This window comes from Lygodium microphyllum, chromosome 8 (assembly GCF_053477565.2).
Source record: "Lygodium microphyllum isolate KBCC chromosome 8, Lygodium_microphyllum_v1.1.10, whole genome shotgun sequence".
In the NCBI taxonomy this organism is placed as follows: domain Eukaryota; kingdom Viridiplantae; phylum Streptophyta; class Polypodiopsida; order Schizaeales; family Lygodiaceae; genus Lygodium; species Lygodium microphyllum.
The window spans coordinates 141,164,839-141,236,927 of record NC_141142.1 but is presented as its reverse complement, the minus strand read 5'-3'; the positions used below and the strand labels follow the sequence as shown (position 1 = coordinate 141,236,927).

The 72,089-nt window shown below is 40.2% G+C and overlaps 1 protein-coding gene across 1 annotated transcript; it reads right to left on the bottom strand.

Moving 5' to 3' along the window:
* Positions 1-37,977: 37,977 nt before the first annotated feature.
* Positions 37,978-60,692, bottom strand: LOC148032946 (light-harvesting complex-like protein OHP2, chloroplastic). The gene is made up of 2 exons (XM_087683631.1): positions 60,167-60,692; positions 37,978-38,236 (listed from the first exon to the last, which is right to left on the bottom strand). The coding sequence occupies exons 1-2, from the start codon at positions 60,565-60,567 to the stop codon at positions 38,122-38,124; spliced, it is 516 nt and encodes a 171-aa protein (XP_087539757.1). The 5' UTR covers positions 60,568-60,692; the 3' UTR covers positions 37,978-38,121.
* Between the last annotated feature and the right edge of the window lie 11,397 nt (positions 60,693-72,089).

Here is a 72,089-nt window from a genome sequence, read left to right as displayed (position 1 = left end):
TTGGATTATTGGATCATAAATGTAGTGGTTTCAGCAAATCCATTATCCTCTTATGTGAATAGTGGGGTTTAAACTTGATTGTTCAAAGTTAAAGAATTTGATTACTTTTAGGTTCTCCATCCATCAATTTTGCTTTAAGTTCTTACTAATGTAGGTGAGATGATCAAGTTTGATAAAAAATTGTGACTTCTTTTAGGTTCTTCATCCATTGGATGCGCTTTAGGTTTGTCCTAATGTAGGTGAGATTATCAACATTGATAAGACAATACATGTTGCTATGTGTCCAATGTTGTTCATGATATAAAGATGATGGGTTGTAGATGTAGTCAAGAATCCAAATGAGCTAACCACATGAGTCGATCCCTCCAAGAAAATCTCAAGGAATCCATTTTTGAGGTAAACCTAGCTTGAAACACCAAGAATTGTTGCAATCCCTCATCACTCTAACAAAATGTTCTTTCTCAATTAGGTGCTAAAGTGATACACATAATAATATTTCCAATTCAATATTGGTTCTTAACAACATTTATTGCATCTCTTTTGCATTTGAAACTAATGATATGTCTTTGAGTCATTATTCATTGATGAATTCTCCATAGTTCATTAGTTGACTAAAAGGTTTTTGGAAGCTTAAAGTTCCAGTTTATCAACCAATGGTTTTTACAAATAATTCCTAAGTTTATTAACTACAAGTAGTGATGTAATACCAAGTGTAATATCCCTACTGTTAGAATATCAAGCTCATATTATTCTCCTGTTAGTATGTATGACCGACATTAGCCTTGTCCAGCTGTATCAGCAAGTATGGGACGTTAAATAAGTCGGTAGTCTTAGACCCAGTGTGAATGGTCCTATGGACCTTAGTACTATTGTATACACTTATGCTATGTGTGTGGTTATGAGATAATGAATGGAAGAAGAAGAGAGCACATTAGCTCTTCACTCTGTCTCTGTCTCTCTGAATCTCTACACCTACCCTAGCATAACTTGATGTTAAGTTGGTCAGAATGTCAAGTTGGACATTAGCACTGGAGCTGAAATTCAGGATGTGACTATGTACAGGTAGATGGTTGGAAGTCTGATCTAGTTATGCAGTTGGGCTCATAAGTCAGTTTATGCATAAGCGCAGGAAGCCACATTTGGATGTTGTTTAGGCAGATTATGAGATATGTTAAGTCCACTGTAGATTATGGGCTGTTCTATATGAGAGATAAGCCCTTGAAACTAGTTGGATACACAGATGCGGATTGGGCAGGATGCTCATATGATCGCAGATCTACGAGTTGTTATGCGTTTGGCTTTGGAAGTGGCATGATCAACTGGAGCAGCAAGAAGCAACCAACGGTTGCATTGTCTAGTACTGAGACAGAGTACAGGGGTGCTACATTGGCAACATGTGAGATTTCATGGCTGCTCAAGCTTATGGTTGATTTGGATATTCAAGTGGATGCTCCAGTGACCTTATTATGTGACAATCTCAGTAGTGTACTCCTGGCAACGAATCCAGTATACCATGCCAGGACAAAACACATAGAGGTACACTACCATTTTATCATAGAGATGGTTCTTGCAGGGAGAGTAGATCTTATGCATGTGAAGACTGATGAACAGGTTGCAGATATCTTTACCAAGTCTTTTGGTAAAGATAAGTTTAGTAATTTTAGACAGCTACTTGGAGTTCATCAGATGATTTGAGCTTGAGGGGGAGTGTTAGAATATCAAGCTCATATTATTCTCCTATTAGTATGTATGACCAACATTAGCCTTGTCCAGCTGTATCAGCAAGTGTGGGACATTAAATAAGTCGGTAGTCTTAGACCCAGTGTGAATGGTCCTACAGACCTTAGTACTATTGTATACACTTATGCTATGTGTGTGGTTATGAGATAATGAATGGAAGAAGAAGAGAGCAATTAGCTCTTCACTCTGTCTCTGTCTCTCTGAATCTCTACACCTACCCTAGCATAACTTGATGTTAAGTTTATGTAGTCCATCAAGAGATGTGTCTAGGTAGTTCCATCTACAAATCCTATAGAATAACCAAACTATATTACCTAATGTTTCTAAAATCTACCACACAAGAGAAGCTTTGCCTCATTTCCACAAGGATGAAATTGAGGATTTTAACTTATTCTTAAGTCTTGTATATGAAATTCTACCATTGGACAAGTATAGTTGCTTTTGCAAACATCTAAGTTGAAGCAAACTACTATTGCACTTGGTTCATTGAGAGTGAAAAATGAGGGGAAGTCAAACATGCCAACCCCTCTATCTATAAGGCAAAGTCTCATCTAAACCATCTAAAACAACAATTAGTATGGGTTTTATAATGATGCTTTAGGATGGTCAATGCTTGGCCCTTCCTAAATACCTAATCTAATCTTCTTTAGGAGAAGCATCTTAGCTTATCTATACCACCTTGCCCTAGGGTGAACTTGTCATGGATTCACCCATCTGCTTCCTAATGAGGTGTTCTTAGGCTGCTAATTAAATCCTGCCATATTATGTTGAATGTATAAATTCAACTTTATTAATTAACATGTTAATATATGTTCCTTCACATAATATTAAAACACAAATCTAAATATTAAAAAAATCATTCATTCAAAAAACACAATCTTATATTCAAGTAGCTACTTCATCCATAGTTTTATTCAAATAGGTTGCTACATCCATAGGTTTATTCAATCCATCAAAGTCAAAAAATCAAACTCCACCCATAGGGAGTCACAAATCCCACCCCCCTCAACTAGCATCAAGGACTTCTTAAAGACCTATCATGGACTCACAAAGAGTTATCCTAGTCCTAGCATCAAGGACTTTTGAGAGACCTATCTTGGACTTGCAAAGAGTTAATTGTTGGGGGTAAAGGCACCTATGCTAAGCCACTTGTATATTGCTACACTGATAGTACTCACATACTTGTACACTACATGTGGTCGGTGCCCATCACTATCACTTCATTCTATATTCTTTTAGTGATATTTGAATAAAGGGAAGATCGATCACATATTGTGACTATTGGAGTTCTCACATCTTGTGTGTCTCTCTCTCTCTTGCTCTTGCTCCTTCCACCATAGCTCTTACTTCTACTTGCATGCTTCCACTCTAAGCTCACTCCCTTCAACTGGTATTAGAGCCAACCACTTGAGGAGTTTCTTTGTCCTTTGCTTTAGCTCGAATTCAAAGTTTCAACTCAAGGTTTCATGGTAGCCATTGTTTCTTTCTCTCGAGATATGCATTGAGTCTTTCCTTCTTCTGATGTGGTAGGTTTTAGTGCAAAAATTGCAGGTTTGACCACTCAAAAATGAGGGTGCCAAACTCGAAAACATTGCAATTCAAGACTAGGATGAACTGGATGAGCTATACGAGTCCACAATTATTTTGCCACTCTCTAAGCAAGTTCACTACAATATTGTAATTGGAAATCAAACTGCATATGAGGTTTGGACGCAAATTAAGAATCTTTATGACGACAAGAAAAGTCCTCCATCTCAAATGTATTGGGGCTAAAACAATTGATGGACCTTTGCATGAAGGAAGAGATTTCTATGTCTGCACAGTTGAATGAGTTTCACTCCATCATCAACCATTTAGCTTTGAAATTCAAGGATACTTTGCATCCTTTATTTTTGCTTAGTACTCTACATGAGTCATGGGACACTTTCTATATAGCCCTCTATGCTAAGAATGGGCTGGCATTGTAGGATGTTGAGAGTGCCCTCCTGACAAAAGAGGTGAACAAAAAGAATGTGAATGCTTCCCCCCATGTCACATGCATTAATTGTGAGAGGCCAGCAAGATGGAAATGGCCATGGTAGAGACTCTAACAGATCTCAATCTAGGACACATGGATAGTCTCACAATAAGTCCTGTGGTCATAAGTTCGATCTTACTTGTCATTATTGTGGGAAAAAAGTCATATTCAACCACATTGCCATAAAATGCACACAAACAAGCACAAAGAAAAGGGAAAGGATAAAGTGTAGGACAAGAGTGATGATCACATCATTGTGCCTAGCAAGTCTAGTGTCAAGATTGAGGAGATTAATGTAGTGCAACCTATTGTATTTGATGATTTCACAATTGACTGATGCTTTAGCAAGATATACTCAGTGTTGCTTGATAGATTCAAAGGCTTTCTTTCATGTGACCCCTCATAGAGAGTGGTTTCACTCCTATCACAATATGGTTAGATCTATCCATTTGGGTAATGACTTAGTATTACAGATTGTTGGTATTGGTGATATCTAGCTATATTTTGGTTTAGACACCTTATTCACTCTTTATGATGTATATCATGTATTGGCTCTCAAAATGAGCCTTATCTTTGCTGGCACCTTGGATGATGTAGGTTATGTTGTCTCTTTTGTTGATGATTCCTTATGGAAGATTATTCATGAGAATCTTGTTATTGCACGTGGTGCTAAGTCTAGTACCCTCTATCATTTGCGTGTATCTAGGTCAGTTGACCATGTTTTGGCTATGGCTATAGTTCCACATGTATCTCTTTGGCATCGTTGCCTTGGGAACGTGTCTTTGAAAGGAATAAAAATGCTTACCAATTTGTAATATCTTTTGCCCCTAGACAATAAGTGTTTTGACTCTTATGCTTATTGTTTATATGGCTGACAGACACATAGTATGCATATGAAGTCTGGCTCAAAGTGCATGGGTGAGCTTTTGGCTCTTATTCATTCAGGTGAATGTGGTCCCATGCCATGTATCATTATGTGATACGAAGTACTTTATCATATTCATTCATGATTACTCACAAAAGGTCTGGGCTTTCCCTATCAAGCAAAAATCAAATGTCTTGTCTACCTTTCAGCATTGGCTTTCTCTTGTTGAGAACTAGTCTAGGTATAGGCTAAAATGCCTTAAGATTTGATCATGGGGATGAGTATATCTCAAAAGCTTTTAAATAGTTTTATGATGAGCAGGGTATTAAGCGTTATAGTTGACCACCCCTTACACCCCTCCCCAGAATGCTATTGCCAAATGCATGAGTAGGACAATCCAAGAGAAAGTCTATAGTATACTTAGCCAAGTAGGCTTACCACAACACTTTTGGGCTAAGGCAATTACTACTGCTGTAACACTTGATTAACCAGTTCCCTTACACTACTATTGATTGCTAGGTTGCAGAGGAGGTTTGGGATGGGAAATCTCCATTAAATGCTCATTTGCATGTCTTTGGTTGTGAGGCATTATGCTATGTTCTCAAAGACAAGTGCAATAAGCTAGATCCTAAGTCCATGAAATGCATCTTTCTTGGTTATGGAAATGCAAGTGAGATGGGCTATCGTCTATGGGATGTTCAAATATCGAATCTAGAGCATGGTAGGAGCTATGGAGATTAGAAGATGAAGACTAAATTCATGTTGGCATAGACAATGAGTAGACAACTGTTACACAAGTGAATTAGGTTCCAAGATGGAAGCTTGGACTCATAAAGACAATCTTGTGTATTGGACTGACAATGACACTAACTGAAATAGAAAAGCATCATGATATTGTATTTATCATTATGAAAGTGATAGTTAAGTACAATGCTTTATAGAAGTTGGGTTGTTCCACTCTCCTCACTGTGCATATGGGATTCAGGACATCTCTTCCTAGAGCATACATCATTTTTCTATTTCTCAACACCCCCCCTCAAATGATGATTCCTCACACTTGCTAGCTTTTCCCCCCTACATGGTGACATGGCCCGGGAGACTAGCTCATAGGCAGTCTACTCAAATTAAAGCTTGAAACTTTACATCTTTGGCAAGGGTCTTTACAAAAAAAATCCACTAAGGGAAAAATAGAGATCCACTATGGAAAAAACATATGAAAGATACAATGAAAATTCTTTAGAACAATCTGTCAGAGTTGTTGATGGTAGTGGAAGAATCTTCTTCTTCTTCTTCTTCTTTCATGAACTGGTTCTGGTGGTGATCATTCTGCATCTACTATGCTCTTTTCTTGTGGAAAAATTCACTGGATGTACGGCCAGTCCTCTTGCCACAGTAATGACATATAATTCGATCCTTGTTGTTGTTGGTCCTAAGTCCTCAACCATGGCCTCTTGCTCCATAAGTGCCCTTGGTGTACAAGAGATTATTGTCGGTGGTGTGTTCCTTTGCGTCCTTAATTTTAACTTTGCTTTCTCCATCAAGTAGTGAGTGTTCAATATCTTTAAGTGAGAGACTTGGAACATTACTTAGGGTGGACATAGGATTCTCATATGGATTCTTATTTACACTTGCAAGCAGTATGGCTATTGCTTCATCTTCATCAATATTCTTCTTAAGAGTTACAAGTTGGGTTTTTAGGCTCTTGAACTTGTTAATGTGTATGGTCATAGAAACACTATCTTTTATATCCAGTTTATAAAACTACATGAGTAATTTTACCTTTGAATTCTTTGCTAGGGGTACCAAAGATGTGTCAAGCTCCTCCCAAGCAGTTCTAGCATCTCTGATGCCAGAGATATGATGTAACACATCATCACTTAGTCCCCATGCAATGAGGCCTAGTGCCTTGTTATTCATCTTCTTCCATTCTTTGGTTTTTGGTGGAGCTACTGCAAGGATCCTGCTTTTTGAATCTTCTTTCTCGCCATTTGCATCACCTTCATCATCTTCAAAGAGATCCCAGAGGTTTTTCCTCATGAGGTGGTACATGGTCTTTTCCTTCCAGGCATGGAAGCCTTCTCCATTGAACTTTGCTATTTGTTCAAGCTCTATCATTTTTTATCAACAGCAAATCAACCACCAACAAAAGAGTTGTACTTCAATGTGTCAAGAGACACAAGATGATTAGTGTTTAATAGCACTGCATGAGTATTAAAAAGATACTATCTTGGAGCTCAATGTCGAATGTTGATGCTTGATCTTCTTCTTGCTTGCTAATTTAGTGTGATGCTTTGCTGGAAATTAAGTGCTCACAAAGTGATAGAGTCTTTGGTGGACTTAGACGAGTAAGAAAATGAAAGGTTTTATGGCCTTGAAGGTCAATGGCTATGGCTACCCACAAAGATGATAGTTAGGGTTTCTCATATTGTGATCAACATAGAGAGTATTTTGGGGAACCCTCATGGGTGAGGTTAGCCCACTTGGGGGGCTACCAAAGCCCTATGGTGGAAACGTAGATCGCACAGCATGGAGAACTAACATGGGCACATTTCAAGACAACCAAGGAAGAATTTCGACAATATCGGCTTCTGCAGTACTCAATGTCAACGTGTGAAGTGATAAGATGGTGTGTCCTAAGTAGAAGGAAAGATCTCTAGAAGAAATCATGTGGAGATATTGACTATGGAGAGAGATCTAGGTGCTACAAGTAGACATGGTACTGCTATCCATGGCAGCCATGAAAGCCCCAGTGAAGGTGAAGGTGAAGCTGGAGTAGGAACTGAAGTCTTGAGCTAATAGCAAGCTAGGCAGAAGTGAAAGGGAGTTGGAGAAGTAGAGTGAGAAGATGACCATGCTCAACTGAGCTCTAATACCATGTTCAAATGTCAGATCTAGAGTATGGTAGGAGCTATGGAGGTTGGAAAACGAAGACTAATTAACATAGACAATGAGTAGACAATTGTTACACAAGTGAATTAGGTTCCAAGATGGAAGCTTGGACTCATAAAGAAAATCTTATGAAAGTGATAGTCAAGTACAATGCTTTATAGAAGTTGGGTTGTTCCACTCTCCTCATTGTGCATATGGAATTCATGACATCTCTTCCCGGAGCATACATCATTTATCTATTTCCCAACATGGGATCCGTAGGCTTGCAAGGTTATCTACAGCCATGATGTCATTTTCTATGAGAGAAAGATACATAAGTAGCCTTAGCATATGGTTGAGGTACGTAGGGTGATCTTTCAAGAGGAACCTTCAGCTCCCATATAGCCAACTAGACAGCTTGTTGTAGAGTTGATGCTCTAATGGCCCAGGCCTTGCCTGTTGTGTAGCATTAGTCTACTTTGAGATGATCTGCTAACATCTGCCTAAGTGCTTTACGTCCAAGCCCCACCTGTTGTGCAAGATCGACCTACTTTGAGATACTCTACTAGAGCTAGATATCAACCTAAGCACTTTATGCCCTCCACAGATTATATTATGGTGGTAGATATAGGTGAGTCTCTCTCTTATGATGAGGCCATGCACAAAGATGATAGTCACTCATGCCAAATTTGTAGCTAAGGTTTCAAGCAAGAATATGGTGTTGACTTCAATGAAGTATTTTCTCCTATGCACAATGACAACCCTATGCTTGGTACTAGCATTGGTTGATCAACTACCCAGATGGATATAAAGATGGATTTTTTACATGGGGACTTGCACGATTAGATCTATATGCAATAGCTTAAGGGCTTTGAAGAAAAAGGTAGGGAACACCTAGTGTGTAAGTTGACAAAGAGCCTTTATGGCCTTAAGTAAACACCTACGAAATAGTGCCACAAGTTTGATGCTTTTATGCATTCATAGGGATATAGCCATAATGATATGGATCCGTGTTTATACAAAAGAAGGCTCATGATGGTAGCCTTATGATTTTGAAACTCTATGTGGATGATATGCCTATTATTAGGAGAGTCATGATGAGTTGGATGCCTTGAAAATTCAACTTAAGAAGAGCTTCGAGATGAAGGATATGGGACGATATACTCATTATTAGGAGAGCTCATGATGATGAGTTGGATGCCTTGAAAACTCAACTCAAGAAGAGATTTGAGATGAAGGACATGGGACATGCCTCACAGATTCTTGGAATGTGCATCACACACAATCTCTCTAAGGGGCTCCTTTATTTTTCACAAAAGGAGTATATCAAGAAAGTCATTGAGCGGTTTCATATGCAAGATGGAAAGCCTATTGGCTATCCTCTACCTTCTCATGTGAAGGTTAGTCATGCCAATTGTCCGCAGTCCTAATGAGCAAAAGTTTGAGATAGCCAAGATCCCTTATGCATTTGTCATGGGCAATTGTATGCTATGATAGCCACTCGTCTTGATATAACATTTGTAGCGGGAGTTGTGGCATACTATATTGGCTATACGTAACAGATAGTGTTGGGATGACGTCAAGGGTATCATGAGGTACCTGAAGGACATAGTAGCTATGTTATATGTTATGGTGGCCAAGATGCGAGAGTCATGGGGGACATTGACTCTGATTATGTAGGACATACAAACATTAGGAAGTCCACCTCTAGCTATGTCGTCACCTTTGCCGGAGGTGCTATTTCTTGGATGTCTAAGGTGCAAAAATGCACACTCCTCTCTACTATTGAGGTCGAGTATGTTGCAGTCACTGAGGCTTGCAAGTGCTCCAGTCAGGCCGTCTAGTGGAGGCAAACCTCGAAATACTAATGTGGTCCCTAAATTGCATTCGGATTCTATGAGTGCTATCTAGTTAGCCAAGAATCCGGTCTTCCATGTGAGGACAAAACACATTGAGGTGCATTACCACTTCACCAGAGAAGTCATTGAGGGCAAGTGTCTTAACCTTGTCAAGATCCTAACTAACCAAAATCCTGCAAATCCGCTCACAAAAAGTCTCTCGGCAAACTGTTTTGCCTTCCTTAAGAAGTTGATGGGTGTTGGATTAGATGATGTCTTTCCTCATTCTATTGTACTTATGTACATTTGTACTTTGTTACTTTTTTCTTGTTCTCTTCTCACTAGGGGCACATTCGCCTTGGGGATAAAGGTGGATGTGTCTACCTACTAGTGTATTACTACGCTATCAGTATCCGCACACTTGCACACTACAAGTAGCAAGCACCCGTCACCATCACTTCATTATTTATTCTTTCAATGACATTTGAATAAAGGGAAGGCTAGTCATACATTATGAGTGTCGAAGTTCCCACATCTTCTCTCTCTCTCTCTCTCTCTCTCTCTCTCTCTCTCTCTCTCTCTCTCTCTCTCTCTCTCTCTCTCTCTCTCTCTCCATAGATCTTGCTTCCGCTCACATGCTTCCACTCTGGACTCACTCCCTTCATTAATCTAGTCCTAGCTTGCCAAGGAATTAAATCAAAGCCGCCCTGACTCCTTGACATGTTATTGTTAACTTTGTTCCCTACTATAGAGAGACCTCTTGTGTCCAATGCTGGTCATAACATCTAGAGTAGACATCAAATCTTGGTGAAAGAGCCAAGTAGTTGACTTTAGCAGAAATCAAGCACATCCCCTTTAGACATGATCTCTCTTTAGGCAAAGTATACAATCAAGTCAAATAGTTTCCTATGCAACAAACAATATTTTAAGTGCAAATTCATAAGTGATCCACTTAAATAATCAACCCTCTTGCATAGGGTTCTTTATAGCCTTTGATGCAATCATGAACTTGAGAAATCATCAATTAATCCTCTTTAGCAAATCTTTGGAGAAGAGAATAAGGCCTTCTAGTCTATTATGGAATTTTGGGATTGGTTCTTCTTCTCTTTTCATGAAGTTTAATTATTAGATTATACCATAAGATCTAGGGTTTTGTATGGTCAATTATTAATCCACTTTTGTTAGGGAGGATCCATATAAGGATTCTTGTTCCCTTATTCTCTACTTAGGACACCTAGGAAGGTTCCTCATTCCCTATAGTTTGTAACTCTTGCTTTCCTAATTAGAAACCTTTCTTAGGATTCGTAACTAAGGTGGGTTCCATATAACATGATTAAGATTCTAAGTTTTTAAAAAAACTATCAGTTATATCCCATTAGGATGATCTTAGCCTAGTAAGCTAGGCATAAGTCTCCTATGCTTTCTTTCCTACTAGCTTATGGATTCTAGAGCATCATTTTATTAGGCACGAAAAAAGGCCCGAAAGCCCGCAAAAATTAATAACGGATGAACCGGGCATCGAAATGACACAGAGTAAAAAGGAAAAATATCAGTAGAAATGGGTAGGACAGGGATGGCACATCAAATCAGTGTTCCGAAGCAATAAAGATGCGTTCACATGGAAAACCGTCCAATTTATGGGAATTAATTCAAAAATTAATAACTCAAGAACCGTCTGTCGAATGTGCAGAGAGAAACAGAAATGTACCTGACTCCAATGGTCGTAACATCCCTCAATCGTCACCTCTCGATAATTGATTGAAGAAACATCAGTCACACTCAGCCCACCCTCTGTCTCACGCTCTGTTGAAAGATACAGAGAGCAGCCCATTCTTGAAACCCATTGATGTAATTCTCACCGTCACTTGTGCAGAGCTTGTATGCCTTGTGCGCAATTGATGGTCCAATTGTGCATCCTGCCATGTGCCGGCATGCAGTGCAAGAAGGAAGGCTAGGAAGCCTTATGGCACAGTGCACAGGAACAAATCATGTGTTGTGCATTGAGAGGCCCATCCCATGCGTGCAACACTCCGTTCAGACATCTCACCTCTCATTTGAGTGGAAGGGAAAGACTGGTCACTCACCCCACCCTCTGTCTCATGCACTCATAGATACAGAGAGTAGCCCATTCTCACATCTGGGTTGGCAATGACGATCATGTCGACTGTTGTTGTCATCAGGATCTTGAAGACGAGGCATACCCAGGGAGACAGTCTACGAATCTCGTACTTCAATGACTTGTAAGAAAGATCGTCTGTTAGGAAGCACACACGGACTGATATTGCAGAGACAGTGCACCAAGGGAGGTGGCTTCAAATTACTTGCTGGAAAGGTACTACTGATGAATCAGCTATCCTGAACTACGAAGCATTAGGACCTTTTCCACATTCAGCTTCTCGCCCAAGGGTATTTCCACCTTTTTCTTGGAACGAGGTATATTATGACAGGGAATTTCTTCCTTTTCTCCCATAACAATTTTGTTTGTTTTGTTTTTTTTTTCCTTTTTCTTTTCTTTTCCTTTTTTTTCGTTAAGAAAGAAAATGGTAGAAATACCATGTATCAGGACCATCCTCGCCACCATTGTTGGATCAGACGAGAAGAGAACAAGGTCGGCGGGTTGAGAGGTATCTATGAGGGGCTAGCAGAATGAGACCGCCTCATGAGGAGAATCATAAGGGCTATCAGAAGCACGACGAGAAGGACAGTGCGATGCCCAAAAGGGGAAGGGTAGGTCGACTGTGATTGTCAAGATCCCCAGGGAGGGAAGTACTTCTTCAGACGATAGCCATTGATCAGGAAAGGATCATCAGAGGCATCAACAGTCTGCACCTGAACAGAGCCATTAGGATTGACAGCAAGTACCTTGTATGGGCCCATCCACCATTGCTGAAGCTTGCCAAGAAACTTGACAAACCTTGAATCATAGGCCAAGACAAGATCGCCTTCTTTGAACTCCTTGTGCTTGATGAAACTGTCATGATAGGCCTTGCATCGCGCCTGAGTGGTTTCCATGCTCTATAGGGCCATCCGCCGTATCTCATCCAAACGTTCCAAGTGCAGAATGTGGTGTTGAAGTGACTCATCATCTCCCAAGCGTTCTTTAATTGCCACTCGCAAAGAGGGCAATTCCAATTCAACAGGGAAGACGGCTTCTGTACCATACACTAGCTAGAAAGGGGTTTGTCCTGTAGCTGCCTTATGGGAGGTTCTGTATGCCCAGAGGGCCTCTGTAAGTTGATCGTCCCAGTCACGACGATGTGCGGCAATCGTCCTTGTCAAAATCTAGCAAAGGATGTGATTGATGACTTCAACTTGGCCATTGGCTCTGGGGTAATAGGGAGTGGACTTGCGATGGTGGATATCTTATACAGTTCCGTCAGCTCCTCCATAATTTGTTAAGGAAATGAGAACCTCTGTCACTTACCAGCTCAAGGGGACTACCAAAATAGGTGATAATATTCTCGTACATGAACAGGGCTATGTTGTTACCATCGTCTCGTTGTAGGGATTTAGCTTCACACCAGTTTGTGACATAATCTGTACACACTAAGATGTATATGTTCTGCTTCCGTCTGGTAGGTGAATCAATGAGACCCAAAAAATCAATCCCCCACTTCTCAAACAGCTTGAAGGAAAGAATGGGTTGCAGTGGCATGGCACTTATTTTAGTGGGTTTTCCCATTCGTTGACAAGCATCACATCTCTTGTAGTAGTCATAAGAATCCTTGTGGAGGTTTGATCTTGCTTTCTTGGATGTCACTTCTCCTGTGAAGTGTCCACCACATGGTTCGTCATGGCATGCTTTCAATACTATGCCGATTTCATCCCCTGCAACACATCTTCGCAATACTTCATCTTTGCCTCTCTTGTACAATGCACCACCTAGCAAAGTGTAGGGGGCTGATTCTAACAGAAGCTTCTTCTTCTCATGGCTTGAGATGCCAGGAGGATACTATTGAGTTGCCAAGAGGTTTGCTATGTCTACATACCAGGGAGTAATTGTTTCAACTAGAAACAAAGAAGCATCAAACAGGTCAGGATCATCCTGTTCCTTGTCTTTTGTTTGAGGGATCCGTGGTAGATGATCGGCTAGGACATGGGAAAGGCCAGGCTTAGTGACCACTTTAAAATCGAATTCCTAGAATAGGAGCAACCATCTCATTAGTCGTCCTTTAACATCTGCTTTGTTCATCAGGAAGGACAGGGCTTCATGATCCACATAGAACTTAAAATGCGTTGACAGTAGATAATGTCGAAACTTCTCTAGTGCAAACACCATTGCTAAGCACTCAAGCTCTGTCACTGTGTAGTTCTGTTCCCTATCAGTGACCTTTCGGCTTGCATAATAAATGGGTTGATCTAATTTAGAGGGGCCCTTTTGACATAGGACAGCACCTAGCCCTTCAAGTGATGCATCTGTGTGCACATGGAACTCCTTCATCCAATTAGGAGGTTGTAAAATAGGTGCTTGGATAAGGCATTGTTTTAGGGTATTCAAGGCCTCTTCACAGTCATCAGTCCAAAGAAAATATGCATCTTTCCTTAGGAGCTTGTGCAGAGGGGCTGCCTTGGTTGCAAAATGTGTAATAAATCTTCTGTAATAGCCCACATGGCCAAGAAATCCTCTTAATTGCTTGAGATTTGTTGGTGCTATCAAGGCGGCAATCTTTTCAATCTTCGCCGGGTCTGTTGCGATCCCTTGTGCAGAGACAATATGGCCCAAGAGAACTCCTGAGGAGACGCCAAAGACACATTTGTCGGGGTTGAGAGAAATCCCATACTCTTGGCATCTGTCAAAACATTGCTCTAGGTGTCCCCAATGCTCACGGATTAAGCTATAGACACAAAAGTCATCAAGATACACCTCAATGAAATCATGCAAATGATTTTGGAAAGCAGCCATCATTACTCATTAGAAGGTGGTAGGAGCATTACAGAGCCCAAATGGCATCACTCTATAGGCATAGGTCCCCCATTCTGTGGTGAAGGTTTTTTTGGATTGGTCCTCTTCTGCAATTTGGACTTGGTTATATCTGCTGAATCCATCCAAGAGGGAATACAGCTCATGGCTTGCCACTGTGTCCAACAGTTGGTTGGTAAAAGGGATAGGGAAATGATCCTTCTTCGTCTTCGAATTGAGCTTCCGAAAGTCCACACATATTTGAAGTTTCCCATTCTTCTTGGGTACAACCACAATGGGCAAAACCCATTCACTGTTAGCCACGGGATAAATGAGCTCGACTTCAAGAAGTTTCAATAATTCAGCCTTCACCAGAGCAGTGTAAGAGCATAAATCAAGGGGCCTGATCTGCCATCTCAATAGCATCTTGAGCATACTGAACATAATCTCGAGCATCATTGCATACCCATCAACTTTTCCATTCATGCATAAGTACATTCATTGCCATACATCTCCATTGACTGCATGTACCTCAAGTGGCATACATGAGTGCCATTATCATTGCAAGGTATTCAAGAGGGATCATTGGGGTCGGGAAGTGTGGCTTATGGAAGTACATGCACCTGCAAACAAGTATTGGGCTCCGGATCACCGAGAGGTGGGCAAAGCTCCCCTCGGGCCGGGTTGTGCACCCCTTCAGGGTCTTAAGTGGTAAGGGAGGGTCACCTCTCTTTTGTCTTACCACCTCGCCTGGCATCGGCCTTTTTCCTCAGCCGAAGTATACATGGTAGACATTTTTAATTAGCAATCAGCATGAGATACATTGGAAAGAAGACATTGGGCCTTTTCATGAGATGCAAGGAATGATGAGGGTTGGGGTAGGAGTTACCTTGGCAGTTCAGTGACTCACTGGCTGCAACTTACCCAATTTACAATGGCTAATATTCTTCCAAGATCATAAGACAAAGTAGGGGTTAATGTCAGCCATTACAATGAAATCCCGAGAAGAGGTATGATGCTTGTATGCAATCTTGAATCTCTCCAACAATGGATTAAGCTCAGCAAGTGGCTAAATTGAGAGATTAAGATCAGAGTGGCATACCTCTTTAATGCTTGTGATGACCGTTGAAGACCGAATCGTCATGATGCCGCTTGCTCCATTGATGAAGTCCGGTTGTTGTTTGGGCATCCGTGGAAGAGTGCTTCAGCCTTCGAGTGCTCTTGCTGATGAAGAAGGTTCCCAAGCTTATCCCCAAGCTTGAGCTTCAAGGATGGGAAGCTTCAAGTGAAGCTTTCATTGGCTGCCCGCAAAGCTCCCATGCATGGTGAGCTCAATGGCTTCATCCAAGCAAGAGAAATCCTTCACGGGCTGAAGATGTTGTGGGGTTGAGCTGTCCAAGTCAGAGGAAGCCTTAGTTAGGGGAATCCATGGCTGCCCCAAACTGTTTAAAGCAGTCCCACAGCTGTTGTCCACCATGAAAGATGGTTCCCGGGTCAAGATGCCAAGGGGAAGAGGAAGGGCTATGATGGATCAGTGCCCAAGAGTGTTGGGGAGGTGGAGAAGTAGGAGGAGAAGGTGGGCAGGGGTGCTGGGGGAGGCAGACAGCTCAGCGCAAAATGCGCCGCATTTTGCGGGATGCTGCCTACTGTCCCTGATGGGCTAAGGGTAGGCACCAGGGTGCTTGCCTGGTAGGAAATGGCCCTGGGGAGCTTGTGGGAGGGCTGGATGTTGAGGTTGAGGCCTGGGAGCAGTAGGAAGAAGGGATTTAGGGGCACCATGGGAGATTGAGGGAATAGCTTGATGGGGAAGAGAGAGAAGTCTGGAATAAAAAGTAACTGTGGTTTTTTCCCTTCTCTAAACTGTTGAACCCCCAACTTGCCCTGGGACTCCTAAAATTTGCATGAAAATAGGTGACGACCTGCTACTTTAACCGTTTTACCTCCAGATATGTCTGAATCTCCAACCATAACTCCTACTTGCTCCAAAAAGCTGGAGTTAACTACAGTCCTTCTTGCTGTACCTGTACCTATAAGCTGAGTAACTAGGGTTTTTGGGATTTGAAAAGGAAGAAAGGGGAAAGAGGAAAAGGACCAAAGCCTAAAGCCTTGATACCACTTGTAATGAAAGAAGCTGAGGGGAGAGAGAAAGAGAGCTGAGGAGAGAGAAAGGAAACAAGAAGAAGAAGGAAGAAGACTAGAAGAGGAGAGAGAAAGAGAGAAAAGAGGAGAGAAAGGAGAAGGAAGCCATGAAGCTGGAGATGAAGGTGAAGAGTGTGATCTTGATAATAACTGGTTGCCCTAATCTGGGGCTCTTACACCTTAAATACCCCGATCAGTGTGACGGGGTGTCTAAACCCTAGTCGGTGTGTATCCCGCTTGTTACACTAAACACCTTCACTCCCCCTCTATACCCCTATGAATGAAATTAAGGTTAAAATTTTGATTTGTGGAAAGGTATCAAGAATGAGATATTTAATTTGATACGGTGAAGGGATAACAACCAAGTTGTGTCCCTGACACCTATAATATGCATCAATAGTGAGGTTCTAACCTTCTTTTGTATGGATGGAGGTAGTTTATGTATCATGTTCTATCAACATTTATTATAATCTAGTTATTGTACTTTATTTGTTTCAAGCTCTTTTGCATTATTGATATACACTATGTATGGCTCAACATCATGATATAACATGCATTAATCCTTTTGAAAAATGGTTGTATCTTGCATGGAAATCTTCTTTTCGGGTTTTAACATGTCACACTATTGCCTTGTCACACACACACACACAAGAAGCATAGACAAGACAATAAGAAAGAAAAATGAAAAAAATGTATATATATGTGTATCGTTCATTCATACATACATATACATACGCACAAACACAATAGACACACACACACAAAGATACATTATATACTTATTATTAGAAGGTTTTGGGAGTGTCACATGGCATGCTCTCATCACCCCCCCCAAAAAAAATCTTCTCTTTTTCTTTCTTTCTTTCTACTTTTTTTCCTACTATTTTCCCTCTCTCCTCAATAAGGAAAGAGAGTGTGTGTGTGTGTGTGTGTGTGTGTGTGTGTGTGTGTGTGTGTGTGTGTGTGTGTGTGTGTGTGTGTGTGTGTGTGTGTGTGTGTGTGTGTGTGTGTGTGTGTGTGTGTGTGTGTGTGTGTGTGTGTGTGTGTGTGTGTGTGTGTGTGTGTGTGTGTGTGTGCGCGCGCGCGCCCGCGCACGCGCGTGCTATATCATATATTAATTGTTTAGTATTAATGCATTAATTAATTATCAATAAAAGATGTATCATGTATATGTATATAATAATGAATATTAATTTTAATATATGTATTATAGTTATAAATACTTTTGTGTGTGTGTGTGTGTGTGTGTGTGTGTGTGTGTGTGTGTGTGTGTGTGTGTGTGTGTGTGTGTGTGTGTGTGTGTGTGTGTGTGTGTGTGTGTGTGTGTGTGAAATAGTAGTAGTAGTATTTTTGAATATAGTTAATGAGTTTTCAATTTTATATAATATTGTAGGCTAAGTGTGTGGGGATAACATGCATGCCATGATAAGCTCAATGTGAATAGGAATCACTATTAAATTTGTTTGTCTTTCAAAAACTTTGAGAAATGGTTTTAAGGGTTCTTTGGAAATATAGTTTAGGCTTGATCCTATTAAGGTTGATCTTTCACTCCCTATATAGTTTAGGCTTGATCCTATTATGGGTTCTTTGGAAATATAGTTTAGGCCTTATCCTATTAAGGTTGATCTTCTACTCCCTATATACCAATGAGTGCCACATCCCCATATATTGCATTTTCAAGTATTCAACATCGTATTAGTCTAAGTTGTGAAAGATTTTGAAGTTCAGATTATGTTCCTTATATCAACCTCCCATGAATCCTCTTGCCACATGAAACATGCTTTTGAACCCTAGTGTGAAGCACGGAATGCATCGAGAGAATATAGGTGAGGAGCACTTGGTTCTCTCTGTGGACCTTTATTCTAGCTTGCACTCCACTTTCTCTCTCACTATTTTTGTCTTTGTTAGCATACACCCCACTTGTTTTCTAAAATGGAGAAAGACAAACAAAGTTTTTTGAAAAAGATTTTTGAACTCATGGTCGAACTGCCCTTAATCTCGATAACATAACCAAAATGTGTGCTTCACACATGCAACATGTAAAGCATCAGGTGCCTTGACTTCAGTGAACATAGAAGTTAAGAAAAACTCAGTTAACCTCCCAGCCACTCAAGATGATAGCCTCTTTTAGCACCACATTAGTATCTTTAGGTAGATCCATAGACTATTTTTAGACCTCAACTTTTAGTGAGTCTATTCACATTGACTGCCTATCGTTTGACCCTTTGGTCCATATACCCTTGTACCCTAATGTAGGATATCTCTTGATCCATTAACCCCGCAATGCCTTAGAATGATGATCCATTTCCTAGTATTAGCACTGCGGTCCACCTATGGACCATGTCCACTCATGACCCTTATCATGACATTACTCCCCCCTTTTGGAAGAGTTTTCATTCATGAAAACAAAAGTGAGAAATTGCATCTTGAGTATCGTAATGTTTTCCCAAGTAGAACCTTCTTCAACTCTATCTTTCCACTTAACCAAAACTTGTTTTCAAACATGATGACATGTACATGCTCATGAAAATCTAAGATCCATTCTGGTTCATGACATTGAACAAATGGTTCAAAAATTTCTACAAACACTCCTTAGTCCACCAAACTAGCATCACTACCAAATTACCTTCACAATTGGCTAACATGAAAGACTGGATGGACTCTACCAAAGGAGGGTAGACCTAATTTTTATGTAACTTCACCAGCACGTTTAAGGAATGTAAATGGACCACAATATTATGGAGATAGCTTAGAACTTATTCCAGACTTCAAAAATTTTGAACATTTGGGAACATGTAAGTAGACCTTATCACCTTTTTCAAAGGTGACCATACGTCTATGTTCATCTACATATTTCTTATAATGGTCTTGAACTTGCTTAACATTCAAGCGTGCTACTTTTAGCATATCAAAATGATCTCGAAGAAAGTCCTTGACATGTTGGATTTTTCCATTGGTTAATCCCACTATAATTGGTGAGCAGGGTTGAAATCCATACATAAGCATGAATGGTTGCACTAAACCTTATAGTCATGTGCTTAGCACTATTGTAAGCAAACTCTAATATGGGTAAATAATCTTCTCAATTAGATTGTTTTTTGCTTACATATGCTTGTATCATATCTTATAGAACTTGGTTTATCTGCTCAATTTGCCCATCCATTTTAGGGTGATCTGTAGGACTTAGATTAAGCATTGTATACATCTAACTTGTATATAACCTTTTGAATCCAACTCTCCAAAAATGGCTATTAAACTTTTGATCATGATCACTCATGATATTAGCTAGCAATCCATAGAGTCTATAAATATTTCCAAAAATAGTCGATCTTATCGATTGAGCTCATCATTGTTAAGATAGGAGCCCTATGTGGAATTCATTGCTTGAGCATTAGTTGGTTAGGGATTCCTTCTTTTAACTACATTCCACACATTTTCATAAGACTAATCATGCTCACATTTACCTCATAGAGATTCGAAGATATTACTCTTCAATATTGTAAATGAGAGAGTGTCAATCTTAGGCATTCTACTTAGAGCATCAACTACAACATTATATCGACCCTTGCAATACCTTAGCATGTAGTCAAACTCTTGAAGAAATTCAGCCCATCGAGCCTTTCTTCCTTTCAAATATTTTTGGGTAGTAAACCATTTGATACTCTCTTGATCAGAGACTCGAAGCTCCATACAAATAATGTCGCCATTTTTTCAAAGAATAGATAATTGTGTAGAGCTCACATTGATAGGTAGAATAATTATGTTGAGTCTTATCTAGCTTTTAATTTCAAAAGTCATAGATCCTTGACCCTCTTGGAGGAGGAGGACTCCGATGGCTCTGGCACTAGCATTAATTTCCACCATAAAGATTTGTGTGGATCCACTATAGCTAGGATTGGAGTAGTAACAATAGTAGTTGTTTTAAGTTTATCAAAACTGTGTTGTTGTTCCTCACTCCAAGAGAAAGTGTGACCTTAAGCTTTCGATTTATTTGTCATAGGAACAAATATCTTAGCATAATATTTGATAAACTTACAATAAAATCCAACCAAGGAATATTTGTAGCTCCTCTAAATTTGTAGGATGAGGCCATTGTAAGATAGTTTGGACCTTTTCTAGATCCATTCTAATACCTTCATTAGATATGATATGGTCAAGATAGTGAACTTTGTTCTTTAAAAATTCCCATTTAGTTTCATTAGCATAAATTTTGTGCTGCCTCAGCAACTCAAAGACTAAGCGAAGATGTTTCCAATGTTCTTCTTTAAAATGACTATAAATAAGAATATCATCAAGAAAAATAATAATAAATTTTCCAAGATATGAATGTAAGACACTACCCATAAGTGTCATGAATGTGGCAAGAGAATTAGTTGGGCCAAAGGGCAAAACCAAAAACTCATAATACCGAAAATGCATTCGAAATGTAGTTTTTTATACATCCTCCATGCATATATGAACTTGAGGATATCTTGACCTCAAATCAATCTTTGTGAAGTATCATGCTCCTTTGAGTTGATCAAACAACTCATCCACTCAAGGAAGTGGATACTTCCTTTTAATGGTGTTTTCATTGAGGCCACACTAGTCTATGCATATATGCACGGACCCAATTTTTTTCACCAATAGTATCAACAAAGCCCATGGAGAAGAACTAGGTTGAATAAATCCTCATTGGAGATAATCAATCAATTGCTTTTCCACTTCGCTAGCTTCACTAACATTAAGTCGATAAGGTGGGTGACTAATGGGTTTACTTCTTGGTAAAACATTAGTATTATGTACTACATTATGCTCACGAGGTAAACCTAGAGGCAAATCTAGAGGAAATACATTGTTGTATTCATTAAGCAATTGGTGCACCTTATCATGTACATGTGATAGAGAATGAGAAGAAGAATTTGGAAGAGAATGCTAAGGTGAGAAATTTTCTTTTAAAGAGAGAGAGAGCATGCACTTAATTCATCATTGGATTCTAGTAAAGAAATATCCACAATATCATTAAGAGAAGACAAAGACTTGTGTGAAGAAATAAAGGAAGACAATACATAACAAAAATAGACATCTTCTATTTCATTATGTTTAGCCAAATAATAAAGTTTAGTTGTACATATAAGAGGGGATGCCAAAACATTCTCCTCACCCTATAACAAAATATGCACACAATGGTCCTCAAATGCAATAGTGTTATTCTAATAACTACGTTTTAATGAGTCACCCAAACTGTACAACCATTCTTGGCCCAATGCCACATCTGTCGTAGTCATGTTCATAACTTGAACTTTTATTTTCATGGTATGCCTTTGCTTTTCCAATGGAATATCATGGACTTTTGTATCCCACACATTCTTGTCATCTCCATTTATGAGAGAGGCAACATAAGTATGTGTACTAGGGACTTGGGGAAAATATAGCTTCTTAACCAATGTATTGTTAATGAGGTTGTGATTCAACCCATCATCTACAAGAATGTGGACTCCTCTTCCATTGATTGTACCATGCATTCAAACCAAGTTGTGGGGGATAAACTTGGGCTACCATGGTGCAACAGTCAAGCAACACTCATGCTCATTAGTTTGATGGCTGACTTGTACAACCAAATATTTAGAACAAGCTTCCAAAGGAAGCATCTACACCATGTGCACTGCTTTTTCTTTGTTCTTGTCTTTATCAGGCTCATTGCCTTTTATTTTTAGATAATCCTTTTTTTCATGATGACCTAAGGAATTGAAGCATAACTTCTCCTTACGTGCGCTTGCAAGCTTTTCACTTGAGAGTGGCTCTCTAGCCCCTTTGGGCTTTTTAGTATTCTCCTGTTTGGATGTTGCATTGAACTTTCTCTTTCCTACTAATGTCAATGTAGGTTTTGAATGTGCAGATGCATATGTAGATGCTTTTCTATCTAATATATCATCAAAAATCTGTGTACTCTTGATGGCTTCTTCTAGTGTTTTAGGATACTGAGTTTTCACCTTGGTCTTGTACTCATCGTCCAAGCCTCAAATGAATCCTCTAATCTTTTGAAAATCATCTAAGCTATCAAGTGTGAGAATGATTTCTCTATATTTGGATATGTATTGTGTTAGTGTCAAACCCTCCATTTGACACTTATCCCAAGCAGTCCAATTTTGATCCTTTTCATTCTCACGAAGAAATTCTTTTCAAAACATTTCCTCACACTTGGTCCATGTCATAGATGAGTAGTGGAATCAAAACTCGTCCATCACTTGTAGACTTTTCCTTTAAGTGTAAGGCTTATCTCAAGGCTCTAATAGAATCTAGGATATGACATAACTAATGCAAGTCACTCCACTTTTGTCAAAAAGTGTTGACAACATCCTATTATGATCTCTTTCCTCTCCTTGAAACACAAGTATCTTCATGTTCTTTAACATATTATTAACCTCATGTGTATCAAGAGCCACAGGCCTCGACACCTTAAGGTAGCCCTATTGACGGAGTAGCTTTAGGAGCAACTCCATCTTCAAGAGGCATATTTGGAATTCATGAAGCTTGTTTTTTTACCAATTGCTTTAAAAGTGCTAAGATCTATGTAACATTTTCATTAAGAGCAGCAAACTTTTTCTCTAGTGCCACTGTGTTGTGAGCCACTAAAGTACCAAATTCTCCCTTGCTCATTAGTTCAAATGCATCTAAATCATTCATAGTTCCATCCTTATTCATGTTTACAAGTTTATCATGTAGTGAATGTGAAGGTGAGGACATGGTGTGATGCTTGAAACTGAGAAAGAAAAATCACTACTTACCCTTAATGTCTTCTCAATGAAACAATTCACAAAAATACAAGAGTGATGTGATAGAACTCCACAAGTGTTGTATTCCAAGAGGTAGTTGTTGAAAGGTCCTTGAAAAGCTCTTTATCTCCTCCCAAGTAGGCTTTTGAAAACATAATTCATTTTCTAGAACAACTCCAAGGCTTAACTTGATGGTTAGTTGCCTTGTAGTTAAGCGTGCTTGGGTGGAGACAATAGTGGGATGGGTGACATCCCATGAAGTTTTATCTTCAAGTGAATGCTTCCACCTTGTGTGTAGCCAATGGTGCCATCAAATCCTTCGTAGCCTCATTGCCAAGTATGCTAAGGTCTATGCCTTGGTTGCCAACACCAGTCTGATATAACAATGTTGCAAACTCTCTGATCTTTTGCTACAACCTTGCTCTAATATCTCTATAATCTCCTATCCATTCATGAAAATAGCCTCTTTTAATACCACATTGGTATCTTTAGGTAGATCCATGGACTATTTTTAGACCTTGATGTTTAGTGAGTCTATTCACACTGACTGTTTGACCCTTTGGTCCATATATCCTTGTTTCATATCCTTGTTTCATAATGAACTATTTTTAGACCTTCAACACCTTAGCATAGTGGTCCATTTCCTACTATTAGTGCTAGGGTTGAGCTATCCCATGGACCGTGTCCACTCAAGACCCTTGTCCTAACACAACATGTAGAACTTAAGGACATGTTCTTATTCCTTCAAGAGTTTTGCCATTGATGACTACCTCCTCTCACAAAACCACTACATGCACTCCACTCAAAACCAATCTAATATCTACCATTCCTATCCAAGAAAAGATAGGTGCAAAACAATGTTTGCATTGTGGTGAGAATCGACTTATCTCTTCATTGTAGTCTTGCTCCAATGCCTCTTTGCATACTCCACGATCCACTAGTAGCTACTTGGTTTGATCCATACCCTTGCTACCAACTTCAAATGCAATGTGGAGAGCAAAAGAAGAAGAAGAGCAAGAAGAGCTTTATATCATGTTTCTCACTCTCTCTCAACTCAACTTCACACATGCACCCTCAACTTCACCTCTCACCCTAAAGGGATGGATTGGAAGAAATGAGAATGGCAAGAGCTTCAGTCGCCTAGTTTCTCACTCTTACACTCACAATCACTCTCTCCCTCTCCTTCACTCTCTCTCACAAGCATTGTAAAAGAGAAGCAAGGACGTGTTTCAAAGTTTTCACACATGTGAATGACACATAAATGGTCTCAAATTTTTCTATGACTAGATATTTGTTCATGCTATAGCACACGAGCAAGTTCTAACGTTTGAGGTAATCACAACTCTTATAGAGTATACTACTCGGAATTTTTTTCAAATTCTTAGCACAATATATAATAAGAAGTTCGAATAACATCTACTAATATGAAGGAATCCCTAATAAGAGTATATAGATTGATTGCATAGCATTAATGGATTTGGAATGTCGTCTTAATGACTATAGCTACCTTACATAGTAGTCAATACAATACTCATATATATTGGCTCCCACTAATCTAAAAGGTAGTTCATTAACATTGAGATACTAAGGTGCATGCCCATGAAACGATATTTCTAGGTTGGAAATGCCATGGCATTTTCTGATGATCTAATGATATCATAAGCCTCATGTTAACATAATTGCATCAATATATACTATATGCTAAAATCCATTGCATATCTTTATTTTATGTGCCTTTTATCAATCATGAAGTCACCATCTTAACTCTATCAGACTTCTTTAAACTATATCTATAATAACAATATCAAACAACCTCTTTAACTTGCTATACAATATCAAAGAACTAGACTAATATCATATAAAAATTATATATTTTAGCCATTGAAGAATATATTTCTAGCATGTATGACAAAGGCAAAGTGGGATCAAAATCCATCAATAATGGAGTGGTCCTATTGTAACTTGATTGAAGGCAGTGAGCGGGAGTGGAAATGTGCAAGTGGAAGCAAGAGCTATGGTGGAAGAAGCAAGAGCAAGAGACAAAGACACACAAGATGTGGAAACTCCAATAGTCACATTGTGTAACTGGCCTTCCCTTATTCAAATGTCACTAAAAGAATAAAGAATGAAGTGAGAGTGATGGGCGCCCACCACTAGTAGTGTACAGGTGTGCGTATACTGTCATTGTAGTAATACATGGGCTGCTAGACATGAGCACCTTTATCCCCAACAACCTCCCACTTAAAGGTGAATGTGCCCGTAGTGAGGAGAGAATGAGAAAAAATATGACAAAGTATAAATGTGTATATGTACAATAGGATGAGGAAAAATGTTATCTCATCCAATGCCCATCAATATCCTAAGGAAGGAAAAATGCTCTGCTAACAAACTTTTTGTGAGCAGATTTGCAGGACTTTGGTTAGTCTTGACAAGGTCAATATAGTTGTCCTCAATGTGTTTCATCTTTGCATGGAAGACCAGATTCTTGGCTAACTAGATAGCACTCATAAAATATGAATGCAGTTTAGGAACCACATGAGTAATACCGTGTTTGCCACCAAATTGCCTAACCAGTGAGCCTTCTTGCAAGCCTCAGTGGCCTACAACATACTCGGCCCCAATAGTAGAGAGGGCCATGCATTTCTGTATCTTGGATATCCAAGAGATAGCACCTCCAAAAAAGGTGAATACATAGCCAAAGGTGTGTTGAGATATTGGCAATCACACCCAGCTTAGCCTCTTTGTATAAAGGAGTGTGGACTCAGGATGCAGAATCCCATATGCACAGTGGTGGAAAGTGTAGCCCAATCTATCCCTATAGAGCATTGTACTTGCTCTCTTTTCTAATGCAATGTCATAGTACTTTTGTCCTTCCAGAAAAGTGTTTGTGTCATTTTCAATACACAAGATTGTGTTTATGAGTCCAAGCTTCAATCTTGGAACCCAATTCACGTGTGTGACAATCAGTCTTAATGTCTATGTCCTCATGAGCTCACTCTTCCTCTTTCAACCCCCATAGCCATGCCCTAGATCCATGCATTTCAACATGGTATCAAGGACATAGCCTAGCTCATCTTAGCGTCCTTCTCTACTCTTCCAGCATCATTGCTTCCAGCTAAAGGTCTCATCTTCCACCTCTATCTCCACTTGACCTTTCTTGGTAGCCATAGCCAGCATGTACCTACCTTGCTTGGAGCTTTCATATCTCACTCTACAGGCCATATCTCGCTAAGCTTCCTTCTGGAGAAGTATTTCCCTACTTCCAAAGCTTCTTTGTGGCACCTCATTTGTTGACATTGGTAAAGTATATGCCCATCATTGTAGAAATTTGCGATCGTTGCCCTGTTTGCGCCTGTTGTTGTTCGTACACCTGACACACTACATGCAGGCCTCGATATGGTCCAGGATCATAAGGCTTTGGAAGTCCACTAGCTAAGCTTCATTTCCATGAAAAAACTTCTAGAAATGATTGAGTATAGAGCACACACAGAGAGAAAAACCAGGTCCCTATCTTGAAAACCCTAATCTGTCATAGCTCATTTTCACTAAAACCTTTTTTTTTCACTTCATCTACTCTCACTACTTCAACCACACTAAAGGTTCTGTCACTTAGGTCTAAAGGTCCTAGCATCAAATCAAGGAGGGGAAGATTTGGATTTGGTGAACTTAAAGGATTTTTCAGATTTGGAAGACTCAAGGAAGAAACATAGTGTCCATTAACACTCAGTTAGTGCTCTTAGTACTTGTGTCTTTTGACACATCTCAATCAACTCTTCTGCTGCTCAAATATAATAATTTGGAGTTGATTTGTTACTGTCACTGCCACTCCGGCATGGACAAAGACTCTCCAACTGTTTGATTCAACGGAGTCGGGTTTCACACCTAGCAAACCCACATCAAACTCATCCTGATAAAGAAGGGCCTATGGGCCATTACCAATGGACAAGAAAAGAAGCCCCGAGATGTAACTCTTGCAGGCTACTTGGCAGAAGAATGATGACAAAGCACATGCCATCATCAAATTGGAGTTGGATAACAGCTACATCCATCATGTAGATGCCTATGACACATCGCATGGCACTTGGGATAGATTAGATACCTTGTTTGGTGCACATTCCAAATCCTCAAAGTATGGTTTACTGATTGAATTCTTTCGACTTGATATGAAACCTAATACATCCCTTGCATCTCATCTGAACTACATGGAAAGTCTCCTAACCCAACTTATTACAGGGAGAAATCTCAAGATGGATGAAGATATTTGTATTGGTGTGTGGTTAAAAAGCTTGCCTCCTGACTATAATAATGTGTCAACTACATTAATCAACATGCCTAGTCCTAAACCGGTCCCTCCCTGCTAGAAGAAGAAAATAATATAAAATCCGAAGAAGAACCAAGCACCTGTTGAGATGTTGGCAATCACACCTACTTCAGTCTCTTTGAAAGTAGCAGTGAGGGCTCAGGACAAGAATCCCATGAGCACAATAGGAGGATGTGCTACCTAGACTTTCCTATAAAGCATTGTACTTGCTTCCTTTTCTTTGATGATATGAAAGTACTCTTTTCATTGATGATATGAAAGTACTCTTTTCTATAAAGCATTGTACTTGCTTCCTTTTCTTTGATGATATGAAAGTACTCTTTTCTTTTATGATATGAAAGTACTCTTTTCGTTTTAGTAAAATGTCTATATCATTATCCACACACAAGATTGTGTTTATGAATCCAAGTCTCAATCTTGAAACCTAATTCACTTGTGTGACAGTCAGTCTTGTCTATGTCTATGTCTTCATGAGTTTGGTCTTCATCTTTCAACCTCCATAGCTTCCACATTGCCATGTCCTAGATCCATGTTTCAACATGGTATCTGTAATATTTTCCTCTCGGCCCCGTAAGACTCCCACCTTTTTTATAATTAAAAGAATTATTTTTAACGCTCCCCCTGCCCACGCCGCCAGTTGACGGACGAAGGGGGAGCTGCAATGAGGCGTCGAGCACGACAACGGAGCTACAATTGTTGGCGATAATGTCGAGGATGCTGATAAGGACAAGGGTGACAACGAGAATGGCGATGGGCAAACCAGTATCCCTTCTCTCCCCCTCAACCATAGTCTGCATGACGGCAGCCCACTTGGCCATGCCTAGATGGAGATAAGGGGGCTCCATGCCACTCCATTCCACCTCCCCGCCCCCCATCATAAGAAAAGGAGGCCTCGACCTGTTGTTGCACGGGCAATGAGAAAGTGAGACAGAGAGGGTGGGAGAGAGAGGGGGAAGAGAGAGAAAGAAAGAAAGAAAGAAAGTTATATTAACGTCTTCTAAAGACCAAAACTGGCCTATGAGACAAACTGTGATACAACTAATGAGGTCCAGCTATCCAAAATAAAAGTGCTGAATGAAAAGCTAAAAACTGGAAACTGAAAATACGGTGCTGTGAGTGTGATAAGTGTCGTGTATGTATATGTGCGTATGTAGCTCTGGTACTCCAGATAATGGCTACAAAGGGGGAACAAATGTCGGTTGTGATAGGGGAACAACTGTCGGCTGTGATAAAGTGGTGCGATGTGTATATGTAACAGATGCAGGGAGATATACTATCCTGGGATGTAGTAGCAGTCGTCGAAGTCGCTAATAGCAGGCGATCCCTCCTGGATGCAGGATGTGGTACATCGGCGGTGGAGAAAGAGCAAACTGGAGATCTGAGATCCAATGTGTCAAGTGTCGTCGGATCTCAGTCTACTGTCGATGTAGATCAAGAATCCTCCGAATCTCCTGTCGGTGTGGCTGTGGGGTCCGAAACCCACGGATCCTCGTGCGGCGTCGGGTACGCTGGTCCTCAGCCTGCTGTAGTGTGAGCCCGGAGGTCTGGCTGGAGGCTGGTACAGTAGCTCTCACTCTGTCTGTCTGAAAGAACTGTGTAATAGTCGTCTGGGTGGGCCCCTCTCTGACTGGGACCCGCTGTGTGCTCTGCTCTCTGATGTGCCATGCCTCTCCCAGAAAACGGCCAAATGATCTCTGATCCATATCAGTCATACATCCCTGAAGTGAGCTGCTCAATGTGTATCTAGATCTCAACTCTGAGTATGCCGAGAGAGAGAGAGAGAGAGAGAGAGAGAGAGAGAGAGAGAGAGAGAGAAAGAGGGTGATAGAGAGGGAAAGAGAGGGAGAGGGTGAGAGAGAGAGAGAGAGAGAGAGAGAGAGAGAGAGAGAAGGAATATGCCAAAGGGTCTCCTTCCTTTCCCCTCCTAAGAGGGTAGCTACATGCACCTTTCTATTCCTCGTACCTTTCCTGCAAGATTGTCATCCACCCTGCAGCTTAATTCCTTCCCCAATTGACCCCTCTAATAAAGTACAAGGCATAGAAGTCTAGTGCAATTTGCGTCTAAGAGAGACTAAGTTCGCGAATGGCCCCCAAGCGGAAAATGTCATGTGTGGATGGCAACCCCACAACGAGTAACAAAGCCTTGAGTGAGGGCATCATTGCCAATCCAACTACGATACCGGTCATAAGTAATGAATTTTCAAATTAATAAGAAGCTTGTTTTGATTCCCACATAAGGTACATTGGATGCCACATGAGAATAGGTCATTGAAAGGAATAGGTTTCATCTCATACATTTGAAAGATGGAGTTTGCAAAGTACTTGTATCAAGAGAAGTAAAACCACGACTGGATGTTATGCGATAAAATTCATACAGAGCATAAACAGCGTATAAAGTTCCAAGGTATTGTTGATTTTCCCTTCTTGCAAATTAGTAGTAATGTTTTTCACCCCACTGGAGGTATGTTGTAGCTTGCATGCTTGATGAATTGCAGGGTAAGCAATGTAGCCTAAAGGAAATCCATTCCCGAAAACTCTAAGTTCTTTGCCCAAGCTCTTGATCATATCATGAGCCAATAGCTCATGTTTGATATATTGGGATCTTGATGATGTGTGTAGTTAGTACAACATTGGTTATAAGAATTAAAACTAAGATGCTTAGGGTCAGGTGGAGCTTTGAACACCCCTTGCCTAGTCCAGAATGGAGTTGAAGACTGTCATGAGCCCAACGTCTATGGCATTGGAAGATGTTATTCTAGATAAAGGATGGAAATTATGGTGCCATGTGATTTGGAGGACCGGGTACTTCTGTTGGATAGAAGGGATACATAATTTCTCCTATATGGGCAAGAGACTAAGATTAACGTGAAAATAAGTTAAAATTTTTATTTGAACTTGTTGTCAAAGGATTGCTTACTCTGTATTCGTGTTTGTGCCATAAATTATGCGAACGAACCATGTTCCCTAAAAGGCTTAATTAATGAAGTTGATTTTAAATGTCACACATAAATGTGATAGGACCTAATTAAATAACTAAAGAATGCCCATTGAGGGGAAGCGGGTGGGCAGAACCCCCGATGGGTCTGTCCTACAGAAAGGTGGTCCCAAAGAACAGGGAGGCTTCTCACAACATTCTACAATCATACAACCTTTAGGTATTGTTAGGTTAGAACCTGATTCATTTTTCTTGTGCAGTATTATCCCTTTTTTTTTGTAGTACTTAAGCTTTTTGATTAGATTCTCCAATTTTTCAAGACTGATATGTGTGATGTTTGAGTCTTGCTATGTTTAGAAGAGGTCTACTTTGATGGAGAAAGGTGAAGAAACCTCTACCCTTGAAGTCCCAATTCCACTATTAAGTGCAATCCTTGCCACTTCACCGAGAATAGTGCCTTTGGGCAAGGTGATAGATGATAGGACTATGGCAGCTAGGAGACGCTTGCCTTCTTGGTGTCAATCAACAAGGTGCATTGGTTTTGACTAGTTTCACACATTGTTTAAACAAATTGGATGTCCATTCCCTCCATTTCTTTGTTCAAGTTATGTTCTCACCTTCTACTTGTTTCTTTAGTTGGTAGTTATTATTTCTAGAGGTCTTGGCATTTGAAAGAAATGTCATTTTTGTAACTTCCGTCTTGCATTGCAAGTGCCTTTATGGAGGTAGAAAAAGGCTCCACAACAGATAGTAGAACAAAGTGGCAAGACAATAAGCACGCCCTTTCAACTTGAAGCATCCAAGAACTATCAATGCAAGGACAAGTTCTCTTATTGCTTGGAGTCTTCGTAAGATTGAGAAAATTTTGAAAAGATTGTTTATTTATGTTAGAAATACCCTTGAGTGTTTGTCCAAGTACATGCAAACTTGGACTACATGCATGCATGATGTTGCACGAAAAATGACGAGTACATATTTTATCATGCATGGTGTCATCAATGAGTTGTGTGTGGAGCTAAAAGGTGTAATGGAGGCTATGTGTGGCACATGACACTTGATGGATAGTGTCATTAAGAAAATATGGTCTTTTGAAGTAACGGATAGTGGGATCAATTTTGACTCCAAGGAGACCCGCATGATGTCTTTTACTACAGTTGTAGAACAAGTGTCGTTAATGCAAAAAGAGGTGTCATTTGTAAGGATGTCAGTTGCAAGGTTCAATGATTTATTAACACAAATGGGCCAACGTATCCCTTCCACTTCAGTCATATTATAGGCTTTCTCAAACATACTTTTTTTATTTCTCTTATATTTTGCTACTATTGAAATCATGAATTCAATCATTTGCTTTATGTGGCTTCATTTATTGCTTTGTGCATGCTTAATGATGTCCTTCAGTATTAAAATTTCCTTTGTCTACCATCAACTCTTTCTTTTTTCACTATTGATTTGAAGAACTAATTTTGTGATAAATGTTGAGATGTCTCATGTATTTTTCTTCAAAAAGCTGTTCGTTAAAAATGGTGCATTTGCTAAATGTGGCTTTCTATCTAAATTTTCTTTTGATAGCATTGAGATTTTATTACATACAAGTAATTGATTTTTCTTTCTTAAATTTAAAGTTCTCGTGCTTTCTTTTGCACTTCTTCAAATACTCTTCCTTCTTCAATTGCTACTTCAAATGCCTACCCCCACCTCTGCATACACTATCCCACTTCAAATACCCAATTGTGCTTGCAAGAGCAATTTGTTTCAATGTTGGTAGATCTAATTATGCGCAGAGCCTTGCTCACATTGTGGAGGAACTGCCTACCCTACCATACTTGGACTCCTCCAATCCAGCTTTTGTCGAGGTTCAATATAGGGGATATGTCCAATGCTTTTATGTGTTGACCCCTTTGGATTCCTTCATCATTTTAAAAGCACCTTCTTTGTGCATCCCACAATATTGGGAGCATCATGAGTTCTTGGATCTTTCATGCTTGATTAGGGTGCATCAATTGAACCTTGACATTATTGTGACCAATGGAACAAAGATTTGCACACCTACCTGTAATTCAAGTGATTAAAGCTAGATTTTATCTTTAATTTACAATACTTTTTTGGGAAGACTCTTATTAAAGAGTGGTTTAACTATTATTTGTAGGTAAAAGAAAGCTATTGAAGACTAATGCTAGCAACCATTCCTATAAAAGAAACATTTAGGCTTCACCATTGCACAACGTCATGGATGCTCCCTTGTTATCTAGCAAAGCCTATTTATGACAAAAGAGAAAACTTTTTAAGATCACTTTTGTTGATTCGTATATTTGATATAAGACTTGATGCTCCCCCAACTTGATTATGGTTGTAATATTTTAGCACAAATTGTGAATCTTATTCCTTTATTCCATCTATGTTGCCTGATGAAGAAATCATTGATTCTTCTGTAGTGTGTTCTTTTATGTGTTTTGAAAAAGGGTTTGCAATGCTTTCTTTCATATATTTTTAGTGTTATTGTTGTGAATATTTTGCTTTGTCATCCTTTGAACATTGTAAAAATGCTTAGAGCACATTGAAATATTGTGATATTTTATTAGCTTTAGTTACTTTTCACGTGCATAGTGCACTATAGGTTTCTTTCTTTCCTAAATGCAAAGGAAGCGACCGCACCATAGCTCTGTTTCTTCTCATTGCTCATAAAAATGTGAAGCAAGTGAGGCATAGCCTCATGAGTATCGCAATGATGCCAACCGTGTGAAGTGTAGTTAGCTAACATGATCGGCACAACGGCCATGCCAGCTAGTTGAACTTTTACTCGCTTATACCCTTGGAAATCTCTATTCCTTTCCCTCAAGTGTTAGTCTCCTTTTTCCATCTCCTTTAGTTCCTTTCCAATTGAGTACAAGCATTCAAGTGGCTAGCCTTCCACTATAGCAAAAGTTGCACTCAAGTGACTATAGAAGCTTTTATCTAGAGAGCTATTTGAGCCCTCCTCTAGATATTATTTACAAAAGAGGAATCCTTGGCAAGTAACAAGTGTATGTCTTATACTCCAATAATGTTACAAGGGTGAAATTAACTATTTTAGAGACAATCACCATAATGGTAGAGCATGCAAGCTCATCTATCTCATATCCTACATCTATTTACATACCTTTAAGCATTTCCCCTTGACCTACTTCTTTTGCAACAATACATTCTAAATCTATTTTTTTCAATATGAAAATTTTGTTGCATCCAATTTCTCAATGTTAAACAATGCATTTCTCAAAGCAAAAGAAGAAGCCATATCCATTGATGTATATAACAAACAATGAGCGACCAAGATATTGACTAGTACAAGACCAATAAGATAACTACAAAGATCTAGTTCTCATTCCAAGTGCAAATGCACTTTCAAAAATCCCATTCACACAAGTTGCCTATGTGAACAAATATTTGTTTAACTAGATAAGTTCCAAACTAGTTCAAACAATGACTAAGTTTGAAAGGAGGGTCAATGTATTAAGCTTAAAAGCCTTAGTTAGGCCAAGGATTTAATAAAAACTCTCATTATCCATGAAATAGGGTGCGAATTCCTTTAGGCTACATCAATCCATTGAGGACAAAAATATGGTCTTTATGATTATGATTCAAGTGAGAACATCCTTGAGTAGCATATAGTAAAATTTGGGGCTTGAACAAGGCTATCAATAAGCCATGGAAAACTAAATTTTGAATATGTCTCTTTCTGTGTTTGTATCCAACCCCTAGTTATGGAGACAAACTACCTATATGCTTCAGATTTAAGCTACCCTTGCTTGTGGGCACAAACAAACACCCTATTTAAGCTTGCTCATCCTTGCATACATCGAGTACATGAATCAAAACCTTTGCCAAGCCATCCAAATCCAAACTAAACTATCTTGAGTCCAACTGCAATCGATTGTCCAATTACTTTCAAATTTGGGCTATAGTAGCCCCCAAATTGAGCCTTAGTGGCTCCCTTCATCAAAGTACCTATTTGACTTAAATGGGGCGCTTGGTAGTAAGATTTATACCTCTTCAAATCCAAACAATAATCATGAATGTCACAATGAAGCTCAAATCCTTTTGACATCATGACAAAGCTTGACCCTTCGCGCTTCTTGCTCCAACCGTGAGCTTCCATTGATGCCACTATAATACAATTGAGAGGAAGTGGTGGTGGGATGTAGAGTCAATGCAATGAGAGAGCAAAAGGGTGAGAGAGAGAGAGAGAGGAATCCCATAAGAAGTTTGGTTGGTACTAAGATACTCTTATTCTTCATTATCTTCACTTATAAATGATTATACAATGTACTGTCGAATGTACTGTCATACAAGAGCGTCTATCCAACCTTTGGCCATTGGCCTTTACCCAAATAATAGTAGTTCCTGAATTAGGTTAACTAGTAATTTTTAAACTCTTGGTATTTACCTTAGGCATTAGGAATCTACAAGCAAGACATCTCAATTATATTTTATTATATTTTACTAGATTAGTTTTGCAAAAAGTCAGATTCATGCTCACGCTTGTGTGAATTGTAATTTGTCTCGGGGTCACAAATCCATTTGTATTCTATTCATGTATGCATAAATGGCCCACTCGCAATTTACATGTGCAAGCAAGTTGGTCATTCATGAAACATATGTGCCACAACACTAATCTATTGTGGGCATCCACAAGGCATACGAATTACAATACACTAGATCAAACTTGAGATAGGACAAGGATTGAGTGCCCCCCCCCCCCCCCCCCCCCCACAAAACACACAACAAAACATGTCTAATATGTAAAAGAAATAGTTTATCCTATTTTTGTGTGTGCAAACTTAACTCATCCCTCACCTTGTGACGTGGTAACGAGTTTGATGCGTGTTTATAGCTCAACATGCCCCAAGTAGTCTTGTACAAACACTCCTTGCTATGAATGGATGGTTTGGCCCCCAAGACGAGCCCTTGAGCTTTCACTTGTGCCTTCTCATGTTATAGTGCCTTCTTTTGCTTTCGTGTGCCTTTGAGTGCATAACGTGCAGGTGATCGTGACGTGGTGACACATGGAGACTCCCAAGTGGGATTCTAGTGTGTTGTGATGTGTTAGCTCTCATGAAGTGTGTTCTAAGGGGTGTGGATGCCCCGACACGACACATTCTGAAGGATGAAGCATCACATTGAGAGCTCCCTTCTTTATCCTTTCTTGTTTCCACCATACCCAAAGCTTCACAATGAGAGTGTATGGAGAGTGTGAGGTGATATGGAGGAGAATATTTATACTCTAATCTTTGCTACTTTTTTCTTCTCTTCAATCATACCAAGTGGAAAACTTGAGGTGGCCATAGGTTCACCTTGAGAGAGTGAGAGATTGGGAAGGAGAAATCTCTTCTCCATTCTCCTTCCTCTTACTTTTCCCATTTTCTTGGCAACAATGAGGTTGAAGACAAATTGGACTGCATAGATGGCTTGAGAGCTTCATGCATCACTTAGAGCATGGAGCCATTAAATCTCCCTTAAGTGAGTTGAACTACAATGAGGAACGTAGTTTCAAATTCATGGGTTTGAGTTGAGAGAGCACACTGGGTTTAGAGCTAGAGTACAAACCAACTATTTGAGAAGTGGTTGAACCGTACAGAGAATGGACACTCTTGCAACAATGAGTTCTAATATCCTAAAATTGAGTTCATAAACCCCAACACTAAAACTCAAGTAGAGCATTGTCCTCATGCCTTGGGAGCCATTCTTACCACCTTGACTCATTTGCACTCCACAAATATCTCCTTCTCCTTAAAATTGCACCAATGTAGTCATTGGCAAGCCTAAGCCAAAGTACACAATAAAAAGGACATTGATTTGGGATTTTGTTAAGATCATAATTTGGACAAATATGGGCACCACATGAGGCAAAAAAAGAGCCAAAAGAAGGCCCAAAATGAGGGGAAGAAGAGAAGCATACATGGTGGTGCTTGTGGGTGGAAGAGCTTGGTCAAAGATGGGCAAAATGGAGATGGAAGTGCAATCCAAGAGGAGAAGTCGACAGCCATGTGGGGAGAGTTGGCCAATACACACACACACTCTCTCTCTCTCTCTCTCTCTCTCTCTCTCTCCACAAGACGGATGAGAGGTAATATGGAGGTGCAAAGGAGTAAGAGTGGAAGTAAATGGGAGCAAAAGAAGTCTATTTATACTTTTCACAAGGGGGAGATATTTAGGAGGACGTCCTACATGAGGAGGTAAAGCCGAACAAGTGGCAAGCATTTAAGTAGTTAGAACTCTTCTTTCGATCTCTTTCACATGCTTTACTTATTAACTCATTCTCCCGCACTCCTTCCTTTCCTAATACTCATATTGCAAGGAGGCTCTTCCTTTTCTCATTGGCCCCTGAAAGGATTGTCTAATTGTCATCTCACAATCCTCCCGTTGTCATGTTCCTTCTTTCTGGTTTCCCCTTTCCTCCTCGCTTTAGCTTGTTTTTCCTATTGTGATGCCTCTATATGTCTTTTCTGTGCATCTTATCTATGCTTCCTTCTTTGCTCTGGTCCTCAATCTAAAGATACTGAATTCTGGTCACCTCTTGGGGGAGTATTTGGTTCACTTAGGGCATCCCTGATTATCTTTGTGAGTGCACTACCAAAGTTAATCATGCCAATCTTGGCTTCTGCCCCAGCAACATAGTTATCACCCTATCAATTGAAGACCACCATGCCACTCGCTTGAAATAGATCAACCCTCCAATACGAGTGACTTGGAGCGCACTTTGAGCTCACCAGAGTGTCTTAAGTTCTTGGACGTGCAATCATATACCTCCTAGAGAGTTGAATGGGCTGCAAGTCCTTGTCCAGATCATCCCACTCGAGTAGGGTTTGGACTTACCACAAGTTGCTTGGGCATGACTTCAGCTTGGATCCTCTCTCATAAAGATGCTCGACCAATGCTTGTAACAACCATAGCATACTCCCTTGTTCTTCTTCATCATTATCAATGCTGTCCCTAGATCTTCCAAGATAAGGATTGGCTTTGAATATTTCGCGTTCGCCCCTGCATCTGCAGAGTCAGCATACTGGACCCGTCTCAGTACCCGTCTTAGTAGGTGGGAAATAATCGTCAATTGTTTGAACGGAAGTGTTGGGCGGAAATGAACTCGTGTATATCCAGATTTCAGCTATAATGGGTTGCGCATTGGTTACCTACATTGATGTATTCCTGAAGAACAATGGGTTGTTGCAATTGAAATGTTAGCCTTCTAGGTAAGTTCCAAGCAGGACTGACATTTTTAGACACTTGGAAGATAACAGAACTGCATCCGTTGCAGCTTATATATCAAAAAAGAAAGGTGAGCTTCACAACAGTTCTCATTGAGAAATCAATTCATCAAGGGTGGCATCGAATACACACTTCACCGTGACACATCACATTTACAAACCACTGCTGTCATGCTTTTGTGTCTAATGACACAGCAGCAATGTCTTTAGTCTGCATTGGCACAGGAATGAAACACTGATGGCAAAGATCACTTTATGACCATGAGGTGATCTCTGCAATCATGGCCACCACTCTTACTTGTGTGGTGATCTCGATACAGAGCACAGTTTCAACATCTCCACCCTTGGCAAAAAACAGATCAAACAGAAGTGGACGCTCAAGATTGAACTATTACAGGTCACATATACAAAACAGATGGCCAGCTCCTCATCCCTTTCATACAATGGGACATATGTGAACAAAACCAGGAGTTCAAAGGCAACCCACACAATATAATACAGATCTTCACTCCAGGTCTGCAATGCCCAGATTCGAGATGATGATTCTCATTTGATCAACAAAATCAGACCCTGTAGCGTACTCTGTAAGAAGGCCAACAGCAATTCCAAACATGGCCCACCTGCAAAAGAGAAGTCACATGATCTCTCAGCATCTCCAAAACTAACAAGACAAATCACATTCAGCTGCCAGTTTTTTGCACTGCACTTTAACAGTACTTCAGCAGACAGAAAGAACAAAACATGCAACTGACAATTAAAAAAAGGCCCCCAACTCTCATGGCACAATGATCCATTTTCATCCTTTACTCAGCACTTAAGCAGACAGAGAAAGAACAAAACATGCAACTGATAATTATCAAAGAGAACCCAAACTCTTGGCATGATGATACAATTTTTTTAGAATGATCAAGAAAAACCTTTATTTCACAAATCATTAACACTGCTTTATCCTTTCATCCACACACACAAACATGCCAATTTTAAGATCAAATTGTATTTGATAGGAGAGCTCCAAATTTTATGGCAACTGTCTGCTAACACCTTTTGGCAAAGTCTATACTCTCATCTTTTTGTTCTCTGGGATTGAGATGCAATAAGAGCTAAGGTTTCTAGCACATATCTACATGTCACCCAGCCAAAAGGCAGGCATGGGATGTCCTAGCCGTTCCTTGTGCAGAGGGACCTTTTCTTCAATGGCCCTTTGTACATGGATACCTTGCCATTGTCCTGATATGTTTAGCTTTCAGCAACATTACCTTTGTAGAAGGACCAAATTGTACCCTTTGCAATTCAGTTACAGCAGGAGGCTTGTAGAAGTTGTCTGCCATTGTATTTTAGCTCCAAAGATGACTGTGCAAAGCTGCAGGCAATCTGTGCTTCTGTACAAGGTGGGACACTTAACTGTTGGCTACATGTTGAGTCTTTCCTATCATTTTTTCACAAATATTTTCCCTTTAATTATTACGATAAATAAAATAACTTCAAAATGACACTAGTTTATCCTGAGTACATTTTTTCTTTATCCTGAGTACTTTTAGCAATTAGCAGTCTTGCGCCCACTTTGTAAAATGCGGAGCTTTAGTACGCTTGCTTTGGTCACATGAGCTTTGGTAGTCTTGTGTCTCTCCAAAGGTGTTAGATGGTAGATGCTTTGCTTACTTTGGATTCTCCACCTCCCCATGCTTGTGAGGGTTGCATTCTTGAGAAAATGCACAGATTTGCTTTCAAGAAGGATGGTGCAGTGCATGCTGTCCAAAAATTGCAACTCATACACTCTGACATGTGGTCCTATGAGGTCTAGAGCACTTGGTTGTCATTTGTATTTTGTTACATGTATTGATGACTACTCTAGGTACACTTAGGTGTATCATTTGAAGGCAAAAAGAGATGTATTTATACACTTCAAACACTTGGTGGCAAAATTGGAAGCAGAAACATGTCTAAAGGTGCAGTCTACACACAAATAGAGGGGGGGATGACGCATGCTTAAGAGCAAAGGGCTGCCACACAAGTTTTGGTTAGGGGGTCTTCATTGCACAAATCGTGTCTTGAATCGTGCACCTACAAAGGCACTAAAGACTAACACACCATTTGAGGCTTGGCATGGCAAGAAACCAAAGGTTGATTACTTTCGAGTGTTTAGATGCATAGCTTGTGCACATGTACCGAAAGAGCTTCATGGTAAGCTTGATGACAAGGCCATAAAATGCATTTTTATTGGCTATAGTTCAAAAAGCAAAGGCTATCATATGTATGATCCATATAGAAAGAGAGTGTTTGTCAATAGGCATGTGACCTTTGCTGAAAATGTAGCCTTTTTGCATGATCAGTTTGAAATGCCAACCACCTATGACTCGGGTGATGTATTTGAAGTCCTCCTATCACTTTCTTTGGGATCTGAGCATGCTGAAAATGGCTGGACAGATTTATTACAGCAAGCTGTTGTTACACCACATGTTCCCAAACAGCAAGGTTTTGATGATGGAACATGCAGTACAACAAGAAAGGGCAAAATGCAGCCAAAATAGTTCCAAGATGGCTGTTACAGACTTTCTAGGAGAGTAAAATGGATGCTCCCTTACCTCGACACACTAGGACTGCTAAACATGCAGCACATGATGTAGGGGGAGCTCGTTTGGCTGATTTTTTTCGAAGTAGATGCTTTTTGTGATGAATATGCATTTAAGGACTCACTATTAGATGACGATGAGCCTACTTCCTTTGAAGAAGCCTAGCAAGATGTACATTGAATACAGGCCATGCAAGAAGAATTGGATTCTATTGCCACCAATCACACATGGGATCTTGTTGAGTTGCCCCATGGCAAGAAAGCCATTGGCACTGCCCTTTAGAGACAACATTATACAAAACCTTCTTAGAGAGTGACAAAATGATCGTAGATTTACATAACTCATCCGATTAAGCCTAATTCTTTGTATCAAAGAGTTTGGGCTTTACACCTTCATGTCTCAATGGCTTGTTCTACAATTTCTCCACTAGAATCTGCCAAATTTGTGCTTTCCAATAGCTGTAATTTGTGCAATCCAACTTGTCAATGTTGAAGATAGCACTGTCATTTGACCTACCAGCCATAATGCAATGAATGAAAGCACAATCCAAGACAAACAGGTTGTAAATGACAACAAAACAGGCCAAAATCAAGACCAAGATAGTGTCTAAACAAATAAATCCAGCGAAGAAGAGGGTTGTCCACTAATTGCCAAAGAATGACGATCAAGTCAAAGCATCTGCCCTCATAAATGATGCATAAACCACTAGCAATCGCTGAGCATGCAACTAGTTCTGAGAACTGTCCAATCCATCAATGAATCAAAGTGGAATAAATTCAATAGGCATAGTTGCCATGCATATAGTAACTCTCAAGATAATGGAAGAAAACTGCTAGATGCACAACTAACTAAGCAAGTGTAAAGAAGCTCAATACATAGCCAAGCAAGATAAATACATCACTGACAACAACCTAACAAAGATAGGTATTGGCTCAAAGCATTAATCAAATCAACCCACTAGGCAACAACTACATCCAAATAGCATCTAGAGAGCATAGACATAAGCATAGACATAATTCAACTAAGTCCCACGGTCTCACTAAAGTAAGCTCAACTACATAAACCCAAACCTTTGCTCAAATGCAAGATAGCTAAGTAGCTCAAGTGTCTCCCACTAGAACAAAACCGAATGCTAAATGAGCAATGTAAGCTCAAAACATTAAGCACATGGCCATTTGAAATCTCAGATACATTAAGAGTAGAGACGAGAGCATAAAACCCAAGAGAATCTTCAAGCCTCTAATGCCAATGATCATTGTAGCAATCGGCCAAAGCTCCAATACATGTAACCAACCTCAAATATGAAGCTCAAGACATTCCATAAGCATATCCGTGTGCATAGCATCAATGTCATACATCAATACATCCACTAGAGTACTTGAATATCATCAAATGGCAATAGGCATAGACTTTTACAATCAATTAGCTTGTTGTGACAGTATACAGCAGGTATGTCCTAAACAATCGTTAACGGCAAGTCTATCTTGAACACAATAAATAGTAGATCTGTCCTCGATGCAATGAACAGCAAGTCTGTCGGCAACACAATGAACAACAGGTCTGTCCTGCAACACAATGAATAGCAAGTATGTCCTACACAGAGTAAGTAGCAGGTCTTTCCTACACAGAATAGACAGCACGTCTATCCTACACAAAATAAACAGCACACCTATCCTGCATAGAGTAAGTAGTAGGTCTACTGTCAATGCGAGGAGGAAGAGGCCTAAAAAAAACCGTAACCTGGGCTATCCATGCTGACCCGTTTGTTGCTATTGTTGGCCACACTGGAGCACTTGCTGAAGCTCAGTTAGGTCTACTTGATGTCGAAAAGGAGCCCACATAAGCCAGGAAGAGGCCTATGAAGCATAGAATGCGGAAGTGTGCAACGGAAAGAGAAAAGTGAACACAGAGAGGAGACAAAGAGAATGCAGGAGAGAGAAGGAACAATGTGACTGCAATGGCTAAAGGTACAAGGCTGCAACAGTTAGCCCCAACATGCAACTCTACACGTCAATGTGGGCGCTAGAACGGTAGTAAAGGGATGAGAGAATGAGGAGGGTTGGCTAATCACGAAGGATCGATGATGGATAATGAAAGTGGAAGAGCAGGCTACTTGTATATAGATAAAAAAGAGGAAAAACCCTAAATACAGTCAAACCCCCTAAAAATAGCCAAAAGTGCACAAAAAGAAATGCACTAATGTGCCCTCCATCTAAAGCATCTAAAACACATAGAATGACAGAAGAGAAAACGTCAGAGCTCCAAATGTCTAATCTGACTCAAACTAAGGCTCACATGCAAGAGATGACCACACAAGACACATGACTGCTAGCACCCCCTCTCAAATCCTAAATGTGGCGGAAGGCCAAAGGAGATTCAAATCTGAGGGTAGCAGGAAAAGGTACCAAAGCCGAGATAGTCTGTCGATGAAGAAAGCTAGCGAAGGAGCAAAGCCCCTCTCCATATAAACATCTAATCAAATGAAAGTCCACCAATGGGCACTGGAGACAAAGAGGCCTCAAATGGGTCACTCCAAAAAAATCTAGTCAAGGATGGGTGAGCCCAACCTCTAACCGAACTATGTGTTGGGTGTAAAGTCCCTTCGTCTCTGTGTAAATAGACTTACGGGTGTGAACGCACCCTTAATGCACCCTAACATATAAATATATGCTTTTATTCTTTTGTGTACCGTCAAAATTTGGTACACCTATCTCTGCATTCACTCCCTCTAACTCTCAGCTCTGCTCTGCAGCTCACACCTTGATCTCGCACTCCATTGCGCACTCTCCCCTTCAAACTAGTATCAGAGCACAAGAGTGCACGCTTCCCAAGATCAAAGGCAGCTCGTGACCGTCAACTAATAGGAGACGAGTAGCAGTCGGACAGAACCAGGAGGTAGTTCCAACGCTACCAAAGTGAACCAGCGGGCAACAACAGTGGACTTCATATCCAGCACAACGTTGCAAACCAGCGACCACGACTTGCAATGCACGCGGGCACCAACCGCTACACGTGACAACCAGGTGGCAACAAAATCAGTTGTCACGACAGGTCGACGGGGGGTTCCTACGTCACGTGAGTCAGATGGGCAGTCGAGGGGGGGTTCCAGGTCACGAAAGTCAAACGGACCAACCTACAAGCACAACCTGCGTGACTGCCGACGGGCGCAACCTGTGTGACTGACGGTCGAAGGACAAGACATGACTAGCAAGTCAACGGACCTTGTCACGTCATTTTATTTTAAAGACCACCCAAAAAAAAAATCTCTTGGAATTTCCCCTTGGCTTGACAGGGGTTCGCACGTGTAAGCACAGAGTTCAGATTTGTGCATATTTATGCTCAGAAATTTGGGGCTTTTCAGATTGAGTGCTGCTCATGCAAAATTGAGGCATCTGCATCAAAAATTGCAGACATTGTGCACGTTTGAATTGGGGATTTCGCCAAATTTACCGAAATTTTGCTCATTTGAGTGAAATTTCTCAACATTGGACCCATAAAATTTGGGGCTTTTGTTGTATTGGTGAAATTTTGTTCAGTTGAGTCCGATTGGCTAACATTGGTGCATAATTGGACCCGAGAAATTTGGGGCTTTTGCAAAATTTTCCGAAATTTTGCTAATTTTGCCCATTTTATGCTTTCGCAAGCATGTATTAATGCAATCGGGGCAGATCGGTCAATGAAATTTTGGGGCTTTTGCTGAAATCTGTGGATTTTGGCAAAGTTAATGCGTGAAATGCACTTTGGGAATATTGTTGAAGCAATCTTGCGGTTATAAGCAAAGCGATTTGAGCATTTTTATCTCCTGCTTGTGCGATTTTGGAGAAATTACAGAGATTTCTTAGTGTTTTGGGATATCAAAAGATGATACAAGCACATACGTATGCAGTACACATGTTGGACAGCTCCTATTGAGTTTATGTATTGTTGATTATTCATGTTGCAACAGTCTTAGAGATCATTTGCAGATCTGGGATTGGTGTAGATGTATTTTTGGTGATATTGCTGAAGTGGGAGTTACCTAGCATTGATGTATGCATTTAATGTATGCTGAAATTACAGACATACTGCTGAAAGTCATTCGTTCTACTTCTGTACATGTACTTGGACTGAGTCTTGCTATTATTTGCTGAAAATTTGGACTGAAATCAGCTGAATATTCAGCTTATTTTTTGTTGTCATAAATTGCAGCATTGAATTTCTGGTTTATTGCTGAAAAATGGCTGCAAATGCTTTCTAGCAGTAGTGACACTAAATTCCTCTTTGAAATCAAGAGGTTTGCTAGCACTGGCTTTGACTTGTGGAAGGATAGGATGCAAGGCATTTTGTTTCTCAAGGACTGTGAAGATGCTCTCTTGAAGACTAAGCCTGCAGCTATGACAAATGTGGATTGGGCTAGACTTAATAAGAATGCCATTGCATACATTAAGATGGCAGTGTCTAATGATGTACTGACAGACATCAAGCATCTTGATATAGGTTATGCTATATGGAAAAAGCTTAAGGACACTTATGAAAATACAACTCCTATGAATCAAGTGCATCTTATGTGTAAACTTGTGAACATGGAATTGGATGAGTCTAAGCCAGTATCTGAGTATTTGAGAGCTTTCACAGGGGTTTTGAGTCAGTTGCAGGACTCTAGTTTGGCAGCTTTTGATGATAAATTTAAAGCTATTTTCTTATTGATGGCTTTGCCTGACAAGTAGGAATCTTTGATTATGTCACTTAGCAACAACCCCGCTTTGACTTTTGATGGTGGTAGAGATTCAATCCTCAATGAAGAAATCAAAAGAAAGTCTAGTGGTGAAAGCAATGGCTCAGCTTACCATGTGAGAGGCAGGTCTGAAAAGAGGGGTAATGCAGCCAATAAAGGGAAAAGCAGAAGCAAAAGCAAGGGCAAACAACAGGATGTCACATGCTATCAGTGTGGGCGTAAAGGGCATAAAAAGCTCGATTGCCAATACTTCAAGAAAGAGCAAGAAAGAAAGAAACAACACAGTAAGAAAAAGAAGGATGATAAGAAAGACGATGACATCTCCTCCTCAAAAAAAGTTGCAAAGGCAAATGTTGCATCTAGTGTGGTGATTGAAGAGCTTCCTGACATTGAAGAGATACTTGTTGTAGCCTCATGTAATGATACAGATATTATGGCAGCAATAGGTGATATGCACATCACCAAAAAGGAGGTAATTGATGCCTTACTTTCCACTCATGATGGGCTATCACAATCATGGATAGTGAACAGCAGTGCCTCTTTTCATGTTACCCCCTCTTTGGAGTCATTTTTTGAATACACTGCAGGTTGCCTAGGCAAGGTTTACTTGGGTAATAACTATGCATGTGAGATAGAGGGTGTTGGCACCATTCACTTGGCTCTTGAAAATGGCCAAGAGCTGATTTTGCAGGATATCAGAGTTGTACCTGGCATAAAGAAAAGTCTACTATCAGTTGGACATAAAGGGTATTTTACTACCTTTGGTGGTGGATCTTGGAAGGTCCATAAGGGCTCTATGCTGATTGTTAAAGGCAGCAAAAGGGGGACTTTATATTACTTGCATTGTAAAGCATTACCTGGCAAGTTCTTGGCTGTGGCTGAAGTCCATTCACAAATGGAGCTTTGGCACAAAAGACTTGGTCATATGAGCCAGAAAGGCCTTCAGGTTCTCTCCTCTTTAGAGAGATTTGATGTAAAAGGCTCTGGTCTCAAATTTTGTAATGATTGCTTATATGAAAAACATGTGAAGTCTCCTTATTACTCTGGTGTCATTAAGAAGTCTAATGCTCTTGACTTAGTACACTTTGATGTATGCACTATGCATGTTAATTCGTATGGGGATACATGGTACTTTGTTAGTTTCATTGATGATTTCAGTAGAAAGTCATGGGTGTATGTACTTAAGAGCAAAAAGGAAGTGTTAGATGCTTTTAAAAAGTTTCATGCTTTTGTCACCACACAGAAAGGGCTTAAGTCGAAAGCCATAAGAACACATAATGGGGGTGAGTATGTCTCAAATGAATTTAACAAGTTTAGTGAGACGCATGGCATTAAGAGGGAGCTAACAACCCCTTATAATCCTGCATCAAATGGTGTGGTTGAAAGATTTAACCGCACACTTTGTAAGAGAGTCAGATGCATACTGTCCACAGCTAACCTCCCGCAGCAGTTTTGAGGAGAGGCTCTTAAAACTGCAGTTCATGAATGCAATTGCTCTCCCAATCATACATTGGAAAATGGCATTCCTGAAGAGGTTTGGTTTGGCAAACCTGCTTCATATGACCATTTGCGTGTCTTTGGTTGTGATGCCTTTGTGCATGTACCTGTAGAACAAAGGACCAAACTAGACATGAAATCCATCAAGGGCATCTTCATGGGATATGGAGATGGGTTATAGAGTTTGGCTTCCTCAGGGCAAGAAGATAGTACGCAACCGAGATATAGTATTTAATGAGGCAAAGTTGCTGAAAAATGCTACACATGGTGATCTTGACAAAAAGAAGGTCAAATTTCAACATGAACAGCCAGCCATTCAGCAACCATTAGCTGAAAGTTATGTCCCTTTTGATGCTGAAAATGAGTAGCAACCTATTGTGCTACAGCTAGAAGATCATGGACAGCAAATAGATGCACAGGGTGAAATAGGACAACAAGAAGAACATGCTGAAAATTAATTACAGCAGCAAGAAAATGCTGAAAATCAGACGGTCTACGCGTGTCAGAAGGCAGCCATAGAGGTTTCAGCCATCTTTGGATTGCATTTTGTTGACTGATGAGGGTGAGCCTCTGACATTTAAAGAGGCACAGTCATGTGAAAACAAGAGAAAGTGGGAGCTTGCTATGCAGGAAGAGATGAAGTCTCTATATGCAAATAACACATGGGAGCTTGTACCTTTGCCCAAGGATAGGAAAGCTATTCCTAATAAATGGGTTTACAAAGTGAAATGTATTGATGGGAAGCCCAAGTAAAAGGCACGGTTGGTTGCTAAGGGCTATACACAAAAGGAAGGTATAGACTTCCAAGAGGTCTTTTCACCAATGGTGAAGATAACTACGCTCCGTCTTTTGTTTGCTCTCACTGCATCCTTAGATTTAGAGTTGGATCAGATGGATGTGGAGACTGCTTTTCTTCATGGTGACTTGGATGAAGAGTTGTACATGAAGCAACCAGAAGGATTTGCTATTCCAGGAAAAGAGCATTTGGATTATAAGCTGAAACGCAGCTTATATGGGCTGAAACAAGCCCCTAGACAATGGTACAAAAAATTTTATACCTTTATGCTTAGCCATGGATTCAAACGCAATCATGCAAATCACTGCTTATACACTAAAAGGGCTGATGATGGAAGCCTCACTGTGCTAGTTTTATATGTGGATGATATGCTGATTGCAGGACAGCATAAAAGTATTTTGAATACTCTTAAAAGACAGCTGAGTTCAGCCTTCTCCATGAAAGATTTGGGGGCAACTGAACACATTTTGGGCATGCACATTAAAAGAGACAGAGAGCAGCATTTGTTGTTTCTCTCATAGGACAAGTACATCAGCAACTTGACAGGTTTAATATGGTTGATGCTAAGCCTCTTGGTGTGCCTTTACCACCACATACAAGTGAACACATTTTGGGCATGCACATTAAAAGAGACAGAGGGCAGCATTTGTTGTTTCTCTCATAGGACAAGTACATCAGCAACTTGACAGGTTTAATATGGTTGATGCTAAGCCTCTTGGTGTGCCTTTACCACCACATACAAAGCTTAGCAAATCTGATTGCCCTAAGGATGATGCAACTGCTAGTACCATGAAGGGTATACCTTATGCATCAGCTTGTGGATCTTTGATGTATGTCATGGTTGCAACTCGCCCTGACATTGCTCATGCAATGGGAGTTGTTAGCATATTTATATCTAACCCTGGCAAGCCACATTGGGAAGCAATGAAATGTATTGTAACATTTCCCTCCCCCCCCCCCCCCCATGTGCCCCCGTGCCTCCCCCATAGAAACTCCCCCCCCCCCCTTTTTGATTTTTTTTTTCTGAAATTTTTTTCCCTCCCTCTCTCTCCCCCTGCCGTGAGCATGGCAGGGAGAGAGAGAGAGAGGGAGTGAGCTAGAGATGGGGAGGGCATGCAGGCCCAGGTGGCGGGTGGCACCGCTTTGCCACCTCCCCCCCTCCACCTATAAAAACCACCCCTCTCCCTCCGTTGCAGAAAGGCAGCCCCCTTGGCCCCTCCAACTGACACTGCAGGCCCCCCCCTGCTGGTGAATTACAGCGCCCTCTCCTCCGTCACAGCACAACAAACCCCCCCCCCCAGCCTGACGTACAGGCAGCCCCCCCCCCTCGAAACTAGCTCTGCCAGGCCTGCGCTATCTCGCCGATCGCCAGTAACCCCCCCCCCCCCCCCCTTCCGTGATCAGCGTTGAGAGAGGAGAGAGGGAGAGATGAAGTGAAGGAAGGAGAGGGAAAGAAGGAGTGGGAGAAGAGGAAGAGAAGGAGTAGGAGAAGAAGTGAAGAAGAGGGAGAGAAGGAGAAGGAGGAGAGAAGAGGAAGGACGGAGAGAGAGGGAAAAAGAGAAGGAGAGAGAAAGAAGGGAAGAAAATAGGGAGAGAGAGGAAAGGAGAGAGAGAAGTAGAAGAGGAAAAAGAAGGGGTAGAAGGAGAGAAGAGAGAAGTAGTGGAAGAAGAAGAGGAAGAAGAGGTAGTAAGAGGAGGAGAAGAGAAGGAGAGAGAGAGAGTAGGAGAAAAAAAAAAAGAGAAAAGAAGAAGTGGAAGAGAAGAGGGAGAGAAGAAGAGGAGAGAGAGAGAGAAAGAGAGTAGGTGAAGAGAAAGAGAGAAAGAAGAAGAGGAGGAGAGAGAGTGAGGAGAAGAAGGAAGAAGGAGAGAGAGGAGAAGAAGAAGGAGAAGAAGAGGAAGAGGGAGGAGAGGAAGAAGGAGGAGAAGAGGGAGAAAGAGAAGAAGAAGAAGAGGGAGAGAGAGAAGGAGAAGAGGAGAGAGAGGGGGGGGGGGGGGGGGGGGGGGGGGGGGGGAAGTTAGGGATTATCTCCAGCCAAGGCGATTTTCAAAGTCACAAACACTATCGAACTTTCATCTCCCTCATCGGTTTGGTGACCACTTGTGAGCCGCCCTTGAACAAAGCCACCACATCAAGGACCCAGGGTGAAGGATCGTGTGTGCAAGATAGCTCCAAACGGAAAGCTTACTAAGAGTACTAGCACGGAAGCCGCGGTCGAAGATAGAAATGCCAGTGGAGTCGCAACTAACCGTTACATCTCGTCACCCTCTCTCCACATCCAGGTGACCCGTAAAACTCGAAAGGAACGTCTGTCCTCCATTGTACACATAATTAAATCTATAAGCATGATTTATCACATGAAATGAAAGGAATTTCTAATCTATTCCCGCATAGGATGCAAACTTATTAAGGCTTAGTACGAGTCATATAATGTTCTGTTGAGGTTATGACATAGTTTGCATCCTAAATAAGTTTACAATCAATATCAAAACTACTCTCTTGAACTTCTAAGTTGTCCTACACTATGATGTATCCATTCACGAATTTAATACATACTTAAGAAATTTCCTACGACACAATAGTTGTTGTGATATATGTCTACCTTGCAAACACCCGCACAAAGGTGGATACACTAGGGTCTAGAGGTTATCAATGCATGAACTTCTCATTGCATATCACTTTAATGGGGCTAATAGAGTGGAAAGGTGATAAGAGTGGCTATTGCATTGGTATGCTCCAAGCGCATGAGGAGTGAATTTGACTAGAAAGATTTTGCATAGTATCACACTTAAAGATAGAAGGTTAGAAGATGTTGCATTTACTTAAAGTTGATGTCCCAACTGATGACCAACAAGGAAGGTTTATTGCCATACCTTGAAAACTTAAGAACCCAACTCCAAGGACTTAGTCGTTTCTTTTCCAACAAAGGGTTGTCCATCAAAGGCTCTATGGTTGTGAAACTCAATGAACTGGACAGATTGTCAAGTAAGTCACAACCGTCGAGGGCCGCGCAAGACAAAAGGACCTAGAAGAAACTTGTTAAATCGACCCTGCGATGCCCTAACCCAAGGGGGAGAGCGAACTTTAGGGTAGTTGATTCATGCTAAGCATATTGCTCGGAACTGTTGAAATGGTTTTAACGAAAGTTGGTCTTGTTAAAGATGGATTGTTGACCCAAGTTATGCTTGGTTGTTTGAAAAGGTTGTAAATCCCTCGAGCAAGTGTTTTGATACATCCAAGTTAAATTCTGATTGTGCATACAATGGGATTGCGATGCCTTGAAGCAAGAGGTTGTGCATTCAACTATTTGTTAATGTGGTTTTGGATGTTAACCCAAGTGGGGTGTGTTCGATGATTGCATGGCCGGGTCTGAGATGACTGATTGCCATGGAAGCAAAAGGGATGTTTTCCCTAGTGATTGTTTTTAAGCTGGGTGTTTCAGCTATGGATGATTTCCTAAAGGGATAATTAAGGAAGGAGGGCGCTAGCTACCTCCCCCCGCGTACCGCCAAACCCTAACCAAGGGGGTTATGAATCCACGCCGGGAATGTGGACCGAACCCGTTGCGAGAGGTCTCTCCGTGGAAATCACTTGGCGTAGGAGGACGCTTGGGTGCCAGTGGGGCCTCTGGCCGTAAATCCCAATGCCTCCGGGCCCTACACAAGTGTTCTACGTGACTCGAGATGGGATCTCGAGGCCTTGATACTAGTTACAAGGCGGAATCTTGGAAGGATAAACCTTCGGGTTTTATTATGGAAGACGGAAGGATTTTTCTACGGAGGCAGAAAGGAGCACTTAATTCTCCTGTATGGGCAGGAGACACACATTAATCCGAAGATAAGTTAAGGAAGTGTTTGATCTTGTTTTATCTTGTCTTCGTGTCTATTGCCTAAATTACGTAAAGGAACCTGTGATTAACGGGTTAATTAAGGAAGCTGCCTTTATATGTCAAACATAATGTGGTAGGTAATTAGATAACTAAGACAACCCTCGAGGGAAGCGTAGGGGATGTGACCAATTGGGTCTATCCTACGGAAAGGTGGTCTCAGTTAGCCGAGAGCTTTCCTCAAAGGAAATGTTAACGAGGAATGTTAGGAAAGGTCGGACGATGACCTTAGACAATGTTGGCCAGGACCCCGAACTTCAGGTCGAACCTAGTGTGAACGGCTAGATAAGTTCCGTTGCGGGGTAGACTCGAGAGACCCTAGTCGGCAAAACCCGTGTCATTCCTTGGGAGTGCCGGGCAGCGTCTTCTAGATATATCTCTTGATGGGCTGCTAAGACGTGACCCGCGATTTGAGGACCAAGCACGTTACATGTATCTTCAAATACTTGAAAGGTACACAAGAAAAGTGTATATACTATGGAAAGGATACACTAGAGTTGCAAGGATTTTGTGATTCTGACATAGCAAGAGATCTTGACACTAGGAAATCTACCACTGGGTATGTTTTTACTTTGACTGGTGGGGCTATCTCTTAGTGTTCAAGATTACAAAAAATTGTGACACTGAGTACTACAAAAGTTGAATGTATTTCAGCCACAAAAGCTTCTAAGGAGGCTATTTAGCTTGGCCATTTGATCAAGGATTTTGGTCTTTCTTCACGTACTCCAGTGCTTCGTTACGATAGCCAGAGTGTAGTATGTCTGGCTAAGAATGCCATGTTCCATGCACGTACCAAACACATAGATGTTCGGTATCACTTTATTTGATAGGTCTTGGATGATGGTCTTGTCACACTGACTAAGGTCAAAACCCAAGATAACCCTACAAATGTTCTCACTAAGTGTCTTGCAAAGGCTCAGCATGAGCATTGCATTCGTTTAGTGGGAGTTGGTTAGCTTAAAGGTACCACTACGGGCCTTTAAGTGGGAGGTTATTGGGTGTAAAGTCCCTTCGTCTTCATGTAAATAGACTTATGGGTGTGAACCCACCCTTAATGTACCCCAACATATAAATACATTCTTTTATTATTTTGTGTACCGTCACAATGTGGTACACCTATCTCTGCATTCACTCCCTCTAACTCTCAGCTCTGCTTTGCAACTCATGCCTTGATCTCGCACTCCATTGCGCACTCTCCCCTTCACTATGAGATGATAGCAAGGAACTATCGAATGCACCATAAGCTACATAGAAACACCAAGCACTAAGGGGCAAGCGGCAGGGAATGGTGGCTCGATGACGAAGAAGAGATAGCTGACATGAGGACGTGAATTTTTATTGCTTCGCTTAGCATTTGATTAAAAGTTAATCAAATGTGTTAATATGACTTGCACATGTGAGGTGCAAGTAAATTATTTCATATTGTGGAACCTAGGACTTCGAGATATCAATTGGTGCCAAAGGCAAAAGTTGTAATAAGTTATGCCTAACAAGTACTAGGTGGTACCCCGTGTCAGATTTTTGGCCTAGACCAATTTATTGGTCACTAATGTCGATGGTGACATTAAAGACTAGGCATTAGTTAATTAATTAATGCTAGTCTAAGGGCTAATAACTGCTCAAGGATACTTAGAAGATAGATTGACCTAGCCAATTTAATTATTAGCTAGTGAAATTAATTTTTTGAGCACTAGAATAATCATTAAATTAATATTTTAAAAATTAATTTAATAAGCTGAATAATGCTAGAAAATGGGATTAGAAGGCTGCCACTTGACAAAACTTGCCCATGCAAGTGGAAAAAACCAAGGTATAAAATGGTTTGGAGGCTTGTTAGTCAGTTTAGACAGCAAGAGACACTTGGATTAGCGGAGGAGATCAAAGAATCTCAGTTGTACTCCATCCATTTGCAATACAAGTTAAAGAAATACCAAAAGGAATGCCAATTTTAGGGCAAACACGGTGTCTAATATCCAAGATTCAAGTGGTGAAGTATGCATTTTCAGTTTATGTGAATTTTATGCTTGTTGTAATCAGTGCTTAATCATGTTATTTACCACCCTATCCGAGGAGGAAGACTAGTTTCAAAGTTCCATTGCCAAGAAGAGACAATACAATAGTATGATGCTTCAAATGTGGATAGTGAGTGTTAGCAAATGATGTCGATGGGGCAATTCATGCATATGCAAGGCCAACTTGAAAGTGCCAATCCGATGCTTTTTGAATAGCAGAGCATGCATGCAATGATGGGGCAGCCATGATACTTTGGTGGTGGCACTAGTTTCCATATCCGAGTATGGTTGGTAATATGTACAACCACATGTATAGCATTGTTAGCATGATAATGGGATACAAAGTGGCAAGGTCAACAATGCATATATGCAGTCCACTATGTTTCAAATTCATGGTATTAATGTCAGTTTTGCAAAAACTCCATATAGTGTTGGTCATGAGGAAAAATGCAGCTAGTAATGCATGCAACATATGGGAAAATGTATCTTGATATAGCTGGTAGTATGCGAATTCCCATGCATAGTCACACTGCAATGGTCCAAAGTATGCAAACAAGAATGGTTCCTAATGCATTTGGTGCTCTTAACATGTCAGGTACACATGAGGGGCTAATCAACTAGATACAAAGTTGCATATTTGTTATGTTGGAATTGCAACAATGTGAAAGTATAAAGCATCGCAATGCTTAAGGGAAAGAAAGGCCTACAACCTAGTGGAGGTTTTGAGGCAAGTAAAGTTAGAGAGGTAAAGTTTCCATATGCTTCTTAGTGAAGCTTCAGTACTATTTCACCAATAGATGCAAAGTGGATAGAAGAGGATGACTTGGCAAACCATCATCAATTGTTGCAACTTTACCTAGATGCCTTTCAGTTACAGTCAACTTCAATTCGGGCTCAATCAAGTTCAGTAGAGCAAGAATCCAAAGTAGCACTTCCACTCCGCCAATTGTCTTACGCTCAAGGGAAAGGTAGCACTTCCACTCCGCCAATTGTGAACAGCTCTCATATGTAGTGTCTCGAATGTATTCAACATACATCCAAGGTTCTATGCTAATAGTATGTCTATCATGGGGTCACTACTCTCAGTGTACTAGTCACTATGAAATATATGCAGATGAGTATGGTTGTTATGGCGGCTCTAAGACTATACTTTGAAATCAGTTTGGGATTAGTTCATGACCAATCACGCATGAGTGTTTGCCTCAGTTTTGAGATTGAATTCTGATACATTTCAGCTCAGTTTTTTGATCAGTTTGAGAACCATTTACGATCACTTTTGGTATCAATTTTGCATCTGTTTTTGCATTGATTGCTGGTCGGTTTTTGCAATCAGTTTGTGATCAATTTGAGGCATGGTTGTGGTTTGTGATGCATTATGGAAATTCCAGTGCAATATGCTTTTCCTTTGGCCCAATGTCGTGTAATCAAGGACGATTGCAAAGAGTTTAAGAGGGTGGTTTGTCAAGAGGACATGAAATTTTATTGCTTTGCTTAGCATTTGATTAAAAGTTAATCAAATGTGCTAATGTGGCTTGCACGTGTGAGGTGTAAGTCAATTATTTCATAGTGTGGGACCTAGGACCCCGAGATATCAATTGGTGCCAAAGGCAAAAGTTATAATAAGTTATGATTGACAGGTATTAGGTGGTACCCGGTGTCAGATTTTGGCCTAGACCAATTCATTGACCACTAATGTCGGTAGTGACACTAGAGACTAGACATTAATTAATTAATTAATGCTAGTCTAAGGGCTAATAATTGCTTAAGGATACATAGAAGACAAATTGGCCGGGCAAATTTAATTATTGACTGGTGCAATTAATTTTTTGAGCACTAGAATAATTATTAAAATAATTTTCAAAATTAAAATTTAAAAATCAATTTAATAAGCTGGATAACATTGAAAAATGGGATTAGAAGGCTGTTACTTGGCAAAACTTGCCTATTGGTGGAAGTCTATTCCAACCATTGTGAGAGAGAATGAGATTGTTAGAGAGCAAGAAAAGGCTGCGAATGTGATTTGCAGCCACCATGGACTAGTACTACAACAAGTAAGAGCAATTGGAGCCCTCCGAGAAAAGATGACAGTAGCCCAAGGTCCTAGTGCAGGTCACAACATAAAGAGGAGGAAATAGTCTTTCTGGTGATCCTAAGTTGTAGGTGACAACTTCCATGGTTGTCTAAGCAGGGCGCCAATAGTTTTTTAGCATTTCTCGCAATGAAACTCTGAAATTTCTCTTTGTAGCATGCTCTCTCATCCCCCAATCGTCTCTCAAGTTATCTCAGCATTTTTCAACAGTTCAAGCCATCAGGAAAGAAATTTCAGTCAATCTCTGCTGTAAATCCTAATTTACAACACAAATTAGGGTTTTGATAGCTGCCTTGAGATGCGTGCTCAGAATTGAGGGTCTAGGAATTGAATTGTAGCAACTAAAATTCAAGAATTTCAAGGAAATTCAAGAGGCCAACCAGCCAATATTAGATTTGGAAGTTGAATTTGTCTTTCACAGAGCAAGGTAAAAGTCAATCCCCAAGCAAACTAAGGGGCAAATTGGTTTGGAGGCTTGATAGTCAGTTTTGACAGCAAGAGAAACTTAGTAGTTTTAGGGCCAACAAGGTGTCTAATGTCCAAGATTAAAGTGGTAAAGTATGCATTTTCAATTTATGTGAATATTATGCTTGTTGTAATTAGTGCTTAATCAGGTTAGTTACCACCCTATCCAAGTGGCAAGGAGGAAGATTGCTTTTAGTAGCCACATAAAAGAAAGGCCCAAAGTAGACTGGAAACCTTGAAGAAACTCCTCACAATCCTTGGAAGTCCCATTTGAAGCACAAAGGGCGAGGAAATCCGCAGCCACATCACTAATATCATTCCTCTCTAAAAGGGATGGGAGGTATGAGGAAACCCCCAGATGAGATGGTGGGGGATGGGATGGAACCTTTGGGAGAGATGATGCACAATCAGGAACAGATACAGCAATAGAAAGTTGTTTCGGAGTGCCCTACACAATGGAAGGGGAATGAAGCATAGATAGCCCACTCTCCCATAAACCTATCATAGAAGTGGCTCCTGTAGAAGAATCCTCAACAAAGACGACCAACTCAATGAAGGCGAGGGTCCTAAGTCTAAGAAGGCCATGAACTGAGAGAAGAGAGAAGCCAAAGTCAAGAACATGTAGGGCCTCAAAAACAAAGCTTAATGGACGGTCAAACAATAGAGACAAGGTGCTAACACCACTAATAGGCATCAAAGAAATGTTACCAATAGTGACAATACCCTTTTGACAAAGGAAGATCCTGCAATAAAACACCTCCTAGAGTCATAGGACTCCATGCATCGTTGTCAAAGAGTCAAGGTTGCTCAGAAGACGAGCCAATCGAAAAAGGCTCCTCCACCTAAGAAATGAGTCGAAACACTGACTTAGTGAAAGTGACGAAGTAGAGGTAGATAAAGGCACTGATGTAGATCCACCCTTCACTCCCAAACGAAGGTGAGGATATATCCTCCAGTACTTCTCCTCAAGGCGGGGTCTTTCCACAATGAGAACACATGGAATATCCTCTGCGCTTCCCCACAAAAGCTATATCACAATCAAAAGATGACTCCAACTTCTTCCTCTTCCCTTTCTTCTGCTTGGCTTGTCCTATACCTATAGATAAAGTCGCATAAGCACGGCCATGTGCATGAGCTCCGCAAGAATCTCTCACTGAGACACCATCTTGCTCAAGTACCAATGGGACTAGCTCCTCCTAAGTAAGAGTCTCCCCATTACGAGAAGTTAAAAGACTGATGTAGAACACATTATATGTCGATGACGGAAGATGAGAGAGAAGTGCCACAGCTAAGTCCTTCGAAGAAATGTTTGTACCAACGAATGAAAGCAAATCCTGAATCTCCTCCATCTTGTGGATGTGATCCCTCATCATAGGGGGATCTATGACAAAGAGCTGTCAAAGCTTCAACTTGAGATAATCGATGCCCAAATGTCTAGATCTAGAAAAGCGGACATGCATGAGCATAGAATTTGTACAACTCAATAAGTGAATAGACCAAGCTCTGCCATTCAATTGATCCCATAAAGCTGTCGAATCCGTGGTCACACCATCATGAGGATCCATGGTAGGTCGGGGCATAGGGAGTGTTACAAAATCCCAAAGGTCACAATCGTCGAGAAGACACTCCATATGGCACAATGATAGAGGGTAGTTTATCCCATCTAGCTTGTCGGATACAGAGAGAGAGGGTAGGACTAGCACCTGCTCAGGAGATGCCATCAATGCCAATCGGGGTCTAGAAGCCCTAGAAGAATATAATGGAAAAGAGTAATAAGATGGTGGTCGGTCTAAATGATCCCAAACCACAAATCCCCCATAGCATACACATCAGCCATAGATGTCCTTCGATAAAGTACCTACAAGAAAACAAAAGAAGATGCTACCAACGGAATAAAAGCAACCAATAAGAGATGTCCTTGGGATAATCCGGGTCTATCGAGCCATGAATATCATGCAGAGAGAATGAGTAGTGAATGCAAAGGAAAACAGGTCTTCAACTTGTAATTGCACCCAATAAGAGTTTCCTCAATGTAAGGAGGATGGTATAGAAAATATCACACTTTGGAGACACCAACAACAGAATCAAACCAATCATGGCCATATCCTCTAAAGATATCATCCTATCAAGGGAGGCAAGCTCACCACTCGTGTCCTCCAACCTATTAATGTGATCCTTCATGGAAGGAGAGTCATCAACAAGAGCATCCATAATTTCTTCTCAAGTGTAGTCTAGTGGCCAAATGTATTTTGATGGTACAAAGAAGCAAGCTTTGTCCACACTTGTGCTACCTTTCGCAACCTACGCACATGCACTAAGATAGAATCCTATAAGCTCATAAAGAGAAAATATCGCGCTCTACAAGCCAACCCCATAGGGTTGTACAATTCACCATCAATCCTACTCAGGGATCCTCCATGGGACAAGGAATAGGGTGGATAACAAACTCCCAAAGATCAAAGGTGTCAAGAATACACTCCACCCTACAAGACCAAAGCAAATAATTTGATCCATCCAACTCGACCTTTTTGGGTAAAAAAGGGAGAACAAGCACCTGCACTAATGGTGCCAGTATCCTAGAGCTAGAAGGATAGGCCTGATGGGAAACATGAATAGAGGAGGGAGGAGATGGTTGCTCCGCTCTGTGTGACCTAGCAAGAGAGGTTTCTCATTCACCAAATGGCTAGGACCTCTAATCTTTATGATTATCATGCCGTCTCTCAAAGAAGTATGAATAGACTCCTCATATAAGTCATCAAAGCCCTGGAACCAGTGATAATCCATGTCTCTAGACCTGCAAACACACTAGATCTGCTGTGTTTGACTGTAGAAGAGTCCAAACGGAGAGAATAATCAACTACACCTGCAAGGAAACAGTTATAGATGTCTCATCTTTGTCGAAAGCACCTGTAACAGTAGGACAAATGCCTAGAAATCTTCTATAAAAGAGTATGTTGTAGGCATCCCACACTTACACTTTTTCGGCCAGCCATCTCCACCTCCATCATCTGGCTGCCACAATCTGCAGCCCACACCCCTAACATGAGTCATCATCATCATCATTCCACACTGTCGCCTTGCCTCTGGAGAACGTTGCCTGCTGCACTTGAAGGAACCACCTCTGGTGTTGTCACTGCTGACAACTGATGCCCACACCTACTGCCATCAAATGAAGCCAAATACACTGCCGCCCAATCTGATTCGGAGCTGTCCAGCTGATTGTAACCACTTGGAAAGAGTCACCAGCAGCTGTCCTTGCAAACATCACCATCTGCTGCTGCAATTATACTCAACAGTCTGCAATTTTACTGTCTGGAAGCCAACCTACTGTCAGCATCATCCTCTGCAGCCTGTGGAGCTACCATCTTAGTTGGCAAACCTTGTGTTTTGCTGCCTGGTGTCATCACCAACATCTTGCAGCCTGGAGAACTACATTTTCCTCCTTATACTAATGCCCACGATATTATCGTCATCATCGCCAATGGACTGCTGCTAATTCTGCTGCAAATCGAGATCCATCACAAGCATGACATACTCTAGCATCATTCCCCATTCATCTCTCCCTGGTACTTGAGACACAAAGGTTCAAGGCCCCTCATTGTATCATTCATATTCTCATTTGCTCATTCTCATTGAGTATTTTACAAATCATGTTCATTGTGTTGACATATACTTTGCATCAATCTTCTATCATCTCTGGCTAGCACATGAGCATAATTCCTATGCCAAACTTCTCAAGACAAAGTGGACTGGGGGACATTATCACAAACGGGAGTTGATTGCTAGTATTATCACCTTGGTCCATGTGAACAATGAAATCTTTTCATGCCTTAATTCTACTAGACATTCCTACCACAAAGGCTCTCTAGGATTCAGACAAGAGTCATCCATACACTCTGCAGGAGATGGGAGAAATTGAAGATGTATGTGCAGATAAGAGCAAGGGAAGGGTCAGCCACCTTGCATTGAAGAGGGCAAAGACAACCTGTTCTCTAAGGGTGCTAGTAATGGAAATCTACTAGACATTCCTACCACAAGGCTCTCTAGGATTCAGACAAGAGTCATCCATACACTCTGCAGGAGATGGGAGAAATTGAAGATGTATGTGCAGATAAGAGCAAGGGAAGGGTCAGCCACCTTGCATTGAAGAGGGCAAAGACAACCTGTTCTCTAAGGGTGCTAGTAACGGTGGACCTGCAAACCACCAGGCATCTTGTGCACTCTACTTTACACAATCCACTTGTTAATAGTCATCACTGTACAAACCTGCCCGATGAACTTTGCGCATGGAGTGTGATAAGACGTGTGTGCTACTAAATTCACTAAATCATGTACTCTGGTTAGGACCAAGAGAGCAACCCTATCGACTGTTCACCATGTATGCGCATCCAATGAGCTTGAATCAGCGCATGCTTGAGCATCACAATTTGGTGAGCTTAACCAAGTATAAATGAGGCAATTTGTGTAACATCGAGGTGGAACATCGCAGCATTGCCAGAATGCAACATAATCACATGATTTACCTTCCATTGTTGATCTCATTCTTGACACTCCATCCAAAGATTCTTCCTTCTGCTGCTTGCTTCTCGTATTTGCGGTCACGGAAGTACTCCTGAAGCTCCTTGGCCCGCTGGCGCTGATACTCCACAGTCACGAGCGACGTCGACGGTCGGGCGAGCGGAGGTGAAGAGGAGGAAGCAGACGAAGACGGTGTGGGTGATGGAGGCGAAGAGGGAGTGGCAGGGGAGGTGGAAGGCGGGTCAGTGGAGGGTGGGGAGGGCCTAGTGAGAGGGGGGGTAGCTTCTTTGACAGGAACAGTGGGGCGGCGGAGGGGGCCTTCTGCCTTGGAGCTTCGGATTGTAAGCAGGGAGGATCGTGACAGGCGAGGTATGGTGGGTGGATTGAAGGAGAGAGAAGACGCCATAGCCAGCGAGCTTTATTGTGGGTTAGCAGAGGGGGTCTGTGCGTGCGCGTGCGTACGACCGTGCCTGTCTGTGCCCTTCCACGGTCGTTGAGTTTGAGAGAAAGGATGAACAGCAACCCACAGTGGGACTATCCTTTCCCAGCATATAAACGTGCATACGTGGCACAATCTCCCCTACAGGCTTAGTTTGACTTAATTCCTGTTATCCTCTCAACCTCCCACACATGAACACCCTCTTACGTGCCAAACCTGGGAATATTCCTACCTCACACACGCAAAGTTTTTTTTTAAATACACAACTTGAGCTGTGGTTTGAGTGGTGGTGTGTACATGGGTGCATTAAGTTTCGAACTTTTCACATATCCTTGAGGCACACAAGTTTATTTTGCTAACGTAATGCTTCAATGTATCACGTCTACACACACACACACACACACACACTCTCTCTCTCTCTCTCTCTCTCTCTCTCATTCAAACACAAGTAGAGTATGAAAAATGAACCTAGCTCCATAATCGATAAAGACACGACCATGCAATGAGCAGGACACAATTAATAATGCATATGATGTTGGATGGAAAACTACCGCAACCCTAAAATACTGCAGTAAGCTTGCCTAACTAAGCATATTGTAGATTCTTTCCTAAATGATCCTATTCATGCGCTTGGTAACACCATTCTAAGGTAGGGTGTAAGGGGTAGTCAACTGACACTTAATACCCCTCTCATCACAAAATTGCTCAAATGCTTTAGAAATATACTCACCTCAATTGTCAAACCTTAGGCATTTCAATCTATATCTAGACTGGTTCTCAACAAGAGCAAGCTAACACTGATGTTAGATAAGATTTTTGATTTTTTATCAATAGGATATGCCCAAACATTATGTGAATAATCATCAATGAATATAGCAAAGGCATAGGACCACATATATTAGAATGCACAAGAGCCGAAGGCTTACCCATGCACATAATGCCAGACTTCTTATGAGAACTGCATATCTACTTACTATAAAGATAATGGTCATAAGAATCAATACATTTGCAATTAAGAGGCAAAAGATACTGCAAACGAGTGAGCATTTTCATTATGTTTAAGAGCATGTGCCCAATGCAACAATGCCAAAAACATGCATGTGGTATGTCAGCCACAATCGAAACATATTCAAATGATCTAATGGTGCACAAATCGGATATTGTATGCACGTGTAGTGAACGCCGGAAGGTCCCCAAGAACAAAGAACTCTACTAAAACTCATAAAGTAAAAAGAAGGCTTTACACGACATGAAGCAAAAAGACCAATTGGATATAATCTCCCCCCATGCCTTGTGTGAGTGCTTCACAAGGCATGTATTTATAAATTTATTAATCTCCAAGCTCAAAAATACCCCAATTTACAATTAGCATGCTTTGGTTTTTGTGTTTGCTTTTGCCTAAATAAAGAATAAAGCAGTTGGTCATCCCCAAAATCGGACTGTGTCTAAATACAGTGTCCAATAATGAAATATTTAAACTGAGTGCCCATGCGCATACAAAATAATAAATGGTTATCAAGCACTTCAATAAATAAGTGTGCCTAAATAAATACTAGCGCCGCGCCTTTAATGATAAGGCGCGCGCCCATAAAAAATGATAATTCTTCTAAGTAATTTGAATACACGCCATCGCCCAGTGCTTCCCAACACCACCGATGCCTGCTCTACACATCAACTAAAGTATTCACAATTGTTAGAAAATAATAAAATTAAACCGACAAAAGTGAATACCTAGCAGTCTTCAGCTATAAAATAAATAAATAGATTGGATCTCTGTCCTTAATTTAATACGAGTACACTCTAAACTCATAAACATCTGTTAATTTAAATATGTATTTTGCGGAATCACCCACGTGCACATTAAATTAATCTGACGTCCGAAAAGTGAAGGCGTCCCCATCAACTTCTCGCACAAGGAATCCACCTTGTGTACGAGCCCCGACAAATCAATATGGTTTTACGGAATCCACCGTAAAACCTCACAGAATCCACCGTGGAATATGCCTACTGGCATCATACCCTCAGGGTGGGATAGCAATTATCCTCAATTGCTATTAGCTCAATGTGGAGTGAGTAGTGAGGGGTAAGCACTTAAGTCGTGGGCATGCATTCATTGGGCTTCTTCAACATGATGATTTTTGAACTTAACCAAATATCTAGAATATCTACGGCCAGTTCTAATGGTCATAAAATCTGTATCTAGAATAGTTTCAAGTTCAAGTATTTCAGTTTCTTCTTCTAAGGAGGGTTTTCATAGACAGGGTGAACATGTAATTGGCCTCTAAAAGGTCGTAACAAACTGATATGAAAAGTATTATGGATCTTTCAGTGTGGGGATAGTTCTAGTTTAAATGCATTGTCATTGATTTTGTGAATGATTTTGAAAGGTCCATAAAATCTAGGGGCTAACTTAACAAGAGGGACACTTTGCAATCTTCTTTTTTTGATGTGTAACCAAATATAATCATCAACTTTGAAACTCATGGCTTTTCTTATCTTATTAGCTTGTTTAGTGTATGATTGCTGGGCTTTCGCAATCATATCTTTAACTTCAGCGAAAATAGTAGCATGCGTATTAGCAATATCATCAGTAGCTTTAACTTTGTTTGACAATGATGTAACAAGTGTAGGCAATCTACGTGCATAAATGATTTTAAAATGCGCTTTTTGTGTAGCTATGTGTGGTGTATTATTGTATGCAAATTGAAGTAGATTCAAATGTGTATCCCATGTTTGTGGTTTTGAAATTGTGTATGCACGCAAAAGATCTAGAATTGTATTGTTAGTAGCTTCTGTTTGCCCATTGGTTTCAGGATGAAATGCAGATAAGAAATCAATCTTAGTACCTAAAGTTGCAAACAAAGTAGTCCAAAATTTATTGCAAAATCTAGAATCATGATTAGAAATAATAACTTTTGGCAAACCATAGTTAGTGAAAACAATCTTCAAAAACAATTGTGCGGCTTAAGATGTAGTTAATGTTTTCTTACATGGTAGAAAATATGCTTGTTTGCTAAATCGATCTACTATGGTCCAAATCATATCATGATTAGCTTGTGTGTTAGGCAAACTAGTTAGAAAATCTATTGAAATATGTTCCCATGGTCGTTTAGGAATTAGTAAAGGCATTAACAAACCATAATGCTTACTATGGTATCGCTTGACTCGTTGACAAGTTAAACATTCAGAAACAAATTTAGAAACATTAGATTCCATTTGTGACCAGTAAAAATCTTCAACCAATGTTCTTAAAGTAGAAATAATACCTCTATGGCCTTGATATGGGGGACAATGAATTTCGTGCAATACAAATGATCTAAATGGAACAATGACACACAATCTTTTCTCATAAAACATAAATCCATCAGAATAAGACAAAGAATCAATTGGAATCCTGTCATTAGCAACTAATTTATTCCAATCAGCTTGAAAACTGGGGTCATAGTCATAAGTATATTTCATAAGAATAAGGGAATCAAAAGATATAACAAAAATATTATGGATACTTGGTTTTCTACTTAATGCATCAGCAACAACATTCTCTCTTCTGGGTTGATATTGGATAAGTGGATGAAAACTTTGAATGAAAGAAGCCCATTTAATATGGCGGTCAGAGATTTGTGGCTGCCTAAGGAGATGTTTGATACTTTGTTGGTTAGTTTTGATCATGAATTCAAATCCCATTAGATAGTATTTCCACTGGCGTAAGGCTTGTACTACAGCTAACAATTCTTTATCATAAGTAGAATACTTCAATTCAGAGGGTTCAAATTTGCAATTAGAATAGGCTATGGGATGTGAATCTTGCATAAGAATAGCTCCTATTCCTGATCCGCTAGCATCAGTGACTACTAGAAAGAATGGTCGATTAAAATCAGGTAATTGTAAAACAGGTGCATGTATTAAAGCATGTTTCAATGAATCAAAAAACTTTTGATGATTATCAGACCAATGATATACCACACCTTTCTTTAATAATTTCGTTAAATGCAATGCAAGTAATGAAAAAATTCTCACAAATTTTCTGTAAAAGCTAGCAAGACCTAAGAAATAATATAACTCATGCATATTTTTAGGGATTAGCCAATTCAAAATTGCTTCTATCTTTTTAGGATCAACTTGAATACCATCAGAAAAAACAATATGACCTAAGTAGTTAATTTGGGTTTGGAAAGTTTCACTCTTGTCAGGGTTAGCATACAATTGATTCTCTTTCAACAATTTGAAAACCAAAGATAAATGTGCATAATGCTCATTCTCATTCCCAATATGTCATCAAATAAAACAATTACACAATGCTGATACTTCAAAAATATATGATTCGTCATACAACTGAATGTAGCTAGTGCATTAGTTAAACCAAAAGGCATAACAAGGAATTTGTAATGACCAAACTGAGTTCTAAATGCAGTTTTTAAAATATCAGGTGTATCCAATCGTACTTGATGATATCCAGATTTGAGATCCATCTTGCTAAAAATAGTGGCTTCCTTTAGTTTATCCATGAGGTCATCTACCCTAGGGATCGGATATCTATTCTTAACAGTGATCTTATTTAGGGTACAATAGTCAATGCACATCCTGTAGGTATTATTTTTTATTCTTAACTAATAGGATAGGTGCACCAAAAGGAGAACTACTGGGCCTAATAAGTCCTCATGTTAACAGTTCTTCAACTTGTGCTTGGATTTCTTTCTGTTCAATTTGATTGTGTCTATAAGGTGCTTTACATGGTGGTTGAGAACCAGGGATTAAGTCTATTTTATGGTCTTCAGGATGTGTAGGTGGTAAACCAGGGGATAAATCAACAGCAAAACAATCTTTAAATTGTGAAAGAAATTGTACATGCCTAGGATGCATCTGATTTTCCTTAGCTTCAATTTCATTCACCCATACTAAGTATGATTTGGTACCTTTTCTCAATGCACATTTAGTCTGTGTGTGACTAAGCAAGGAAAATTTATTAAAGGTGTAAGTTCCATGTAATGTGATTTGTTTTCTGTTAAGATGAATTTTCATGGTATGCATGGAATAATCTATGTCGGGATTATATTTGTGACGCCAAGGCATTCCTAAAATAATGTCACTAGCTTGCAAAGGCACAACCAAGAAATTTCTGCGCTCAACATAATCACCAATTTTAATTTCTAAATCATGAACTTCTTATGTACCATTGTATCTACTGCTTAAGAATGCAGCCTTTATATGATAATGAGTTGGAACAGTACGTAAATTCAATTCTTTTACCAACTTTGCAGAAATAAAATCATGTGTGATCCCATCATCATGCAAAACAATCTTTTCATGACCATGCATAAGACATTTCATTGTTAATAATGAATGAGGATTTGGCATACTTGGTAAAATATTTGAAGCATTGCCGATATCATCGTCATCTTCAGTGAAATCTGGCATATCTTCATGGTCTTCGTTTTCCGTTGCTCCCAAGTAGTTGATTTGAATAGCTGGTTTCTTGGATTGATAGTTCACCGCTTAGTGTCTAGGTTGTTGATACTTTTCTTTGGAAACGTTATTGGTAAGGGCTGGAAATTTGGGTATGTTGGGATTTGGTTGAAGAGATGGCTTAGGATTTGAATTTGTGTTTGATGGTAAAGTAGGGGGTCGTGTCCAGGGTTTACTGAAAGAAAAAGAAACAAAGCGATTTTGATTGAATCTTCGAAAGTTAGAATTGAATTGCTTTGTACCAAAGTTACCGTTAGTTGGAAATTGTTGCGGTCACTTTTCTCGTCCACGAATTTTATCTTCAGTATCATGGGCTAGAGAAATTGCATCCTCCAAAGTCTTCCGCTTGAACACGTTCACTTCCGCATAAAAGTGACCAAGCAAACTAGACATATACTTGTGCTTGTGGATCGCCTCAGGAACATCTTCAAGCATTCGAAGTCGCAGAAAGGCACTCCAGAAACACTCAGTGTATTGTGGTATGGATTCACGATCTCTTTGTTGCAGAAGATCCCACTATTTGATTGCTTTTTCATGGAATTGAGGTGGAAGAAAATTCTGCAAAAATTTCTTTTGAAAGACCTCCCAAGTAGTAGGACAATTAATACTCTTGCAGACAATAGTCCACCATAACGATGCTTTGTCCACTAGATGGTTAGTAACACATTTGAGTTTATCTTTCTTAACATACTGCTCTTCATGGAAATAATCATCAAATTGACTGATAAAAGGGAGAACAAATTTTTCATCACATTGCTCATTAAAAGTATGGAATTTGAAATTTCTTTTACTTATCTTGGCTTCTTTCCTAAGAGACTGTGCTTTGAGTGTCGCATCGATCGTACATCGAATAATATCTTCGGGTTGCGCTCCATCTTGATCAACAGTGGATTGTTGAAGTGTAGCCAGTTGTGCTTGCAAATTTTGACGAGCTTTTCGCTCCTCTTGAAGTTGCATCATAATTAGGTCCAATTTTTGCTCTATCGTTAGTTCCGATAAATCACCTTTGGTCATAAAATCTTCCATGTTTTGATCAGACATCCTGCAAAATCTCAAACAACATCACACACTTGAAATCTCATTAGGGGGATGAGCGTAGCTCAAATTTAGGTTTACAAAGCTTGCTTTAAAAATATATATATGGCTTTTTGCGATCTTGCTTCTTTTGCGGGTACGACAATTGATGACAGTCTTCTTCCAAAATAGACTGCGTATGGCAATTTGCTTGTTGGAAATCAACTCTGTCAAAGCGTAGGTGTGAACAGGGGCTTGCAGGAATTGCAAAACCGGCTCGGGATTAATTGGGGGCGAACTCCCACTATGGAAGAGTTTGATGATGAAATCTTTAGCCTTAATAAGGCTTAGCTTTAAGCTTTATATTAAAAAGCTTAAGAAATTTGAAAATTTCGTTGCAGGATGGCGGCATGTACTGGCCACAATCAACGAAGTGCAGTTCATCCTTTCGTCGCAGACGTTGACATTTGGGAGCTTTTAGCTTTAAGCTTAAACTATAAGCTTAGTAATTGATTAAATTTTTTTGGCACTTTTTGTTTATCTGAGAGGGGAAAAAAAACATATTCATAAAGAAGCTTGGGAAGTGGTCCTCCGCTACCTGGAAGTGGTCCTTTGCATTCTAATAGCACAACAAGGGGTTTTTCACTGCCAGGAACACGCTGATATTGACGGTTCGTCGCGCCTGTAGAGCCCGTTCATTCCAAGAGCTTCGCCTTCAGGCGATATGGTAAGCAGTTAGAAGCCCTTGATCTCAGCTTCGCTCTAATACCATTGGTGTGCAAATCGGATGCTATATGCGCATGTAGTGAACGCCGGAAGGTCCCCAAGAATAAAGAACTCTACTAGAACTCATAAATTAAGAAGAAGGTTTTGCACGACATGAAGCAAAAAAACCAATTGTATACAATCTCCCCCCATGCCTTGTGTGAGCGCTTCACAAGGCCTGTATTTATAAATTTATTAATCTCCAAGCTCAAAAATAGCCCAATTTACAATTAGCATGCTTTGGCTTTTGTGTTTGCTTTTGCCCAAATAAAGAATAAAGCGATTGGGCATCCCCAAAATTGGGATGTGCCCAAATACAATGTCCAATAATGAAATATTTAAACCGAGTGCTTATGCGCATACAAAATAATAAATGTTTGTCAAGTGCTTCAATAAATAAGCGCACTTAAATAAATATTAGCGCTACGCCTTTAATAATAAGACGCGCACCCATAAAAATGATAATTATTCTAAGTAATTTGAATACACGCCATTGCCTGGTGCTTCCCAACGCCACCACTGCTTGCTCTACACATCAACTGAAGCATTCACACTTGTTAGAAAACAATAAAATTAAACCGAAAAAAGTGAATGCCTAGCAGTCTTCAGCTACAAAATAAATAAATATGTTGGAGCTCTATCCTAACCTTAATTTAATACGAGTGCACTCTAAACTCATAAACATCCATTAATTTAAATATGTATTATACGAATCAGTCGCTGTGGAATCACCCACGTGTACATTAAATTAATCTGACGCCCGAAAAGGACAGGCATCCCCGTCAACTTCTCGCACAAGGCATCCACCTTGTGTATGAGCCCCAATAAATAAATATAGTTTTACGGAATCCACCGTGGAATAAAAATCTCACGGAATCCACCATGGAATATGCCTCCTAGCATAATCTAAATATAAATAAAGGATAGAGGCTACTAGCCTTGACATCTTGAATAAAAACAAGATTTGTACGAGTAATCTTCCATGAGGAATCACCAAAAGATACATAATAGTCCACATTATCCAATTATCTAGTAAATAGAAGGCTTTTGGTCAAAGTTGATATATGATATGCATTATGCAGAGTAAAAGAGTTGTGTGAAGGAAACTGTAGTCATACATTCCCAGTGCCAATAATATACAATGCCAAGTCATTTCCTAATCTCATAGAACTTGTCATGCTGCAATAGGAAAAAAACCAATCTCTATGTGAGGTAACATGAAAGGAAGCCTCATAGTCAACACTATTTTTGGGATTGATTTGCAATCATTTATAGCAACTTGCAAGTGAGTATTTGGGGCTGATTTGCAGTAACTTATAGCAGCCCATTCTCTTGGATTTTGTATTAGTATACTATCATTATGGTTGATTCTTTGAATGATGGTGCTATTTTCAATATTGAAAAGCTTGATGGCACTAATTTCACCTATTAGAAGATGCATATATGGTAGGCACTAGTCCAAAGGAAGCAAGTTAATAGGTTGTTGAAAACCAAGATGGTAAAACATGAAGGCATGAAGATTAGGATGATTGGGATGAGTTGGATGAGCTATGTAAATCCACCCTTATGTTGTCATTGCCTAAACATGTTTATTTTAATGTTGTTGCAAATGAGGATAATGCCTGGCAATAAAGGAAAAAGATGTGAAATCTTTATCACACGAAATCCAAGACAATGTTGAAAATTGTTATTATAACATTGCTATAATAAATGCAAGAATATGACTAAGACCATTGTGGAAAAATAATCACAAAATACTAGGCTTCCATTGTTGAGAACATCTGGCTAACAACCGGGATATGTAAAAGCAACTAGTAGTGAATAGGTGTACAACTAATAGTAAATCTATCATAAACTCAAGGGAGTCAGTAATACACCCCACATGGCATAGACATCATGCATGTAAGAGATCTCAAGATCAAGTGCAGAGATCTGTTAAATAGACAATTGACTAAATAGAAAGTAATGAAAGCTCAATACATAACCAAGAAGCATGTATACATAATTGAATCTTGCTAACAGAGGTAAGTGTTGGTGTTCAAAGCAAGTAAATCAAATCAGCCCATTAGTAGGTGTAATTGCATCCAAGAATATCCAAGAGAGCATGTACATAAGGCAAGAGTCCAAGTATCTCAGTAAACCAAGCTCAATTGCATAGAAAATCCAAATATCTAATTCAATGTATCCAAGTAAATGCAAATGTCTTAGAAGTGCATCCATTGATGCTATTTGGAGTGTGAAAGAGTAATGCAAGGCTCAGTACATCAAGTATATAACATCTAGGTACCCAAAGACATCAATCGATACATCTGGGAGCATAAAATACAATGAGTCTTCAAACTCCTAAAATGAGAATCATTGAAACAATTGAAACAAGTAGCCAAAGCTCAAAGACATCAAATGTAACTCAAATTCAAGTCCCAAAGCATTCCATAATCATATCTTGGGTTTGAGTATCAAGGCTAGACATCAATACATGCAAGTGGCATACCCAAGTAGCATGGAGCCTTAAAAGGTATAACCTTTTGAGTTAAAAAGCTTGTTATCCAAACTATTATGACAACAATAAACCTCTACAAAACTAAGCTAATCAAGCTCTAAACAATCCAAGTATCATCCCAAAGTATAACCATACCATCTTGGCACCAAAATAGCATCCCCAAAGCATCAAACATGCATTATTAAATTTATTGTTTGTTGTCCATAGGGTATACAACAAGTCTGTACCAAACAATAGAGCAATGGCTAATCCAAAACTCTCAATGCCAAGAGTGAATCTAGAAGAAGTTGAAAGGACCCCCAAACAATAGCCAAAGCATAAGGCAAGAGGGCTGGAGCAATAGGCACAAAGGGGAGTGGTAGGAAAACCCCCTAAAAGTGCATTGAAAATTGCAAGGAGCCATCTTGGGGCTCTATCTATATGAAATGAACATAAGGCTATCTTTCAAGAGCTTAAATGGTCATGAGAAAGGCTTGAAACAATGCTAGAACAAGTGGAAGCAAGCCAAGAGATGATAGAACTCAAGGTATACCTTGAGGTGTAGAAGTCGTGGCTACCATGAAACCTTGAGTTAAAGATTTGTCACAAACTAAGGTGAATGATGGAGAAGCTCCTCGAATGGTTGACTCTAATACCAGTTTAAGGGAGAATCCCAAGTGGAAGCACGAGCAAGCACAAGTAAGAGAGATGCGAGCTCTATGGCGGAGAGAGAGAGAGAGAGAGAGAGAGAGAGAGAGAGAGAGAGAGAGAGAGAGAGAGAGAGAGAGAGAGAGAGAGAGAGAGAGAGAGAGAGAGAGAGAGAGAGAGAGACTCAAGATGTGTGAACTCCAATAGCACAATGTGTGACCAGGCCTTCCCTTATTCAATAGTCATTGAAGGAATAAAGAATAAAGTGATAATGATGGGCACTCGCCACCTACACTGTACCGATGTGCAATCACAATGTGTGTAGTAAATATAGGGCAACATAAGCACATGCGCCTTAACCCCTAACACTATTGCCATACATTATTTACTTCTATAATAATGTACTTTCATTCCAATCAATTGTTTCTATCATCTAGTTTCAATTAAGTTTGTTGAAGTGCACTCTCCCTATTTCAACAAGAGCTTAGAGGCATTATTCCTAGCTCATGGCTAGAGGTTCCTCCCAACATATTTTTTCACGTTACATTAGAAAATACATGTGTTCAAATTTCTTATCATCTATCAATATCTTGTTACTCTATGACACAACTAAGATTGGCAAAAGAAACTATAGTATATCAAAGTTCAAGATGCAAACTCTAACAATCAAGAACATGTGGAAGATTGTAGATGAAGAAGAAATACCAAATCATGAATTGAACAAAGAAATGGGGTTTTTAATTACAAATTGGAAAAAAAATTGTAAGTTTAACATTTATAGAAGGGGTAAACTAATGGCATTAGATGAGAATGTCAAAGAGGAAGAGATCTCATACGTTATTGTCAAAGTTGTGAAAAAGGACTGCAAGCACTTAGGGCACAAATTTCTTCACTTGAAGATATCAAAGCACATCTCATTCAAGAAGAAGAAAGGTTCAAGGAAGACATTGTCATCTCCAATAAACAAGAACTGACCGACCCTTTTAAGGTAAGAGTAGGAAGATCAAAGACAAGAGGAAGAAATGGAAGGTGGAGAGGAACCCACCAAACAATAACCCAATAATTTGTCATTAAGAAAAATATCCAACGAATCAATACACATCAACCACCAACTACCTTC

Excerpts from the sequence above, each read along its gene's own strand:
- LOC148032946 (XM_087683631.1), bottom strand. The coding sequence starts at position 60,567 with ATGGCGTCTTCTCTCTCCTTCAATCCACCCACCATACCTCGCCTGTCA. Across the intron at positions 38,237-60,166 it reads AATGAGATCAACAATGGAAG|GTGGGCCATGTTTGGAATTG; the intron begins GTAAATCATGTG and ends TCTCTTTTGCAG.